This window comes from Euphorbia lathyris, chromosome 8 (genome assembly GCF_963576675.1).
Source record: "Euphorbia lathyris chromosome 8, ddEupLath1.1, whole genome shotgun sequence".
NCBI classification, from domain to species: Eukaryota; Viridiplantae; Streptophyta; class Magnoliopsida; order Malpighiales; family Euphorbiaceae; genus Euphorbia; species Euphorbia lathyris.
In genome coordinates, this window is record NC_088917.1 from 19,249,242 (window position 1) to 19,321,330 (window position 72,089).

The 72,089-nt window shown below is 35.1% G+C and overlaps 3 protein-coding genes across 7 annotated transcripts; 1 reads left to right on the forward strand and 2 right to left on the reverse strand.

Annotated features, from left to right (window-relative positions):
* Positions 1–4,849: 4,849 nt before the first annotated feature.
* Positions 4,850–5,588, forward strand: LOC136202101 (multiprotein-bridging factor 1c). The gene has a single exon (XM_065992572.1). It carries the CDS (start codon positions 4,960–4,962, stop codon positions 5,401–5,403), a length of 444 nt encoding a protein of 147 aa, XP_065848644.1. The 5' UTR covers positions 4,850–4,959; the 3' UTR covers positions 5,404–5,588.
* An 8,065-nt stretch (positions 5,589–13,653) lies between these two features.
* On the reverse strand, positions 13,654–26,973 carry LOC136203070 (aldehyde dehydrogenase family 2 member C4). Of its 2 annotated transcripts, none has more exons than XM_065994118.1 (9): positions 26,815–26,973; positions 25,209–25,351; positions 19,335–19,718; positions 17,623–17,712; positions 17,362–17,539; positions 16,420–16,553; positions 15,521–15,658; positions 15,176–15,237; positions 13,654–14,065 (listed from the first exon to the last, which is right to left on the reverse strand). In XM_065994118.1, exons 1-9 carry the CDS (start codon positions 26,921–26,923, stop codon positions 13,792–13,794), a joined length of 1,512 nt encoding a protein of 503 aa, XP_065850190.1. In that variant the 5' UTR covers positions 26,924–26,973; the 3' UTR covers positions 13,654–13,791. The 2 variants fall into 2 exon arrangements, with proteins under 2 accessions (XP_065850190.1, XP_065850189.1); XM_065994117.1 differs by having other exon boundaries at positions 16,420–16,557; positions 17,366–17,539; positions 26,815–26,970.
* Positions 26,974–40,918: 13,945 nt separating this feature from the next.
* Positions 40,919–46,791, reverse strand: LOC136202934 (pentatricopeptide repeat-containing protein At1g79540). Of its 4 annotated transcripts, none has more exons than XR_010674668.1 (4): positions 44,125–46,791; positions 43,363–43,497; positions 42,606–42,663; positions 40,919–41,407 (listed from the first exon to the last, which is right to left on the reverse strand). XR_010674668.1 is itself a non-coding variant. In XM_065993929.1 (2 exons), exons 1-2 carry the CDS (start codon positions 46,563–46,565, stop codon positions 43,491–43,493), a joined length of 2,448 nt encoding a protein of 815 aa, XP_065850001.1. In that variant the 5' UTR covers positions 46,566–46,791; the 3' UTR covers positions 42,716–43,490. The 4 variants fall into 4 exon arrangements, 1 of the variants encoding a protein (XP_065850001.1); XR_010674667.1 differs by having other exon boundaries at positions 42,606–42,708; XR_010674669.1 differs by lacking the exon at positions 42,606–42,663.
* Between the last annotated feature and the right edge of the window lie 25,298 nt (positions 46,792–72,089).

Genomic DNA, 72,089 nt, shown 5'->3' on the forward strand with positions numbered 1-72,089 from the left:
CATGGTTAAATAGGGAGGGTGCATTCAAAGTGACGACAGCTTTGCCTGAGGGGCATGAAAATGATAAGGTACATACTCTTTTTGTCCCTAGTACCCGTCCGTGGGATAGAGGTAAGTTGGTTGCTTCATTTAACCATGATGAAGCCAAATTGATATCACAGATGGTGATTCCGTTTCAGATTGTGACTGTAGACTGGTCTGGCACTACACGAAGGATGGTGTTTATACAACCAAAATTGGTTACAGGGCATTAGAGAATCAAAATAGGCCTGTAATCAATGAGTTGGGGTGGGGTCAGTTGTGGTTACTTCAAGTACCTCCAAAAATCAAGGCTTCTCTATGGAAGCTATGTTCAAACTGCCTTTCGACACGACATAGGCTTAGTATGCGGCATCTGTCTATATCAACTTCATGTCCTTTTTGCCTTAATGATATTGAACATGATTATCATCTTTTTGTTGGGTGCCCTTATGCTATTGATTGCTGGAATCAATGTGGAATTAATACAGATGTATTTAATTATGAATATCTCAGTAGCAACATTCTTAGTCTGTGCGTAAGAATGCGTAAGGATCTGCTGTGTACTATTGCTGTTGTCTTATGGTCTATTTGGAAAAGCAGGAATGATCTGATATGGAATACGCGTTTTGTACCTACTGCTATTACTGTTCGTACTGGTTTGAATTTCCTAGAAGATTGGAAGAAGTATCAAAAATAATCTGAGGGAGATGTTGCTGTTCTGGTACGACTTCCCTCTACTGGCCCAACGTCGTCTGTACCTGCTGGTCAAATGTCGAATGATCCTATTGATGCTGTTGTTGGTCCAATGTTGCATGTTCCTGCTACGGCTGCTGATATTGCTCGTCGAGCATTTTTTGCTGGTGCTCGCCGAGCACCTACTGCTGGTCGATATCCTGCTCATGTTGCTGCTGCTGCTCGTCGAGCACCTTCTGCTGCTGCTCGCCGAGCACGTGATGTTGGTTGGATGAAACCTAGAAGAGGCCAAGTAAAATGCAACTGCGATTCTGCTACTTTTCTGGATGCTGATAAAATTAGTATGGGAGCGGTGTTGCGGAGTTCAGATGGAACATTTATGGTAGACTACAGTGCTTGGAATGATGGTTATATACATGCTGCTACAGCTGAGGCTATTGCATTGCGCCAAGCGATTATATGGACATTTTCACTCGATTGCAGTAATGTTATCTTTGAATGTGATGTCAAGCGGGTTGTGGACGTTGTCAATACTTATAAAGATGATCTATCAGATTTTGGAACCATTATAAGAGATTGTCAATTTCTTCTTTCTAACAGAACCGATTGTTCGGTGTGATTCTCTCATCGTTCAACGAATGGGGTTGCACATGTCATTGCCCGATATGCCCTTTCCAATGCTAACGAGTTTTCCTGCTTTACTATTCCTATTTGACTATCAGTCGCTGTTTGTAAGGATCTTTTCATCTATTCTTTAATATAATCTCGGTACTTATTTCAAAAAAATAGATATATATCTATAAATGCAATTTCATTTTGCTTATAATTTCATCATTTTATTTAAACAAAGAACGGAAACTATATTGTTTATTTTGTTATAGTTTTATCATTCTATATTTTTTTTACGAAAAATTATAGCCTTTCGTCTTTCTTTCTCCCGTCTGTCTTCACATATTTTCGCATATTATGAAATTTGCGAAGATAATGTTTAGTTCAGTAGATGATTTTAATTCGCATATTTCACAATATGCGAATTATGCAAATTGGTAAAAGACGTGTTTTTAAGCATTTTTAACTTCGCATATTGTGACATCTGCGAATTGGTATATAACAAAAAAAGACATAACAACATGAGATTCTAATATTAAAATCATAACATTATCAAAATCTACAACAAGATTGCCACAATAACAACATTAAAATCATAACATTATCAAAATTTACAACAAGATTGCCACAATAAACTCCTAACTAATCATTTTAAGGTCAATGTGGCCAATCTAGATGGAAATTTCTCATTGTATTGGAAGTCCAGACCTTTTGGGATGAGAAATGGAAGTTCATACCTTTTGGGATAGATGTTTCACATGTTCTCCACCTCAACTCCTCTACAACAAAATTGGCACAATAAACTCCTAACTAATCATTTCAAAGTGAATGTGACCAATCTTGATAGAAATTTCCCACTGTACATGAAGGAAAGTCATCTCCTCTACACTCCAGTACACCGCCTTCCTGGCAGGGATGTTATGTATTGAACCACCTTCAAAAAATGTAATCGTGTTAGAAAGAGATTGAAATTTCGCGAAGGTATGCGAGTATAAAGAGTACGTTTTTACTTGGCGAAAAACTAGGTTCGCCAAGGGCTGCAAGGGGGAAGAGACTGAAATTTGACAATTCTACTTCGCGAGATTTGGATTTCACGGAGTCAAATCGTCACATTTCAGTCTCTTTCCCCTCGCATACTTTCGCGAAACTAGTTTTTCGCCAAGTGATTTTCTGAAAAAACACAAAGAAAACATTAGATACTTACATATTTCGTCAATAACCATATGATAAACTGGGAAAAATGATGAAAATAACGTAGAATAACGATTGCTACGATCCGCACAAGAAGAAAGAAACCAATAGACGAGCAGAAACAGGAAGATGAAGAACCATGACATCGTTTTCTAGCAATATGTAGATGAAGAATCATGAGATGAAGAGAGGAATAAGAGAAAGACATGGTGATGAAGAGAAATGGTGCAAGTTTCACGAAATATAAAGGAAAAAAGGAAGATCAAAGGTCTGGGAAGAGAAATCGTTCGCGTAAGGAAGAGAAAAGGGAAGGGGGAAGATGAAAGGTTAAGGGTATTATGGAAAAGTCACACAAACATAGTTTAGATATGTAATAGGTTGACTAAATTAGTTAAATATGTAAATGAGTCTCCCATTTGACCCAATTTTATAATTTTTTTTTATCAATGTATCATTTTATAGTTTAACTTAACTAATAGGATCGTTAGTTTTATCACATTTACTTAAATATTAATTAAATTAATAGAATTCTTAATTTTATCATATTTGGTTAAATATCAATTTAGTTAACGTTAAGTTTATCGATTTCATAAAATCTTTAAACTAAATATCACCAATTCAATTAAACTCATAAAATCAATTCAGTTCGATCAAACCCCTATATTCAATTACACCTCTAAAATTATTTCAATTTAATCAAACCTCTAGAAGCATTTGAATTTAATCAAAACCCTAATTTCAGTTAAAGCTTAAAATCATTCAATCAAAAATCCAATTCAATTAAACCTCTGAAATCAATTCAATGCATCTCCTCAAATTGCTACTCTTCCGTAAAAAAAAAAAAAATTAGAATTAAAAAAAGGGTTAATTTCATATAAGTACTTTGTGGTTTCACTCTTTTGCAGATAGGTTCTTGTACTTTGTTTTTTAACAAATAAAGGACTTTACTTTTCTCTGTTTGCGGAATTGAGGAAGAGACACAAACGGAGTCAAAATCGATGATGTGTCCAATGGCAGTTTTGCCATTTTAAAAAATTGGTATATATTAACCTTTCAAATTTATATACCGATTTTTTAAAATAGCAAAATTGCCCTTGGACACGTCATCGATTCTGACTCCGTTTGTGTCTCTTCCTCAATTCTGCAAACGGAGAAAAGTACAATCATTTATTTGCTCAAAAACAAAGTACAAGAACCTATCTGCAAAAAAAGTGAAACCACAAAGCACTTATATGAAATTAACCTTTAAAAAATTATTAGAGATTATAGTATCAAGTCGATTATTACTTTTTCAACTGGAGTTACAATAAATATATCCAAATGTTAAAATGTGAATTGAAAATCCTATAACATAGAAGTCGAGGACCTCATATAAGAATTCGTATTATTGACAACATCATCCTCATTCGGGAGTTCATATATTAAGCATCTGATTTTCTATATCAGTAGAAAGACTTTCATTCATATTTGGACACGTGTATTATGACTTCACTTAATAGTTAAAATAGTAGGGGCCTTATAATATATATGAGTTCATGTTACACACAGGACCGGTCCTGAAGTGCGCCGGCCTAAGATCCAGGGCTGGAGGGGATCCAAAATATATTTTTTTTCGTATTATATAAAAATATATGAAAGTTAATTTTTTTTATATATGTAGTGATAAAATCAAACAAAATGATCTAATTATTTATAAAAATTCATTGATAAAAAGAAAATTAAAGACCTATCCAACCTCTAGACTTTAATTAGTAAAATTTATATTAAATGCTTTTGTTTATTTTATCTAGAACTCTAAATTATTCGAACCGACCCTAGTTACATATGAAAAAATATATATGGAAGATTCTTCTTTAACATCGAAATTTAAATGCTTCCAATAATCTCCTCTTATTCCGCTTGCTTGAATTTTCCAAATCAGCAAACTTACTTAGAGTTCGTATATTAAGCATCGGGTCTTTCATATCACTCGGAGGACCCCCAATTCACATTTGGGCACGTGTATTGTGACCCTATATAATAATTAAAATAGTGGGACCTTTTATAATATATGTGGGTCCATATTACACGGATCAAAAATATATATGGAAGGTCCTCCATTTAACATGGAAAACCCGATGCTTCTAATAATTTGCCACTTATTTACTACCTTATATTTTTTTTTATAGACACGTCATTAATTATTGCTATGAGAGAATTGTATTGCTTGCTATCCACGCGCAGATGGGTCCAAGAAATGTATACACGTAAGCAAAAATCAGCAGATTTTCCCCATCGATCCTTCCAGATGCATACGTGGCAATCGATTTCAAAAGCCCGCGAGAAAGAAAGAACTTTCCAGATACAAGCTCCCTTTTTACATATGCATCATTTCTTCATACCCATTTCCACTGTAATCTGTTCTTAGATTTGTTCAAAAACATCACCCGCAATCTATTCGTGAAAATGCCTAGCAGATCAACAGGTGTGATGTCGCAAGATTGGGAGCCCGTCGTGCTGCGCAAGTCGAAACCCAAGGCTCACGACCTCCGCGATCCGAAGGTGGTGAATCAGGCTCTCAGATCAGGCGTCGCAATCCAAACCATTAAGAAATCCGATGGCGGATCCAACAAGAAAGCAGCAGCTCCGGTGGTGAACGCGAGGAAATTAGACGAGGGGACGGAACCGGTGTCTTTTGACAGAGTGTCGACGGAGGTACGGCATGCGATTCAAAAGGCACGGTTGGAGAAGAAGATGAGCCAATCGGAGCTGGCTAAGTTGATTAACGAGCAGCCTAAGGTTGTTCAGGAGTATGAGAACGGAAAAGCGGTCCCTAATCAGGCCGTTCTGGCGAAGATGGAGAAAGTACTCGGCGTGAAACTCAGGGGAAAGGTTGGTGGTGGCAAGTAAATGAATATAATTATTCTATCGTAGTTTATTGTGAATTTGAATATATGTGTCTGTCTGTCAAATATTTTATTTTCGCTGTTGTTGTTCTTCAACTGATGATCGTAGATAAGTGGATCTGGAGTGATGAACAGAGTTTTAACAGAGATTAGTTTGTTCTTGATAATATAGATCTACCTGTTTGGAAATGATTTTTTTTTTTTGAAAAGAAAATCTGAGTATCAAGTATCAATGTAGTGATTAAAGTCTGGATAAACGTTCAATTTTGTTAAAAAAAGGAAAATATCGATCATAAAATGGCATGTGTCATTTTTTTGAACTCATTTGATTGAGAGCTTTAATTAATTGTATTAAATTCAAATTGATTTTTCAAATAAGGTTGATATGAATATTTTTTTTATCTGTTGTTCAAAATTGCTTTGTTCCATTGAAAATTAAGAACATGTGTTGTTTTTATCCGTGGCTAGAAGATCACTCCCTCCCATTTGAAAGGTCGAGTTATAGAACCAGTTATGGTCTGCTTGTTTTGTTTTAGAGGACTAGATGAAATGGAGGTAGTTTTTTTTAAGGTTAAATGCACCCTAAAGATTAGAAAACTTTTAAATAATTTCAATCTGGGTCAATTTCAGTCCTATTAAATTGATAGGAGCTTAGCTAAATTTTAATTTTAAGTCGACCTTAACTTAACAAGGAAGGTTATTCATAGACCTGTTCATGGCCGGGTTATTTATTTGGATGGGTTCGGATTGGGTTGAATTCGGATTTAAAATCAAATTCTAAAACCATATAAATTTATCTAAATATATATTTATAATTTCTTTTTTTGGTAGGAATATATTTATAATTTCTAATAATAACAAATTAATTTATATTTAAAAATAAATATTAATATATAAATATATTAATTAATATTTTTTTTTGAAATTAATATATTAATTAATATTAATAGTCTGATCGGGCTGAACGGATTCATACTATTTTTATAAATTTCAAAGATGCGGGGTTTAGCAGATCTAGATCGGATTGGATTTAACGATAAATTTTCATGTTCAAGTCTGGTTCGGATCGGTGGATATCTGGGTTCGTGAACATGTATAATTATTCATATTTCAATTTTTAACTCATCTCTTTTTTTAATTAACCCACATGTATAATTATTCATAATTCAATTTTTAACTCATTTTTTTTTAAATTAACCGTCTCAATCTTTGAGCATTCGAAGGGTATTCATCTAAGTACTATTCAAAATAAATTACTATGATTGAGTACTCCTTTCAAAAATAAGGTCATTCTGTTCACCTATATGATTTAGTTTACTACGATTGAGTACTCTCTTTAAAAATAAGGTTGTTCCGACTACTTTATCAACTTATATGATTTAGTTTTTTTAGGGTTTTTTTTGGACTTTAGGTGATTCTTAACTAATTAGGCTTTGTTTAGGGAACTGATTAAGTTACTTATTCACTTTATAATAATTGACTTTTGAATTTTGAGTTATTTTAATGATATTACAATAATATTGATATTTGTACATATTTAAAGATATATTTAAAGAATATACATGTTTTTTATATTAAATAATTTTATATTATTATTTTTAAATAATAGATATTTTAATTGATTTATCTATAATTTATTAATTAATAAATAAATAATCTAAAAAATACAAATTGACTAATCTTTGATTATTAAGTTTCGACTAATTTTCGATAATCCTTTAGAATCTTTTTTATCATATAATTTTGCCGAGTTTCAAATAAAGAAATTAAATAAACCATGAAAAACAAGTTTAGAATAGAGAAATTAAATAAATCATATAAAAATATGAAAATTGAGATATAGGACTAACAGGTTACAGACTTAAATTCTAAATATTCATAGACACAACCTTTTTTTTAAATACTATTGAAAAATTATTTATAAAAAAAATAAAGGAGTATAGCTGAGTGAAGGTAGTGAGAGTTTAAATCATGTAAAAATATTTATAAAAAAATGAAAAAATAAGAATAATGCAAATTTTATCATGAATTGCTACATAAATATTATTTCTTTATTTATAATATTAAAATAATTAATTTTTGTTGACATTTTTCTGATTCGAAAAAGATTTTCTTTTTAAAGTTTATTGGATTTTTCAATTTGAGAGTTATCGGGCATCTTTTAATACGCTAGGACTTGAATTCGATAAATAAGAAAAAAATTATTTAATAAGTATTAATTTGCTACCTTGTTCAATTACATTAATTTATAATATTCTACAATCATTTTAGTTTCAATTATATTAATTTATAATATTTTACAATCATTTTAGTTTCAATAACGATAATTCTTTTTAGTAAATTATGAGAAAATTATCATTTGTTAATTAAATTTTATATTAAATTAAATTAAATTAATTCAATTTAAAAAAAGCTTAAATGTTTAGAAAAAACCTTAAATTTAAATAATACAATAGAATTTTAAAAGTGGTTGAATATATATAATATGTTTATCAAGATTTAAAGCCATATTATACTAAACGTAAAAAGTCGAATGCTGAAACAACTTTTTTAGTTATTCAAAACAACTTGAAATCCAGAAAATATCAAGATTTGAAGCCGTGTTATGCTAAAGGCAAAAAATGGAATGTTGAAACAACTTTTTTAGTTACTCAAAACAACTTGAAATCCAGAAATGTCCAAAAATTATGTCTTGAAAAAGACAAATGAATGAAGTCAATGGAAAAATAAATATTTTCTATAAGATTAAACCATGCTTGTCGATTGATTGATCTACTAGAAGGATACATAACTATTGGAAGCAAACATGCTTTCAAAGTTAAGCGAAAGGGGAATGGAAGTATTGAGAGATATCTGGCCGCTAAGGGTTATACTTAATAAGAAGGGATATATTTTGAGGAGACCTTCTCATATAGTATAAGTTTTACATGGGTTAAACTGGTTTTAGCTATAGTGGTAAGTATATATCTAAAGGTACATCAAAATAGGTGTAAATGATGTTTTTTAATGGAAAATTGGACGAAGAAATCTATATGGAACAACCTGTGGATTCCTTCAAACCATGATATGAACACAAGGTTTGCAAGTTGATCAAATTATTTTATATCCTCAAATACTCTTCTAGAACTCAGTGATATAACGAAATTCGTCTCCTTCTCAGTTGTTATTCTCGGCCTAGAGACCAAGAACCTCTTTTGGATGGCAGCTTCCGCCCTTCTTCTGAACTCTGTTCATGTGAGAGGCGAATGCAACTCTCAAAGTTGTTTGTAGGCCTCGTACGATAGCATGGGGCTGCTTTGTGCCGCTTGTACTCGAGACAGGAAAGATGCGTTTCTTCCTCCCCATATCGGCCAGCTAATATAATATGGCATGTCTTCTCTTAGACCTTTGATAACATAGATCCATTTAACGATATTTAGAGTGAGATGCGCATAACAAGACTGAATAGCGAAATGTATGAAACTTAAATTGAATTTTATATTCTTAATTTTAAATTTTTTTCAAAATACTTCAATATTAAAATCAAAAAGTTAGAATTGGTCTAATGAATCATTCAGTTTCACAATGAAATGATATCGAATAACTTCAAGTTGATTGAAGACGATCATTGTGTTTATACAAAGAGCTACCCTATAAAATTTATCATTTTCTCACAATATGTATGACATACTTATATCACAAAACGACATTGAGTATGTGAACTAAGTCAAAGTGGTTGAGAGTTTACCTATGCCTTGGGAGGTCATGTGTTCGAATCACATCCGGGTTTGGTGGGGATTTTTCTTTCTTCTTTAATGTAAGCGCATTGTGCGCAATTTTTTAAAAAAAAAAAAACTAAGTCAAAGTTTGGCTCAACAAGTTTTGAAATGAAAGATATGAGAGAAGCATTATATATTATCGGAACTAAGATTTTGAGAGATCGTTCAAAGAATTTGTTGGAACTTTCTCAATAGACTTATGTCAATATAAATCTTGATCAGTTTAACATGTAAAACTGCAAGCTCATTGATAGACCAATGCCAAAGGATTCAATCCTTAGTATTAACACGTGCCCTTAAACTTAACAATTTCTATGAAAGTGTCCATTAGGATGATGAGTAGATATTAGTCTTATCTAGTCAGTTTTTAAGAGAATACTAAGGTATCTCAAAGTAACTGCGGATTATTCTTTGTGTTATCAAGACAAAGATCTCTAATTGATAGGATACACAAATGCTGATTGGACAGGAGATTTGGACGAGATAAAGTCCACATCAGGCTACCTTTTCTTGCTAGAAAATGGGGATATATCATGGAGTAGTAATAAACAGACATGTGTAGCATTGTCCATTATGGAAGCGAAATACATGTCAAACTCATCTTGGCAGCCGACTCAATAGATTCGTGAACCATCTGAATCTTACTGCATCTAATACTATATAGTGATTGATAATGATAGTCAATCTGCTATATCATTTAATAAAGATCAAAAGATTCCATGGAAAGACGAAGTACATAAAGATTATATATGTATCACTTTGTTAGATATTAATTGCATATAAAGAAGTTAGTATGAAGTATGTGTCTACTCATGACATGATAGTTGATCCCCTTGCTAAACCTGTTAAAGGAGATATTTATCTAAAACATTTTAGATCTCGGGTTTTGCACAGGATCTAACATATTTATGTTTGAGAACATGATTATTCAATAGTCTTTTGAAAATTTTCAGTACATGAGTGTAAATGTTATTTGTTGATTTTTGTTCGCATTTGCTGTTATATTCTTATGTATGTAAGACAAAGAAGTAGCACACTCACACGAGTGCTTACCCGCATTTTGTCATACGGTGACAAAAGGAGTAAGGATGATATTGTTTTTTTTTTAGCAAACCGAGAGTTAGCTCAATAAACATGAACTGCTTGCATAAAAGATGAAATTAGTTTCATTTAAAGTGCAAGATAAATATGTGTATATATAAACGTATAAGAGAATTATATGATTTCAAGATGACAGGTTAAAAGTAACTTAAGATGTTCTATTTTTATAGCTAGAAATAGTAGATTGAAGTTAGATGCTTTGACATATTTGAACTGAAAATTTGGTATGGTTATTTGACAAAGATATGCTCTCCTTTTAGAAGCAAAAGGATAGAACATCATACCGTATGTTTTCAAATCATGTGTGCTTTACGATCTTGAGATGAAAAAACATTATATATAATAGATTTCAACTTTTCCTAGTATCAGATTCACATTATGAAACTATGGTTTCTTAATTAATTATATTCCAAGGAGCCTTAACTTGTTCTGGAAGTATGATCCGATTTGTTTTATTTTGGAAAGAAATTCAGAAGGCCATAGATTATTCATATTATAAAAGAACTTGACTATTTAAGCGAATTGATTCACAATGGAAGGAACATAGTAAGGCTCTGTTCTTTATTACTGAAAAAAACTGAACTGAACTGAACTGAACTGAATGCTACTGAACTGAACTGAACTGAACTGAACTGAATGATACTGAATACTGAACTGAATTTAACTGAATGCTACTGAACTTAACTGAATGATACCGAACTTAACCGAATTTAATCGAACGTAACAATAATGATGATATTAGACTTTAAAATAATTTAATGATAATATTGGACATTAATAAGCTTATAATAATAATAATAATAATAATATTTCTACCAAAAAAATAATATCAATAATAAATAAACATATTATTAAAGATTAAACTAAATTAAATATCAAATAAAATCTAGGCTCGATAAAATCCTATGACATTAAATAAAAATGAGTCTAATTTAAATTAAAAATATAAATTACATACAAACACAAATTTATATATAATTTAAAGCCTATGAAATTAAATACAAATTTTTATATGAATACACACTCTTAACTTTTTATTACAATTAAGTATTAAGGTACAAAAATACCTTTAACGTTTTGGGTCCGGGGTTATTTTACTCCTAACGTCTAAATATGATTTTTCATATGAATACAAAATCTTGACTCAATTTATCAATGTTAAGGGTAAAATTGCTATTGGCTTCTAATATTAGGGATAAAATTGCACTATTTGAGATATTAAGGTAGTTGAGCCAGTTACTTTTTTAGAGCATTGTAATGTAAACGTATTAATATAATATTTATTTACTTTTCGCAAAATTTGTAAATAAGTTGCACCAAATAATTATAATTATAATAAATAATGATAATATATATAATGACAAAGCATAAATTATATATAAATATAATTATAATGAAAATAGATAAATTAATATATAATAAATTATAATAATTATAATAAATTGCTGAAATTATAAATAAATAATGATAATAATAATAAATTATATATAAATAATAATAATATATAATAATTATAATAAATAATAATAATATATAATAATTATAATAAATAATGATAAATTATTGAATACTGAACTGAACTGAACTGAACTGAACTGATTACTACTGAACTGAACTGAACTGAACTGATTGTTACTGAAATTAAGTAATAAAGAACAGGGCCTAAGAGGGGAAGAACTTCATTTGATCGCATTTAAATGTTTCTATTTATTACTGTCCGTACACTTATGCATATATACATATTTGTGAAATTAGAAAATTATAAATGAGATAAAGTATTACATATGATTGTGAGATGGATTCTAAGATAAGACGTACCACTTGTCACAACCATGTTCAAATCAAAAGGCTATGTATCTCCAACGAGTATATAACATTGGCTTTGTAACATGCTCATCGAGACACTATATAATTTTCCAACGAGTATATAGTACTAGCACTCTCGAGTCTATGCCGATCCCATGAGCTATTTGAAAGTATGAATGAGATTGAGAAAGAGATAAGATTAAGTTCCATTACGTGCGAGTGGAAGATGTTGGAAATATTCAAATATGGGCCGAATATACAATTCGTCCGTAAATGGAACATACCCGATCCATTAAGAGGGAAGAGACTAGGTTTTCCCTAACCACTCCTTATAAATAGACAACTTATTGTTTATTAAAAAAAAACCTAGTCACTCTAACAATCTAAGAGACAAAAAGTTTGCATTCCTCTCTCCCTCGTTACAGTGCCCTTTCTTCCTTTCTCTCTCACGCAATCGCTCTTAGTTCATAGATTTATCGTTTATTCTTTCGATTAATTTTAGCGTAGTTGAAGCGTGATCAATAATACAAAGATCACGATAATCCATTCTTTCACTGCTAATCACATCAAAAGTTATCCACGTTTTAAAAGGTAATTCGAAAATCCAACTTAATTATGCCATATTTTTCCTTTTGCACAACTTTTTCAGTATTGATAGAAATAATTAGATTATAATGAACTAAACCAACAAGGATAATGCATCCATATTGATAAGACATAAAGATTAAAATGAGCATAATAATGTTTGAAAGAGACATGAGATGAGATATTGCTATAACCCAGCTGTATTACAAAATCAACATTGATTAATTGTTGATTAACCATTTAAGCTGTTGTATCTTAAATTCTTCTACCTCTGGTTACGGATAGGGTGTCCACGGGTAGTGTCAATCTCAAATCCTTGCACATTTATTTTTTAATTACTCATATCTGTCTCATTACCTTAACGGATATACTTTTTGCATCCCATACCTGTCCCATTAAATTCGCGGGTACCCATAGTACCTTTACCCGTTAAGAATCAATACATAAAACATAAAATATTACAAATTTAACAACGTATAAATTAATAAATTATCCATTTAAAATTTGAGGACGAGTCTTGGTGCAACGGTAAACGTAGTTATCGTATAACCGAGAGGTCATGAGCTCGAGGCTTAGGAGTGTCCTCTTGCCAAAAAAATTGGCATGTGAGTCATTTTGGGGTTGAAACAAATTTGATGCATAAATTTAGTATTGATCAATTTAGTCCAAAATCGAATTCGAGTATTAATTTAACCCTTCAACTTGACATCTAGAGTCAAATTAGCTCAAACGACACAAGTCAATTTAGACTTATTTGATTCAAGATGCTAAATTAACGGGTTTTGATACCCGAACTTAATTTTAGACTAAATTAATCTTACGGGCCAATTTCATAGGCTAAATTTATCCTTTTATTCATTTAACATAATGTTATAACAGGCTGTTACTAAAATTCATCATATGAAATACCCAATCAAAGACAAACTTTAGAATTTTGATTGAAGCTTGAAATTTATTACCTAAGAAAGAATGCAAAATAATGACTGATTTAAAGAAAAATAACAATTCCAAACTTGAATTTATTAATTTTTGTAAAATAAGGGGAAAAAGATTCCCATTACATAAAGTACAGTATACAAACAAAGGAATGATGAAAGAAAGATTCCCACAACAAATTCCCAAAACGGCAGCGTTTTAAGAATCTATAGCCAAGGGGAATTATAAAGAGGAGTAACAACAGATTTGACTTGAAGATACTTATGGAGGGATTCAGAACCAAAATCTCTTCCAAAACCACTCATTTTATAACCTCCATAAGGAGCATCATTATCAAATGCAAAATAGCAGTTAACCCAAATAATGCCAGCACGGATTGATCTTGATACTGTGTTTGCCACATCTATGTTCTTTGTTACTATCCCTGCTGCCAGTCCATATTTTGTTTTGTTTGCCCTTTCGATTCCCTCTTCTATTGTCCTGCAAATCGTTAAATTACCTCGTGTCAGTGAATCCTGAATTCGTCATTGTATATGGATATGGATAGAGGTTAATTAGCGCCAACTATTGATATAACTCCAAAGAAATTTTGATTGGAACATATTAAGACTTCAAGTTGGTGTAAGGGCTACTACAGAGAGTAAGTTTACTCCGCGCCACCTCTAGGCCAGTGAACAAACACTTGATTTAAGTGATTCATCCTAGTCTATTGGGGAGGAGTCTAGAACATGGGCACCGAAGAGAGACGAGATGTCTCCATAGAGGAGAAGTCCAACAATATGAATGCTTATAGGCTATCACGTACGAGGGTTAAGTTTGATATACAAGGGCGTTATTTAGAATTGAATAATGACTATGGGCTTGAGTTTGGCTATACTTTCTCCAGTGAACTTACAAAATAATATGTATGGTGCAAAATGTGATGACGACTGTTCATTTCTTACTATAAAAGTAATTAAACACTTATTTTTGTTCTTCTAAGTTACTATTATACTTGTTAGGTTAAGTATGCACTGGAAAATTGACGTAATATGATTTGATTATGGACTCATGCCGTGTCGGAATCTAAAAAAAGTTATGTCAATTTCAATGATAGAACACTCTAGAAGTTTATATTGATTTGGATCTGACGTGATTTAAGTCCATAGTCAAAGTAATGCCACGTTAGTTTTTGGCATATTATTTAGTTGGAAATTTATAATAAAAATAATTATATGAGGACAAAAGTCAATATTGACTTATTTTATAGTACAAATTAAAGTTTGGTGAACGTAGCGGAAAAAATTGAATGACTCTAGTTGTGTTTAACTACAAATCTTTTTAGAGGTTTTTTTCGGGAGTAATACACCTGACAAATCAATTAATGCTACATTTATATTTTTTTTCTTTATACCAATCATCTCATGCAAAATGATATTCACAGGTGCTAGTGTATTTCTTACGGATTACCATGAAATTTCTCTTTATCTAGCACATATATAAAAAAGAACTTCAAATTTAATGAACTTAACAATAAAACTGTAAGTTTCAAACTTGGCATTTCATCTAAGTAAATGAATAAAATTTGATTTAAAATAAATTAATACTTACTTGAACTTCATTAGTGACATTACAGGTCCAAAAATTTCCTCCTTCACTATCGTCATATCCTCCTGTTCCATAAATAAAAAAATATCACAATTAACTAGGGATTTAAAGGAATATCTCGTAATGTTTTTGTATTTGCTGTATCTGACCCGAAGTCCAGTACTCGAGAATCTACAAGAGGTATTTATTTATGCCGTGAAAACTAATCTTATAGTTCGTTAGTTTTATTTGATGCGATTATGTAAAATTGATGCATATTTATGATTTTGGATATGTTAATTAATTACGTATTAATCATATAAAAATTAATAATTGTTAAAAAAAAAGTGCGTTGGTTTTTAATTTTACCTTAACATCAGCGAAAATGGTGGGCTGGAGAAAGTATCCTTTAGTCCCTGAAGGTTTACCGCCTGTTAAAAGAGTGGCTCCTTCTTTTTTGCCTTGCTCAATGTAACCCAGAATTTTTTCATATTGTTTCTTATCAACCTGCATATATATAGGATGCAATTATGCTTTTTAATTCCAAATTAATCGGTTAATAATTTGCTAAATAATTAATTTTTGTGATTTCATCGATTTAAAAATAAAGGAATGATGTTTTTATTTTTACAAACAAGAGCATGTGCTTTATATAATTAATAAAACAAAAAATTTAATTAACATCATTTGACATGTTACATTCACGTGATCAAGTCAACACGTCAAATAAGCAAAAATCAAATTTTTTTTTGTGTCTCATCATGAAAGTCAACGTGTCACGTTTCTAAAGACTAACATCATTAGTCAAATTCCTTTTCTTTTTCTAACCAGATAATAAACACATGCCCTTTTTGCAACAGAAAAAAGAAATTATATTCATCTATTACATAACAGAAAAAAGAAATTGCATTCATCTATTTACAAATCGTACTTTTCCCAAAAATTTAAACATATTATTTTTATTTAATTAAAATATTATAATAATTTTATATAATTTTATTTTTAATTAATACTTAAAATGGAAAAATCAAAACTCTGAGGGTGGAAAATGAAAAAATATTTTTTTTCCGGTTTAGAATCTTCCATCCTCGTCCCGTCATGTTTACAACTCTATCAATTATGGAGACTTCATCAAAGACAACGAGAATCGAACTTTCACATGAATTCGATTCTCGTTGTTAGAATCTCCATAAATAGAGTAATATGTAAATCTTTTTGTAAATTTTTTCACCCCTCAACGTTTTTTTTGGTACAAAAAGAATATTCACCTGTGGACCCAGTTGAGATTTAGGATCAAATGGATCGGCAACCACCCAGTTTTGGGCCTTCTCAATCAATTTTTTGACAACTTCATCATAAATCCCTTCTTGAACATAAACTCTTGATCCTGCCACACATATTTCTCCCTGAAAATGTCCATACTAAACAAGTTATTTTCTATACAATTCAATCCAAAGTTTCACTTGAAATTCATTATAATGTAAAAAAGAAGAAGATATTTTTATGTAATTTCTAAAGTATTTCTCTATTTATGGTGGATTCAAAACTATTTCCACTTTTATGGTGTTTTTAGGTTCATTCAGCCAATCATAATGGTGTGTCAAAGGTTCTATTTTTTTTAAGACATTCAAAGCAGCTCGAATGTCTGACAAGCAGACTGGACTGGTGCCTGTGGCGAGATTCTCCCGCTTTTTGAGCAGCTCTCGGCACTAAACAGCCGGATTGTCAGAGAAAAGAAAATCTGATGTTGGCATATTTCTATTCTCTTATATGTCTCTTATTCAATTTATGACACATGGTATAATTCTCATACTTAATCCTATTAATTTTTGTTAAAGTAAAATAATTATATCACGTGTCAAAAATTGAATAGGAGACAAGTAAGGGTATAACAAGATGGGGACAATAAATTTTCTACCCTGTCAAAGAAAGCAGTCCGCCTAATTGATAGACGTGCTGCTTTCTCTCACGGTCCACCTGTCTAAAGGTAGACTGATGTGTGGTGAAGAGATTCTTCTGCTCTTTGAATAACTCTCGCCACTAGATAAGCAAAGGAAGGAAGCAGTCCGTTTGTCAGACAAGCAAACTACTTAAATGTCTAAACAAAATCTCGGGCACATATTATGACTGGCAAAATGAACTAAAAATACCATAAACGGAGAAATAGTTTACAGATTAACCACAAATGTATCAATATCCCTATTATGAACTTGCCTTGTTATAAAGGATGGCGAGGAGAGCAAGATCGGCAGCTTTATCAACATCAGCATCATCAAAAATTAGGAGAGGTGATTTGCCTCCTAATTCAAGTGAAATCTGTTTCAAATTGCTTGTTGCAGCTGCCATCATTACTTTATGTCCAACTTCAGTAGATCCTGTGAAACTAACCTGAAAATTACCACCAAAATTACTCAAAATTCAAGGATAAAAATTGATTTGGTATGCATAAAATTGTTCTTCGACACCCTAACCTTGTCAATGTCCATATGAGAGCTAATGGCAGCACCAGCCGTTGCTCCGAATCCGGTAACAACATTGATCACTCCGTCGGGAATACCAGCCTTATCAATTAAAAGAGGGGAAAAAAGAAACTCAATTAAGCACATAAATATCCTTCTTTGATTGGACTTAGGCCTGTTTAGGAATTAGCTGTTAGCTGATTACATTAGCTGATTTGACTAGCTGATTTGATTAGCTGTTTGCGTAGACCTGTTTGGCTGTTTGTGTAGACCTGTTTGGTAAAAATTAGCTGATTGATAATAGCAGTTTGTGCAAAAAGACGAATAAGGGCATTAATTTTGGCGCAGGAGAAGATGGAGTCTATCTATTAGGGTTAAAGAAGTCCATTCGTTTTAATATTGCAAAACGCTAATTGAAAAAGCTCATTTTAAGAGCTTTTTCTAAATTAGAGTTTTCATCCCAAAACTCTCTCCCAAACCTCTCTCCACCAAACACTTCAATTAGAGGTTTCAGTGGTCAAACCTCTAAAGTTTGTCAAAACCACTCTTTTTATCCCAAAACGCTCTTTACTAAACAAGGCCTTAGTCTATTTGGTTCTGCTTTTCGTTTCACTCCAAACAGTGTGGAAATGTTTAGGAGTTTGGTGAGCAAAATAGATAGATAAGGGTTTGGTTCGATTCTGGAAAATGCTTACTTATAAAATTTATATTAATTTAGACGGCACGAAGAGATGTTGGTTAAATTGTTTATCGTGGTTGAAACAAAATACAAGTTCAAAACTATAATTCATGTCACTTTTCTAAATATAGAAATACTATATTTCTTCCTTTTCTTAGTACACTATTTAGCGAAGTGACATGAATGATAATTTTAAACTTGTATTTAATTTTTGTCATTGTAAATAATTTAAACTTCGTTTTTTTTTGACGGAATTTAAACTTCGTTTTTTACTCCCGTCCAAATTGATGTAAATTTTATTGATTTTAACTGACCAGGAGGTAAATATTACTAAATCATAGATTATAATGTAAACACCAATATTTTTTATAAGTCAGAGATAGAATTATGGATTAAACAAAAAAAAAAAAAACATTAATTGTTAAATAGTTATGGATAAAGTATAAATTTAGATCCATAGCTATTGGGGAAGAGCGTATTAAAAATCTCGGTACAAAAAACCTCATTAACAAAATCTATTATTTTTTTCATTAACAAAAATGTGCAATTTCAAATTTTGTTAAGTGACCAGCACTTGAGGTTGCATATACGTGGAGATTAATCCGCTCTTTCTTAATAACCATATGATTAAATTTATATCTTATCCCTAGTTATTAATTAGGGATAATGTATCAAAATAGATTTATTGTTTTTCGGGGAAGTATCAATTTAGTCCATGTGTACAAAATAACACCAATATAGGCGGAACGTTTAAAAAATAGTACCAATTTAGGTCTTGGTAACGAATGTGACACGCCATTCATATTACTCCTTTAAGTTCTGTCAATTTTACATAGAGAGAGATCAGAACTTAACGGAGTAATATAAATGACGTGTCACATTTCATTATCAAAGGCTAAATTGGTATTCTTTTTTTAACGTTAAGCTTGTATTGGTGTTATTTCGTACGTGGAGCCCATATTGATACTTTTCCAGGCCTATTTCGATACCTTATCTCTATTAATTATATGTGTCCAAAAACCGTTAGGAGTATTTTTGACCTTACCAGCTTAGAAAGATGAGCGTAAAAGAGAGCCGAAAGAGGGGTTTGCTCGGCAGGCTTGATAAGCATGGTGCAGCCAGCAGCTAAAGCAGGTGCAACCTTCATGAAGAACATGGTGCTAGGGAAGTTCCATGGTATTATATGACCAACAACACCTATTGGTTCATGTAGAGTATACCCATGGAGCTCTCTTGACATTTTCAGAACATCTCCATGGATTTTATCGGCGGCTCCTGCATAGTACCGGAGCATGCTGGCCGCATGAGGAATGTCGATCGCTTTTCCTCTGGTGAACAACTTTCCGGCATCCATAGTGTCTAGTGCTGCTAATTCATCTATGTTTTGTTCTATCAATTCTGCCCATTTCAACATCAGCCTTCCTCTTGCCTGATCATTGTTGTGCCGTTAGAAATTTTGCAAATTATACACTAATTAATTAGGATAAAAATTAATCCAGTCCGACTAGACATATTCATAGCTCGGATCGGATTAAACTTAAATATGAGCTTACACTTAAATTGATAAGCTCAAATCTAGTCAAGCCTAATAATAATTAAGGTAGATATAAGATAATATATATAAGTGGGCTCAAATTTGAAAATCAAATCATAAGTTCGATATATAAAAACTCACCTTTAAAACGTAATAATTAAAATTAAACTTTATATTTGAAGATATATAGTATAATATGTAATAGTGATAGGTAGGTCAGATCGGACTGCCGAGTCATTATATTTTTATAAATTTCTAACCCTGCTAAAATATAAAAAGACTTAGATGAGTTTAGACGGACTCAATCCAATATCATTTTCTTCTGTTAACACGCCCTAAACGAAATAAAAGATAAAGACTCTTTTTAAAAAAAATTGTACATAAAAGTTTAAAATATATTCTAATAAATGATAAAATAAATTTAGGCCACAGATTTCATATTATTTGCATCATTTTTAGACTTGAGTGGTATAATATATTCATAATAAAAAATTATTCTCTCTATATATACCTAATTTTTATTTTGGATCTCTTTTAAACCTGAATGTTATTAACACATTTATAATATATATATATATATATATATATATAAAATTTGGACCCCTCTTTTTTTTTTATATAAAATTGAGCATAGATTTTTTCTTCTTCTGAAAAATGATAAAAAAAATTTATGTTTTTTTATGGGTATAAAACTGTTCATAGGTCGGACTGGATAAATTTAAGGGTCAAATACATGAATATCATAATTAAGTACAAAATTACAACTAAATCATATCACCAAACTTAATTCTTAATAAGTTATTATTCTCTATATATTATGATTTTATACCATAATTTAAGAAATCTAGACTCCAATTCATAAATCATAAACCTTAGAAAATATATTAAAAATACTGATTTTACTAGTTTGTTATAATTCAAAATTATGACTTGACATAGTTGTAAATAGTTTTTAAAAGATGGATTTCTGTGTAATTTTCCCTAAATTGAATAAGCTTACACTTAAATTGCTAAGCTCAAATCTAGTCAAGCCCGATAATAATTAAGGTAGATATGGGCTCAGGGCTGGCCCTGGGCCTAGGCCCGGGGTGCGCCAGCCTAGGGCCAAAACCGGAGGGGGCCAAAAAAAATTTAGAGTTATATATATAAATACCTTATATTTTAAATATAATAAATAAATTTAAAGTATTATAATATTACATTGTTCTTTGACTAAAGAGTACATGAGTTCAATTCCCACCTTTGTAATTTTTTTTACAAAAGGTTTTCTAAAATAAGAAGAAAAAGCAAATACATGACATATATTATTATTATTATTATTATTTAACTCCTACAAATAAATGCGTAGAAGAAACAATTATTTGTAGGTAAGTTACAGAGAAAATTTTCTCTCAAAAAATCTCCTATAATATTTTACGTTCTGCAGGAGATTTTTACAAAATATTTTGTAGGAGAAAGTGTAGTTGTTTCCTATATTTCTTACAGAGACTTAAATTGTAAATTTTATATTAAAAGTGTCCCTTACTGCTTATTTTGCCTAGGACCTCTAAATTGTCAAGACCGACCCTGTGTGGGTTCAGGTGGACTCGGATTTCAGTCCACATAAGTTCACCTTAAAAAAATAGTAATAATTAAAATTACAAATTATACTCGAAAATAAATATAATACTATATAGATCAGAAATTAAACGTTAAATTTATATGCTTTTTTATTTTTCAAATTGTATAATATTTAATAGTAAAAGGTAGGTTGGATCAGACTGTCGGGTCATCGTATTTTTATAAATTTTGAACCCGTTCAGAAATAAGTAGACTTGGTTATTGTTTAATAAAATTTAAAATTAAATGTTGAATTTCTTTTTTTAAAAAACTAAATGCTAAATTTTAAGCATTAAATATTATAAACAGGGGTGCCAACGAGCCTGTGTAGTTTGCAAACAGTTCGAGTTCGGCTCGGTCAAAGCTCGGTCAAAGCTCGACCCGATTGGGCTCGGCTCGAGTTCGAGATCGGCTCGAGGATTAACGAGTCAAAACACGAGCTTTCTTAGGTTCGACTCGAAAGCTCGCGAACAAGCTCGATTATTTTTTAATATATATTTTACGAATTCTTAATTATATAGATATATATATATATATTTCAAATGTTGTAAGTTGACTGTGTTAAATTTGAATTGTTTTGACATTTTATTTTGTTTATCGAATGACTTTTTTTATTTTTTCTTTATTCTGAGAATTATTTGTTAAGTTGGATAATAATAATATTAAATTTGAACTATAAACTCGACCCGAATCACGAGCTCTTTTCGAACCGATCCCATTACAAGCTCGAAAAAGTAAAAACCAAACGAGCTCGAGCTGGCTCGAAAAGAATTGAGCTCGAGCCGAACTTGTATCGAGCTCGAGCCGAGCTTAGAAAATCCAAGCCCGACGAGCTTCAAGTTCGAGCCTAGCCGAACCTTTTTCATTCTCGAGCCGAGCCGAGCCGAGCCAAGTCAGGTTCGGTATCAGTTCGGCTCGTTGGCACCCCTAATTATAAATACCGAAAGTATTAAATAATGTAATTATTTAATAAATACTAAAATAATAATTATTGAATATAAAATATTAGTTGATGATTTTTAATTTAAATATATTGATTTGTTAAAGTAATTGCTTTTTACTTTAATTGACTAAGTTGCCAAGAAATTATAGAAATTAAGGTTTAGCTCATTTGATGTTAAAGGAACATTTAACATGATCTAGAAATATCAATTTGGACTATAATTATTACTTTTTATAATTAAGTCTGATTAATTAATTTAAGACTATTCAGACACAGTTTAGTTCACACTCTCTCAAATAAAATTTATTGATTTTAATTAATATTTCCTTAATGTTGGAAATTCTTTTTCTTTGAAGAGCAATGTTAGAAATTCTTCTTTTAAAAATAAAAAGGAAATGTTAGAAATTCTAATTAATTAAAACTTTTTGTTCTTTAACCTACCTGTTTGGTAAATAGCGGTTATCTGTTAACTGATAACTGATTACATTAACTGTTAGCTTATTACATTTTTTGTTAACTGATTTAACTAGCTGATTGTATAAACTTGTTTGGTAAAACTTACTTGATTGCTAATAACTGTTCGGGATAAATGACAAATAAGAACATGATAAAACATTTATTTGGGGTCAAAGGGTAATAATTAGAGGTAAAAATATCATTCAAAAGAGATGAAGCAATAAGTTAATTAAAAAAACTTATAAAATGAGCTATTTGGATCTAATAAGTTATTTCAAACCTTTAATTTTACCATAAAAAACTATTTATCAAACAGGGTCTATGTACTTAGAGTCAGTGCCGACGTTACTTTTCCAAATCTAGAAGCAGCTTAAAAAAAATTAGGTTTAATATAATGTCACTTTGACTAAAATTTTGCCATTGACTGACGGAGAGCTGTAATGGAGCCGCGTCTTTGTCTGCTCATGTTCAACTCGATAAAAAATTGATGAGTTCGAATTCAATATTTTGCTCGTGAGTTGTTCGCGAGTTTGTTAACGAGCTTTTCCTATGAGCTTTCGAACCGAACTTTATTGTTCCCAAGCTCGATTCATTTATAAATCGAGTCAAACATGATCGAGTTATTATCGAGCCGAACACTGAGCACGACAAAGTACAATAGCCCTAGACAGACGATATTCTTAACAAAATTTTATGAAAAATAAAAAAAGTACAATGCCTAATGTGCTAAGATTGAACTATGATAGCTAATATGATAAATTGCATTTGTTTTGAGGGAAATAAGGAAAGAAAGAAAGTATGAGGGCAAAAAGAGCAAATACTGGATAATTCGCTATCATAGGATCCGTGTGAGCCATTATACTCCACAAAAATAGCAATAAGAAAAACACTTACAAATAAATTAATTACAAAATACATCAATCATCAATTATTAATTCAAATGATAAAAAATTTCAAAAAAAAAAAAAAATCAAATAATAATTAATTCTGTTTTCTTTTTCTAATTTCAGAAATTGACCTTTTCAAACATTGTTGTCAGTTCATAAATAATAATATCTATAACATTAGTTTAAAATAGTTCAACAAATAGAAATATATATATAAAAAAGATATCACGCAATAGGAAATTTATTTAATATAATATGATACCATTTGTTTATTTTTGTTTTTTTTATGCTTCATTTATACAAAACAAGGAAAAAGTTATTTCATTTACGGCTTTGCAGATTCTATGAATAAAAAAAAAAATCCATAATTCAATTCAACAGTTAGAATTTCATTTATGACAGAACCCAAGTGAGTGGGATACCATTTTGGAGATTTTTAAATTCTTTGAAGATTTTCAAATTCTTAACGTTACTGGTAAATATATTGGAGATCTTAAAACTGGATAAAAAGAAAAATCTAGAACGATTGAATCGTTAATTTTTAGATATTTAAATTCTTAAATTGTACCGAACCATATTCATTCCTAATTTTATTACTTTCCGGACAGATGCATCCAAATCAAATAATTATACATGAGTTAATTACAAATTAATATCATGTAGTTCCACGGATTTGTAGATCAGTATCTGTGATATTTTTCGTTACAAACGTAACTTTATGATTTGCAAAATTTTCATTTTTTTATTGATCTTTCCAAATTTGGCCAATAATGAACTCAAATTAAAAATAGAATCTAAGTTGTTTTGTATCATATTTACTATGAAACCAAATTTTTAACTTTTCAAAATCATCATTTTTGGAGTTTTTTCTCTCTAAACACTAATATTCTCTCTCATCAAAAACATCACTTAAATAACCTCAAACCTACAAAATCGAAGAGCTAAAATTGGTTAAAATATCATTTAACTCTTTAAAAATTTCATTTGAGGTCGTTATTGGCCAAATTTGACAATGTCAATAAAAAATAATTTTTTTTTTTGTAAATCACAGTGTCGCGTTTATAACGAAAAAATATCACAGATACCTATCTATAAATCCGTAAAACTACGGGACATCTATTTATAATTAACCCAATAATTATTTATCATTTCTCCATATTTCTTCTAGGAAAAAACAAAACCCTAACATTGATTGTATCAAACTTTTTTGAACCTCTAAATTTTTTAATTTAATACATTAAACTCTAGATTAATTATAAATTACACATCTATTGGATTTCTATAATAATAGGGTTTAAATTGATAATTCCAAGAAAAATTGAGGGTAGGTAGATTTACAAATTGAACCCATATTGCTTAGTTAATTGATGATACCCAGGTGGTTCCAAAAAATAATTAAACTATAAATTGTCTTTTTCTAAGTTTGAATGAAAAAGGACATGGTATTATTTTGGACGTGATTAAGCAATAATTAAATAAGTGTGACAGAAGAATACATACAGCACCAGACATGCGTGGCCATGGGCCATAATCGAATGCTTCGCGAGCAGATTTCACAGCCAAGTCAATATCTTCCTTGTCTCCTTCTGCTATTTTTGCTATCACTTCTCCATTTCTTGGGGCTATTGTCTCAAAAGTTTTTCCTGTTCATTTATATAAAAATCTCAGAAATTCTATAAATTTAAATAAAATAATATATAATGGTAAAAAAATAACACTTCATAAAAAAAACCACAAAAGGAAAAGAATTTATAAAAAATTATAAAAGGTTAAAAATGTTATATCGTTGTTAAGATTACGCAATCTGAATTAAACATGATCAATTTTATTTCTGCTTAACAAAAATTGAACGGGCGTATTTAACAATTATTCAACTGTCGTATTCGCTCTTCCAAACAATATTATTGATAAAGGGAAGCAATTTCATGCATCTTGACAAATTATTTATAACTGGTAAAATATATATTTTTTTAGTCATTAACTTGTATTTCACAAATTCAAATATTAATATTTTGATAAATTGTTTGTAATTGTGTTGGTGATAAAATAATTTTTTAGATATAATTAATGTTCAAAAGGTTAAATTTGACATTTAAATAACGAGTCAAATAACATTAAATTAATATGTTTTTTTTTCTGTTGGCCTTATTTAAAAAAGTTAGGGGTTCGATTAAATTTATACTTGCCAAAACTATATGGGAAATCTGGATCTCATCCTAATTAATAATCTATAATGGTACCCTTATTATAAGTTATCTAATTAATCCAGTTGTTGACCTCAAAACGAAACGAATAAAGAAAAAATAAATTATGCGCTTTATCCAATTTATAAAAATAGTAAAAGATTGTAAACAGGGATCTACGCTTTATATAGAATATAAATTCAATCATTCCATAATAAAATTGTTAGTGACTATTTACGAGAGCAATTAAAAAAACTGAATTTGTAACAATATCTTTAACTAAACCACAAATATTGTTGGAGCGGAAAATTGACTCGTAAATACTGTAAGTAAAAATTTCACAAAGCATAGACCTACGTTTATAAACCTTTAAACAATGAACAATGTCTTTGCTAATTGACCAAATTAAAAGTTTATTTTTGTAATTTTCTAAAAAAATATATAGTCAAAAACAGATACATCCATTGAATAACAAAAGAAAGAATCAAAAGTATAGTTTTCAAATAAAGTAAAATAAGAAAAAGAAAATAGGAATTTTTTTATAATAAATGCAAAAAGAAGTAAGGAACTCCTGAACAAAAATGACTTAAATTTTCTTAAGAAAGAGGGAGGAAAAGCCTTATTCTTCTACTATTATTAAGGTGCCCGTTATAATTATTTTGTTTTTTACAAAGTATCGTTATTTGATGTGGTTTTCACCATTGGATTAATTTTATTACCAAAAGATATCTTTAAAATCTGAAAAATATATATTGATATGAAAATAAATATAATTTTAATTATATGAAAATTTATATCTACATATGGGATAAGACATCAGAGGAAGTGTTTGTTTCCAGAAAAAGGGATTGAGAAGATAAGAAGGGAAAAAGGAAAGAAACCAAACGAGACTTTAATTAAATTGATTTGGGGAAAACGAAAACCTGAAATGGAATCGACAAATTCTCCATTGATGAATAGCTTGGTGAACTTGATGGTAGGAATCACCGACGAAAACTCATCGGAAGTTCCATTGCTAAGATCAGTTGCCATATCTATTCTCTTTTCGTTTCTGGTATTGGTTGTTCTAAACACAGATGCTGCCGTCTCTTTTATATACACACAAACAAGCCTTAGCCGTCGTGGACTTTTGTGCATTCCTCTATTTATTTATTTATTTTTTACTTATATAATTGAGTAAAATACATAAATAAATTCTTGTGTTACATCATTCCATATAAAAATATTATCGTGACTATTTATCTTTAAAATTGAGCGATTTAATACAATATATTTTAGAAAACTAAATGGGTGTTTGTTTACTTCATTTTTTTTTTTACTTCTGTTTGCTTTTTTACTTTAAAACGAAAAGTTGTAGATGCTTTTTAGAAACCTCTTATTTATTTTTTAGGATAAATTTCAAATAAAACCCATGTGGTTTCACTAATTTTTAGATAAAGGATTATGGTTTACTTTTTGTTAAAATGAGGATTAAAGTTTCGCACTTTTAATAGAACAATGCCCTTTTGGATTAATGCTATTAAAGCTATCTTTAACGACCTCAAAATGAAAATTTTCAAGAATTAAAGTTGTTCAATGTCATATTTGCTATGGAACTACATTTTCAATTTTCGAAAATCATCTTTTTTGGAACTTTCTCTCTCTAATTAATTTTCTATCTCTTTATCAAACATCATCTAAATGATCTCAAAATAAAAAAAGTTGAAGAATTAAAGTTGATTAAAATATTAGTAGTTCTTCAAATATGTCATTTTTGAAGTCGTCAAGAGTGATTTTAATAGTATCAATCGAAAAAGTTCTTATTTTGCTAAAGTTGAAAAGCTCAATCCTTGTTTTGACAAAAAAAGTAAACCACAATCCTTTATCTGAAAATTAGTAAAACCACATGGGTTTTATTTGAAATTTACCCTATTTTTTATACATAAAAAACAGTTTTGGACAAAAGCAGATGATCTATACGTTTAAAAAACAGATTTTTCCAACACCAGTAAATAATAAACAGAACAGGTAAACTAAATGAGCCTTAACTTTATAAATTATCTGAAATATAAGATCGATTTTACAAATTAATTAAATTACAAATATATCTTAATAAAAAATTTAACTTACAGATTATTTAATCTGTAAATTTTATAAAATAAAAAATTTCTATTTGAAAACTTTTAATTGTATAAACTATTTGCCAATGGTTAAAACTATAGAATTTATTTTTATACTTTTATATAGCATTTTTGTTTGATATGGATGTATGCTTTCTATTGTTGTTTTATTTTTGGTGGGAAAAGAATCATGAAATTGAAAAGGATACAGAATGATCCAATTAAGATTCAACGCGGAATACTCATGGCCAACTGTTACTCTATACATATAAGTTACACATGTCATTCTAAATCGCCTCAAAAGGGGTATATTAGTCTTTTTATTAGGTTTGGAATGTCATATAAAAGAAGTATTCGTTCACTACTAGGAGAACATAAATTACAGTCTTGCTTTTCTGGTTACTTTCTCTTTTTAGATTGTATATACAATTTAAGCACTAAAGTTTCAATCTATGACCATTCTCAGTATAGGTACCTCTCGAATATGCCATTAAACGAGATATTTTCAATTATTTGGTGCAGAGAATGTTGATGAAATAACATCTGTATTTTAATAATAATATTAAGAGATGGATCCACTAACATTTTAGCTTTTTTAAAAAGAAAAGTACACTAAATTTTGGCTTTTGTGCATAGTCTTCCTCCCCTAGCTCATATGTAGAATCATTATTTTCTTCTCATTCTTCTTTTATTTTTTTAATTATTTTTTCTTTCGTGACTCAATTTTTGGCATCTCTTACAATGAAAATTTTACCAATAAATTTATTGTTTCATGGGGAAGATTTTTGATACGAACTCTGTTATTTTTCTGATTGAAAAGTGAGTTGATGCAAGTGGGTATCTTTTACCGAAAAAATGTTAGATTTCAGCCATTTGAACAGTTTTAGCGGTGAAATGAACATACTTTCAAACTCCTCTAAACGCTAGTTATCTCGTGATAGTCTATGTTCTCTCTTTCGATAACTTCAACGAACTTTCTAACGACCGACCATCGCATTCCGACGACACTTGGGGAAGCAAGTGACAGGTCAGCAAGAACCCGAACAATTTGATTAGCTTATTGGATGAGAGGTAGGAGTAATTGTTTATATTATATATATATATATATATATATATATATATATATATATTGCTGAGATTATTGTTATATGATCATATGAGAATAAATTGATGTTGGTAAGATTTGATTGACCATGAGAATTGGATAATTAAGAATTGCTTTTTTTTTTTGTTAGATAATTAAGAATTACTAATTGTATAGGAATATGATTGAGTTAGAATAAAATATAAATAGCTAGCTTGGGTGGGTATTGTTGTCGACTGTCTTCACTGTATTTCTTGGTAGGAAAAAAACCCAGGAAATTGAATTGATACAGAGTGATCCAATTAAGGTTCAACGCGGGACACTCATGCCCAACTCTCACTCTTCACGTACAAGTTACGTGTGTCATTCTAAACAGGCTCAAAAGGAGCATATTAATCTTTTCTATTAGGTTTGGAATATCATATTACAGAAGTATTCATTCATCACTTAAGGGGACATGAATTACAGTTTTGATCTTTTCGCTACTTTCTCTTTCTAGATTGTATATACAACTTAAGTATTAGAGGTTTCAACTTAGGGTCATTTCCAGCATAGGTACCCCTCGAATGTGCCATTAAACGGGATATCTCTGATCATTTGGTGCAGTGAGCGTGTACTGAATCTCAGTTCATGTAACATCCGTATTTTAATAATAACATTATTATTATTATTATTACTACTAAAAATGTGGGTCCCGCTATAATTTTAGCTTCTTTTTAAAGGAAAAGTAACTAAAAATTTAGCTTTTGCATAGAACTTTTCCCGGAGAAGAAGCAATGACGGTATCTGGGGAATAAGCATCGGCTAACTCTGTGCCCCGTGTCAACCAATATCAACAATTATGCATATATCTTTAGAATCTTATCTAGCTAGATTCATCAGAAATTTTTTGACTAAATTTGAAGTGAATTAAAAAAGAGAATTCGCTCTGACCCGAGTAGCATGGGGCACGTGGAATCCCGTGTGAATCAGCAAGAACCACCTTGCAAGGCTAAATACTCCCGGGTGACCGATAGCGAAGTAGTACCGTGAGGGAAGGGTGAAAAGAACCCCCATCGGGGCTATTCTTCTTTTTGAAAAAACGAAAAGAAAAAGGGGTTAAAAAAAGTAAAGGATTATTTCGTTCCGGATAGTCAGTATTAATTCCCTACATTACGTAGAATCACCATTTTCTTCTTCTCCTTCTTTTATTTTATTTATTTATTTTTTTCTCCATAACTCAATTTTTCAGCCACCTCTTAAAGTGAAAATTTTATCATTAAATTTCTTGTTTTGAAAGAAAGATATTGATACCAACTTTGCTATTTTTCTTACCAAAAAGTTTGTTGACCAGAGCAGATATCTTTTACTGAAAAAGCACCGGCCATTTAAACAGTTTTAGTAGCAAAAGGAACATACTTTCTCGGGCACCAAAATTTTAACAAAGTTCGGTCAATATTACCTACGTTCTCGGACACTACCAAATATATATTTCACTACGAGTAAATATTACAATAGATAAAGAAGAGGAAACAACTAAACCTTAGAATTAGATGATGCAAGTTGTGAGGTGCTTTTAGCCTAAAGCTCAAAGCCCAGTTATAGTCTTGGAAAAGCTTTACATAGTTAAACTTTTCCAATGTGGGATAACAAGTTAATATACGTCATAGTTTTCTCTTATTTCCTTTTACCTTCTAATGTGGGATTTCCTTAAAAACCTAAAAGAGAGCCATTTTTTCTATAAAAACTTAATCTCTTGCATGGCCACATGTAACACTAATATTTTTCAAATGAATTTTACTAGTAGAGCCAGCACTGTCTGACTTTAATCTTAAAGGTGAAGCGTATAGTTCAGGGCCATAGAGCCACTCTATCCCATCAAAATTCTCAGGTGCCTCATGACGTTCATCAAACCCATGGGGTAGATTGGTTGAATGGTTCTTGTCTCGGGAAGTCGATATTATTTTTAACATAGTGGTGTTTGCGACAGCTAGAGATGGTAAGCTCATTTGGCATTTTTCTAGAAATGGTTTGTATTCGTCTAAATCCAGTTATTATTTGCTTGAAAATACACGCATGTGGACTGTGGCCAGTGTGGGTTAGAGTAGATTATGAAACCTTCATATTCCGAGTACAAACCAATTGTTTTTGTGGAAATTATGTGCTAAACTATTGCCTCTTGAACTGCGACTGATACGAGGACAATTTTTTATTACGAGTAATTGTTTATTATGCTCATCGGATATTGAACATGGTTGACATTTATTCTCGGGTTTTGAGTATGTAAAGGCGTGTTGGGAGGTGGCTGGTTTGCAAGCTCCTGGACCCGAGTGGGACTGGATGGAGGACTGGGCCTTGTATATGTTGTCAATGATGGGGAGCGAGGAAGTGCACATGTCTGCTGTTATTTTGTGAGAAATCTGGCAGCAGTATAATGCCAAGTTGTGGATGGGGAATTGTAGGAAGGTTACAAGTGTAGGCCAGTTTCTTTCAGAATGGACATTGGTGCAGACGGAGGGTGCTAGTCGAGTTCAGGAGGTTTGATGTGTAAGGGGCAAACGACAGCTCAATGGTAGAAGCCAACTACAGGTTATGTTACGTGTAATGCTGATGCAGAACAGAGTGACCTATTCAATGGCTCGTCATTCTCATTCCAATGTTAATTTTTTTATTGATGTTGTTGCTCCTAGTTATTTAGACGAGGCTCTTTGTATTGACAATGTTTTTATTTCTTAATAATAGTTGATTTTTTCTTTAAAAAAAAACGATCGCTATGTTTGACAAATAGTTATTAGCTGATTTGATTAGCTATTTATGTAAAATTGTTTGGTAAAACTTAGCTAATTCCTAATAGATGTTTGTATAAAATGACAAATAAGGACATTAGTATTTTATGAGTATTATTTTCTTTTTTAATAATTCACATTCTGAAAAAAAATGGCATATACACATGCTATACATAAAAATATATTTAAACTGAAATTATTGTTAGATTTTTAGATTTTCATCTATAATCATGAATGTTTGATAAAAATAACTTTAGAATTAGATTGCTAGTATTATCTTGAATATTATATAATACGTTTTTTTTAATATATACCCATTAATTTGTAACTTACTATTTTACTAAAACAAAAACCTAATATTTTTATATTTTTTTCAAATTTTCCAATAATATTCATTAGTTTAATTATTAATTTTAATTCATATAATTTATAATAGCATTATAATTTCCAAAAACATAATAGTGAATTTAGATTTATTAATTGATATTTACCACTCAAATATAGTCATGTTTAAATCATATAAATGCGTAAGTAACGAGGGGTAAAAATATCATTCAATATAGATGGAGTAATAAGCTAATTGAAAATGTTTCTAAAACTAGCTTTTTGAAAATTAGAAATTTGAGTCAAAAAAGCTCTTTCAAACGGTAAATTATTAAAAGCATCTGGTTCTCCATGTTAAATGGATAACCAGGGGCTGAACCAGGGGGGGGGGGGGGTTAGGGGGGCTCGAGCCTCGGCAGGTAGCGGGAAAATTGAGAATTTTTTTTTAGTAATGGTGTCTGGTAATATTTTGGAAAGAATTATATTGACTCTATATAGTATTATTTCAATGTTTAAAGGTAGATGAGATGGTTAAGGATGCTTACTTTTATTTGAGAGGTCCTATGTTCGACTACCTTCACATGTTTAATTTTCTATTAGTTCAATGATAGTTTCTAAATAAATGATAACATTTTTACAGTTTTAATGCGTTGGAGACTAAAAAAATTTTGCCCAGCCTTAATGGGCTGAACTTTGAAAAATTTACCGTCAACCACACAGTTAATTTCGATTTTTTTTACTGATATGTTTGAGCTCCGGGTCATCCAGGGTCCTAGTTCCGCCACTGTGGAGAACCTTCCATACATATTTTGACACGTGTAATATGGACTCACGTATATTATAAGAGACTCCACTATTTTAACTATTACGTGGAGTCACAATACACATGTCCAAATATGAATTTGGGGTCTTCCGAGTGACATGAAAAACCCGATGCTTAATATAAAACTCATTTCAAATATCTTTTTACCAAACATTATCATTAAAGATTTGATTAGCCAAAACCTCTAATGTAATGGATCTCTAATTTTACTCAAAACCTCTCTTTATCGAACTGTGCAAATATCTCATTTTAACATCAAAACTTAAATGACATAAAAGTAATATGGAACAAGAATCTTTTTGTGACAAGTGACAAGGTACCTGATTTAGTAATAGACTTGACTACTAATTTAGTAATTCATTTAATGCCATCAATTTCATAATAATCAAACTTACCATCCATTAATTGATTCAATTGCTTATCAAATTAATTAGGTTATGTTTATAGTAAATGAGATAACAATGAATTTGGCTTAAATCAAACAGTTAATTTGGGTCTACCTATCTAAAAACAAAATTTTCAAACTTTCATGATTTTAATAATTTAGTTCTGAAATATTTTCTTTTAATTAAGTTCTTCAATTTTAGTTTCGCACACATTAAACTTTTTTTATTAACGCTTCCATTAGCTAAATTATTAATAAATATCCAAATGTATGCAAAAATAAAAATTACAGGACTTAATATGATTTTTTAATTGTAAAAACTGAGCATAACTTGAATATACTCAATTTATTATACATTAGTATAGCCAAATTTAAAGAAACATTTCTTTTATTAGTTATTTTTATATACTAGTTTGGAAGTAAAATTTTAAATTCAATTATTAATTCAAATAATATTATTTAAAGTAAAAAAATACAAAGTCATTTTTATGGATTTTTTATTTTTTTCATTTTATTTTTTTTAGTCGTTGGACATATATATTCAAAATTTAAACAAAATGTAAAGTTTATTTATTTATTATCTTTGAAAATAGTAAGATAATTAAATAAACAAATGTCAAAATACATAATTAAGTCTTTAAACTTTTAAAGTTTTAAGGACTAATTCCCCAATTTTAATTCTTAAACAAATTGAGCCATTCACTAATGGTTTAGCTAATAAACCATTAACAAGGGGTTCAATATGTGTAAAAATTAAAGTTCACAGGCTCATTTTGAAAAACTAAATAATCATGGCTTAATCCTTAAAACCATGAAAGTTTAAGAGCTTAATTATGGATTTAGCCACAAAATTTTAAAGAAAATCATTATTTCCTTCATCTCATCATATAAATCGTTTTAGAAAGTGATTTTTTTTCCAAAATATAAGTCGTTTTAATTTTCCAACAATTTTTAGTTTAGTTTTTTGGTCTAAGCATTAAATTTTTTGTCTTGATCTATGTGTTTTTTAACATTCCAATACTTATTGCTCAACATTACATGACAGAGAATTTTTTTTTAAGTTAACCAATATAAAATTCATTAATTAGGCTCTACATTAATTGTATTTCTTAATTTGTGTAAAAATCTCTAGAATGACTTATATTATGGGACAAACGTAGTATTATATACAAACAAATTAGAACCCTTTTTTTTTTATCGTTTAAGAGTTTACTGTTTTTTTTTTTTTTTTTGCTGTTAAGAGTTTACTGTTTTATCCGAATGAAAGTGGACTATGAAAGACAAAAGCTTATGTATATTTATATACTTGGAGGATCTCAAAGCTCTTAAGCCCTAGTAAAAGTTTTGTTGTGAATACATTTTACTATAGTCTGATAAAAAAAATTAAAAGTTCACGAAACCAAAACTGAAACCAAAACTTAAAGACTACATAATTATTTTTAAAAACATAAAAACTAATAAATTATTACAATTATTTTTCCTCAAATAATAATCTTTAAATATGAGTTGAATGGAATACAATTTTTGGATATACATGTATTATTTTTCCCCAAATAATAATATTTAAATATACATGTATTTATTTTTTAGTTTTTAATTTCTTATAAGTTGTTTTAATTAGTGAATGAAAAGATTGATAGTTGATTCAAAAAAAAAAAAAAGATTGATAGTTACTTGAAGAAATAAAGCACTTTTAATGGCATTTTCCAAGCTTTTGAATCATTACATCTATAAATAGAGGAATTCAAGTTATTTACGATCCTAAATCAACTAACTAAAAACACAAATCTCTATTATTGACAACTCTTTATGTAATCCGCTTTTTGATTTAACGGTGAACGAACATATTTGGGGAACTTTAAGTTTACAATCGGGATTGATGAATGATATTGAGTATGAGAATGTTAATGAAGCAAGAGGAACAGCTCTAGGTTGGATTGATTTGAATGTCTAGTTTCTGAAACGTCTAGCCTCACGAAAAAGCGTGTCCGTTTAATACCCAAAAGGTTGTTTGAAACCACACATGTGCTGCTGAAAATATAAAAAACAGCAAAAAGAGCTTTCCTTTTTTTCTTATTTTATCGTAATCTTTCTTTGATTTCATAATTCATCTTTCTAATCTCATTTTTATTTTACAAAGTATATAATAAAAATTACAATATGTTTTTTTCATGGAACTCTTGATTGTCAATTCTAATCTTTATCTTCCCGATTAAACTGCAATCTCAAACTTACTTTCTTTGTTCTTTGAGTTTTTATTAGAGTTAATTACAAATAACTACAATATGATTTCGCTGATTTACAGATCAGTATGTGTAACATTTTTTTGTAAACGCAATTATATGGTTTGTAAAATTTTGCATTGAGTTTACTTTGTCAGAATCTGATCGATAACGATCACGAAATGAAAATTTTCAAGAGTTAAATAATATTTTAAGCAATTTTAATTTTGAGATTGTTATTGGCCACATTTAGTAAAGTAAAAAACATATAAAATTTTACAACTACAGAGTTGTGTTTGTAAAAAAATACTACAGGTACCGATCTACAAATCAGCCAAAGCACATAATAATTTATTTATAATTAACTCTTTATTATTTTTGTTTCATTGTCAATTAACCAGTTTTTTTTTTTTTTTTTTGGTTGCAATGTAGTGTTGAGGCATAGATTTGGGGCATCAGGATCCTCGTCGGATCTATTTTGGAGGCATAGATTTGGGCTTTATCAAAGTAACATGTAGGATAGTGATGGGATAGAAATAAAAATTGAATTGTTAAACAAAACAATATAAAGAAAGAAAAAAAAATATCCCTATGATCTTTATTTTCATTTTGATTTTTTTAATACCGTTAATTAGTTTGGACTGTTTTTTCTTTTTTTTTTTTTGGTAGAAAAGGAAAAGAAAAACGAATAACAACAAACTACCCAGGAATTAGCCTAGGGAAGCTAACCCCAATCCTATCTTCTAAGAGAAGATGAGAGATGAAACTAAGGGAAACAGGAAGGGTAGTAACGCCTAACGTCCCTTCATGGCCCGCCGCCGCCAAGCGATCAGCAACACGATTCTGCTCTCTAAAAATGTGTCTGAACTCTACGAACTCAAAAGAGGAGCAAAGCCTTATAATAGCTTTGATGAGGTTGCGACTGTTAAGACCCATAGAATGATTCTCAGAAATCATTTTGATTGCTTCCAAATTATCAGACTCCACAGAGAGCCTCTTAACACCCAGCCTTTTAGCAAGATTGATTCCAGTAAGAATAGCCCAGAGCTCCGCAGAAAAGGAAGAACCCAACCCTAAATTCTGGGAGAACCCAGAAAGCCAGACGCCCCCTACATCTCTAAGCACACCTCCAGCCGCAATCTTACCGTTACTGAGGCAGGAACCATCGGTATTCAGCTTCACAACCCCCTCTCTTGACCTGCTCCATCCCACGAGATGGACATCACAACACTGAGAGGCTCTGGCAAGGGACTCTCCTTTGAAACTATCGATAATAGAGAAAAGTTTTTTCGAGAAGAAATCAGCTAAGTTTGTCATAAGACTGTTTTTTCTAACAGAACCAATCTCAAGATATTTATTTATCAATTTTTAAATCACATAGTTTATATTTAAAAAATGACCTAAACCACAATGTTTATTTTTGTATTTTTCCCTATAAAAACAGGCTTAGACCTAATACAACCAACAGATTTTGGAGCTCTGTCAAGCAAGGATCCGTCTCCAAAAGGTAAATGTTATATATAAATAGTTGCACATTTAAGAGTTTTAATATTAGTTTAATACATCATTTTTCCACGGTTTGACACGATTTTATGAACTTTCAAAGTATGTCGATAGCTTTCTCATTTGTTTAAAATGTTTTGATAGTCTCATCAAGTTGCTTAAAATATATTTTTGATAGAAATTGAGACGAGACAGAACTTGGACGGGGTGAGCACCCATGGCCCAAGAACTGTCAAACACGCAATATATTAATAAAAGAAAAAAATGAGTGTTTGGACAAGAGAAGAGGAAGGAGAACAAACAAAAAAGAAGGGGGGAGGAGAAAAGATAGAAAAAGTAAAGAAAAACACAAGTGTGAAATACTACAAATGTCATCATTGATAAACATGTGACAAAAAGCAGGAGCTGAAGACCACCAATTGATTACTGAGGAAGAGACTCCAAACTTTGCCAATGCATCAGCAACTCTATTTCCTTCCCTAAAAATGTGTGAAAAGAGTATGTTCATCCTAGAGCAAATGTTGAGACAATGCTGACTCAAATCTATTGCTTAAAATATAACCAATTAATCACTTGGTTGTAAAAAAATAAATTGCATACGGAATGTGTATTGAACACGTCTTAGAATGTTATTACATAATATATTAAAACATAAGTATTAAAAAGAGAGTTCGTACTTGCTCAACTGCAAAACTTATCATCTCTCATATTAGAACTTCATATCCTGACCTTGATCGTTTTATTTTTCTAAGGTGTGTGCAATACACATTTTACATACAACTTACTTTTTTACGATTGAATGATTAAAAGATTACATTTTAAACAAGTTGAAAGGTCTATCGATATATTTTGTTCTATTCTTTGTTTGTACATTATTTATTTTAAGTTTTTACAGTTATATTTATTGAAAAAATATGATATATATTTTAGAACGGCGTAATATATTCAAAGACATAACATGTGATTGAATACTCAAACAGAAATAGTGGGACAACCAAAATCCTAGCCACAGAATTTTCATCCAGGTTTTCGAGATTTTTCCAACTTTTAATCCGGGATAAACTGATTCTTTACTTTATTTTTTATTTTTATTAAAAGTATGTATGTTTTTATTAATTTATTATTATGATAGGTTTGATAGTTTATTATTTAGTTATAGCTGTTTTGATCACATGGACCTTAATGATCATGTAGTATTTAGTCATTCACCGTTAGATCTGGAGTTTGTTAGAATCCTAAGCTGGAGATCAGGGTTGTTCCTGACCTTTTAGAGGCCCCGGGCGAGATGATAATTTGGGCCCCCCATATATACATTCTACTTTTTTTTTTAAGTTGTAGGCTAGATGATTTTTTTATTATTACAAAGGATAAGGTAAATATTTAGTCATATGGTTATTAGAAGAGAGCAATCAACATTCATGCATAAAATAGTGCAATTTTAAACCTAACGTTTATCAATTGGTACAGTTTCAAGCTTAATTGACAAAAATGAGGTTTTTTATATGTAATTTTTTGTTCTATCCTCGCTCCAACCTCCACTGTTCTGGTCACTCAATATGGTTTAAAGTTGCACATGAAATGTTAATGAAAAGAACTCATTTTTAATCAAGGCTTGAAATTTCACCAACTTGTAAAAGTTATTTAAAATTGCAATATTTTCTACATAAAAACTAAATTGGTAGTGCGGTAGTAGCGAGTATACTAACTAGATTTATTTATGTACTAAAATAACAAGTGTCTATATCATGTAAAATTGAAAGAAGTAAACAAATATAGGCAGATCGATTTGGCGATTCTAAAGTTAAATAAGGGCCTAATCCATAATAGAATCAATGATCAATGATTAAATGTGGAAAAATAAATGATACGGGACTTAAGCTTACAAGTTTTAAGGATCAAGCTCCTCATCGCTTATTTTTTCACATTGAACATTTTATCATTGATTTTGTTATAGATTTGTCCCTTATTTAACTTTTCCGCCGAGTTTAGTAGATGAGAAGATCGATTTGGCGATTCTAAAATTAAATAAGGGTCTAAACCATAATAGAATCAATGATCAAGGATTGAATGTGCAAAAATAAATGATTAGGGGCTTAATCCTTTAAACAACCAAAGTTCAGAGCTTAATTATATTCTTTGCTATAAATATATTATTTTTTATATTGAATATGTATATTGACAATTAAATTTAAGAAAAAAAATTGAAATGAGATAATAAATTTTTTTTTTAGAAAATATTAAATGGTTATTTTTCTTATTAAATACATAAATAAATTGATAATTTTGATTTAACAAAAAAAAAATGATAGTGATAAAATGATATAGGAAGGGAAAAAATATTTGATAATAATAGAAATGGGGAAGGGAGGTTCGAACCTCCAACCACAAAAAGCTTAATTAAAATCACAAGCTACTTGCTCATACCAACTGAACCAATTAATTTTTGTGTTAATTTTGCATCTCGGTTTTATATATGTACAATATAAAATATTTTTTTAGGCCCCTTAATATTATGGGCCCTGGACGGACGCCCCTCATTTCATAGCCCAAGGCCGGCCCTGCTGGAGATTCAAAACATCCATTCACCATCCCCGTTTTATTTATCACCGCCCTCTATTTGACCATTTTTCCCTTCTCATTTTATTTTGATAAAAAAACTGAAAATTCTTTTTCTCTCCCGAGCAAAACTGAAATTCTAAAAAAAAAATACCTGAGAACTCCGGAAATGGACGATTTCGAAGACGAGGTAAAAAAATGAACTCGAGAACTCTGGAAATGTACAATTTAGAAAAAATAAAATTTATACTCGTATTTGGCCTCGGCGGGAGATTCATCCGCCTAGTAGGCGGATGACGAGTTCTATCTCCAAATCCAGAGACGGAACTCATCTGTTTTGATGAAAATTTAACAAAAAAAAAACGTAACTTTTCAGTAAATTTGCCATAATTTTTCGTCATGATTCTAGTATAGGGGTTTGTGATTTTTGGAGAGATTAGAGGGAGAATGAGAAGTTTTGGTTCAAAAAAAATGAAAAGGACAAAAACGTCAAATAGAGAGCGGTAATAAGTAAAATTTGGACGGTGAATAGCAATCCACTATTTATTTGGAGTTTTTTATTTTCTTTTTATTTTTGCAGTTTGTCTTTTTGTTTGTAATCTATTTTACTTATTATGTTTTTCTTCATGGAAAAACAGAAGAATTTTAACTTCTACCATATAGATCTGACTCATTAAAAAATCATAAAATCATTTCTGAAGAGAATTCTAAAACCGATTCCAACAGGAATGAGTTTCTCTATCATTATGCCAACAATAATTTTAAGTACTATCTAATATTACTTGCTCTCTTACAATATATGATATTAAAGATGCAAATCTTCTAATATGTTTCAGAATTGTAACATGAATATTACTTTTTCAGATCATAAAAGCAGTTTTCTCATAAACGAGGTTTGATAAATGCAAGTTATTTTTTGTGAAAACTATTTTTAAGAAAAGCTACTATTTGAAGTTTTTTATTTTTATTTTTAAGAAAAACAACTTTCACATGTTTAACAATTAACCCTTTTCTTCTAAAAAGGATAAAGAGAAAACTTCAACTTTTCTTTCTTTTGATTATTTTCTTGGTATATAACATCAGGGATGACAACATCAATAGTGACTAACGAGAATATTTTTTCACCTTCTTTAGTTTATTTTAAAAAGAAAATTTTAGATTTTCAGATCTTCAAACTAAACATACTTCCTCTCTTTTTTTTAGAGGAAAAACATACTACCTTTTGTTCATAAAATAAAAAATAATAATAAAAAAACTGAAAAATAGTATAACTCTTGAAAAAGCTGAGATTGAACAAAATAAATGCCCATCAGACCTCAAATGGATCCGGACATAATAGGATTTGTGCCTACATAAGACTACTTGCATCCATTCCAATACACATTTTGCATCCCGATGTACTTCATTAAAGGGGTTAATCAATATCTAAAGAGCAGGATGTGTTACATTTTGTGAGTTGAAATGGCTAATAATAGAATGCACAAGATACGTTGAAGCGGTTAATCAATATCAGGTAGGCACATAAAGCGTAGAAGTAACTAACTCCGTGAGTTAGTTAGACTGGTTAATAATTAACTGTAGTTGGTTAACTGTTTTGGCTAGTTGACAGTTATCCATTTGTATATAAAGCAACTTGTATTCAACGAATTGATTGAATACATCTGTCCTCTAGCTTGCAACTATTTTGTTCTCCAAGAATAATACATTTCTTTTCCCTTATACATTCTGTACATGGTATCAGAATCAACAACTTTTCTGCAAAAAAGAAGAATGGTAGGGAGAATAAGGAATTACATGAAGAACAATAACAACCCGAAAGCTACAAATCGTTTTGAGTTGAGTTGAGGGGACTAATAGATTGGCCACTAAATAAAGCAGACTAAGTGACAAAATAGGACAAGTCCCGGGGCCGGCGGAGGTATTAATCATCCAATGATTACTATTGCAGACCTTATCTGCAGTCATAACCAACAGACATAGGCCATGCTTAGCATTGAATGAATTTTTATTATTATTAATATTTTGTCTGAAGCATGTTTCAACAATGACACAACAGATTATAATAACCCTAAGTTGATAAAGTCTTTATTGAACAGGAAATATTTAATTAACACCAGATTTTCCTAAATCAATCACAGCTGAATTTGTCAACTTTAACAATCAACAATTGAGCTATGATTTTCCAACAGCAAAGACGTAAGGAAGTAATCAGCTCAACCTCATATGCGATGGGAACAGATTTATGCCTTTACCTGTAAATAATTAGACACGGATAGAAGCCGAAAACAGAACACACAACAAATAGAGAAACATAAAGAAAGAAACGTAATTGTATTGATGAAATTGACAGAAATAGAAAGATAAACTGAGCTGACAAAGGTCTAGCAAAGAAAAACTTCCCTCCGAACACTCAAAAAGTGCGTACGAAACATAATTCTTCATAATCCCCTCCTCACACTACACCTCCCTATATATATACTACCTAAAGCTAGGTGTGTTATTGAGTCTGGATAGTTTGCAAACTATTCGAGCTCGGCCGGGCTGAGTTTGAGCTTCCTTAGGTTCAGGTTGGATTGGAAGCTTGCGAACAAGCACGATTATTGTTTAGTTACTATATATATATTTCATTAATTTTTAATTTTATAATTATATCATTTAAATTTATCGTAATAAGCTTAAATTTGGTGTTTCCTTCAGTAGCAGGCAGGAGTCATATAAAAAATGTTAAAACGGCTAAATTTGAGTGCATCTGAATCAAGCCGTTCGGGAGCTTTTCTCGAGCCGAGCCTATTTTAGATACTCTCGAGCTCGAGCCGAGCCCGAACTTGCCGATTCTTGAGCTGAGCTGAGCCGAGCCTACCTAGATTCGTTCTCGGTTCGGCTCATTAACACCTCTGCACAAAATGCTCTCTCTCTCTTATAACTAACTTTCACCGGGCTTCAAAACACGTACCTTAATTCCCATATTACCCTTTCCTTCCATTAGCATATTCTCTATCAGGTACTCCAATCTATCAACAAATACACAAATAAAGAACTTTATTGCTTCCTTCCATCTGCAAATGCATAATTCATATAGTCTAGTAATTGTGGCCAATAGCACAAACAGTTCTATACTTTCTTTTAAAAACTTCAATTTCATTTCTCTTCATCAGTACTAACCCATCTAAAGTGGTTAGCTTACAGGAAGAAGCATATAAAAAGAATGCAATTCAATAATCGTACACGGATAACCTATTATCTAAGCTATGAACAAGACCTCGTAATCGTAAAAGTACTACCGAGTTGGCATAACCCAATCCGAACTCCAAGCTTACGACCTGGATGCCGATTATTTCCATATCCTACCACTACTGCTGCTAACACCAAATTGAAACAACTGTCATACAAGGTTGCAGCAGCACTGATAATAAATTATGATGTTGAATTCTTGGGCGAATCGTATGATTTTTCCAGCAACTTATACTGGTCACAATTAGGATAATCCTACTCCTAGGTGGCACTATAATAGATGGAAAAACAAGACAGCGTCAATCTGCAAAATCTGGGCCTTAAAATTTCCACCACCAACAAAATTAAAGGAAAAGGTCCCGGTTGGATGTGAAAATTTGAATTTTTGGTTATCAGCTTAGCATTCTCATTTTGGTTCATTGCTCTAGTGCCTCTACCAACAGTCCAGAAGACAGCAAAAGTGAATAACTAAGCCATACCTCTTCCCGTACCATGCCGAGTAGTTGGAACTAAACCAGCACAACTCTGGTTTTGTTCGTGATCGCTGTAGTCCAACTTGCAAATCTGGCATTCTTTTCCATTCAAAACTCAACTTATTGTATGAACATTAATCCCTACAAGGAGAGCAATACCAAAAATATGAGGAGAAATATTGTTAACCATAACCAGGGACTATAATAGCACCTCTAAATCAAGTTCAAGCCAGTACATATCACTATTATCAGATAAATAGAGCCAAATAGCTATGTTGCATGGAAACGGATACAGATACGGAAACGGAATCCGGGAAATACTAACGAAAAAGTGTTTCCGTGCAACATAGCCAAATAGCCAATGAGTTGTGCCTAGATTGACATTAAAACCAAGATTCAGAGAACAACATGATTATTCTTTCTCCTAAATCAACCATAATCTGAATGACAAAGATATGTAATGTATAACTGTATTTGAGAAAACAATGAAGCATCAACCAGCAGCATTCAAAATCAGAAATAATTTAGTTCAAAGAAACACCTTTTTGACAAAACCTCTCAAACTAAATCTTAAATTGTTTACATCATGCATTTTCAAATTCAATTGAATAAAACATTATTAGTTACAGTTCTAAAAGACCAATCAGTGCCCTCCATTTTCGCAAACTCCTTTCCGATGTTCTAACATACAAATCAGAAACAACAAGCTTAAAAAACTGGATCAGATTAAAGGATCAGTACACAAATTTCTGCAGATGTATGACTTACTTTTTCTTTTGTTGGACCCATTTCCCCTTAGCATGGAACTTTTTTTTTTGTTTTGGAAGACTTGGCTTGGAACTTGATTGTGAAGCTTGCTCTTCCTTATCCTCAGATTTTCCTTCATCTCCATACAAAAGGGACTTTGTTGGTGGGTAAAGATGAGACTTCAAATCATAACCAAGTGACTCCATCTTGCTTAGAAGATCAAATGCAAGTTTCTTTTTATCTTTACGAAGAATAAGCAACTTAAGTAGCTTATTGCATATTCGAGGCATCAAAATGTAACCTTTCTCAATTGTGTACAGGAAAATTTCAGCTGCAAGGTCTGGTTTTCCTTCGTTGCATAATCCAGTCATTAACTTGACACAACTTGGAGCAGTGATGATAACTTTGTACTCCTGAAGAATTGAAAATATCTTTGAGGCTTCTTTTAATTTTCCTGCCTGATAAAACCCGATTAGCCAAATAGTATAAGGCGCTAACTGAAAATCATTCAACTTATGGTCCATCTCAATTAAGCCTCGAATTGCCTTTTCGACTTCTCCCTTCTCAAAATATTCGCCTAGAGTCGTAAGTTCATTAATGTCTCTGCCAGGGGTTCTCTGAAGATACTTCAACCAAAGATTAAAAGCTACCGGTAACATCTTTCTTCTGCAGGACCAAGTCATTAGTGATTTGTAAACATTTACACTAGGCAAAAAATCATTCTTGGATATCTGATCAAATAACTTAAAGGCATCCTCATCCCTGTTAGCCTTAAAAAGACCATTTATAAGAGTTCCATATGTTACAGTATCGGGTGAGAGCCCTTGGACCTGAAGCTCTGTCAAAAGTTTAAGAGCACCATTAATGTTTCCTTCCCTACAAAAGCCATTGATCAGAATGTTATAAGTTGTTATGGTTGGTGATACCCCACTTTGAGCAAATTGGGTAATGATATTGTATGCCTTGAGAATTGATCCTGAGAGACACAATTGCTCCACCATATTCTGGACACTTGAAGTATTAATAACTTGGTTACCGCCTTGAGAAAGACGGAGATACAAGGAAGGATTTCTCCCTATCTCCATCTTGTAAAACAAAAGTTGAGCCTTCTCAAGCTGCTTAGCCTTACAAAGTCCATCAAGTAGAGCATTGAAAGTACCCTGTGAAGGATAACATCCAACCTTCTCCATGTCATTGAATATCTGTTCCGCCTCCCCAACTAGCCCCATCTTGCACATTCCAGATATCAGAATGGTGTAAGTGCAGGAATTCGGGAAGCAATCCTGCTTCGAAATCTCGAGAAGAAGCGATTTTGCATCATCCAATAGACCCAAGTCACACGAACCTTTGATCAAAGCATTGTAACACTTAGTATCAGGAACAACACCCATCTCTGTCATATCATTTAACAACGCTAAGGCCCTCTTAAATTGGCCTGCTTTCGATAACCCCGTAATCATTATAGTGAACAAAACAACATCAGGCTTGATTTGATCTTCAATCATTTTCTCATACCACAGTTGTGCATCTTTATGTCTTCTTGCTTTAAATAACCCATCAATCAGACAACTATAGCCCTTCTTATTTAGCACGTATCCATCCTCTGTGAAACACTTCAAAAGTGTCAAAGCCTCATCAACTCTACCTACCTTAGAATACCCATCAAGCAATGCATTGTAAGTAACAAAATCAGGAGTAAATCCATTAGCCTTCATCGCATTGAACAATTTATATGCAGCATCAGTCTTGTTAGCTTGACACAACCCCGAAATCACTATTGTGTATGTAATCTCATTTGGAAAAATTCCTCTCTGTATCATTTCATCAAACAACCGAAGTGCGTCCGTGGTTTTTCCATGCCTACACATCCCATCAATCAACATGCTAAAAGTAGCTATATTCGGCATGCAATTTAACTTAACCATTCTACTATAAATCCCTAAAGCTAACATAAAAACCCCTCTACGAACCAAAAGATGCAAAAGTGCATTGTAAGTAAAAACATCAGCCTCGCTGCCAAAATCTCTCATCATTTCAAGAGCTTTCACTGCCTTCTCAATCATACCTAGCTTCGCATAAGCTTGAATCAACACTGTAAATGCATCAGCTGGAATTGGAACATTAGATTTATTTATTTCTTCAAGGACTTGCCAATACAATTCATGCCCGTTCTCTCTTATAAGAGAATCAAGGATAGTAGCCTGACAATCCAACGGGCGCAAAAGCTTGTAATTGGATGCCCAAATAAAGAAACGAAAACCCGAGGGAAGATTTGGTGGGTTTTGGACAATAGACTTGACAATTGCTGGGAAGAGAGAAGGAGCCAGGGGTTCTAGAGCTGGTTCCATGGGGTTTACCGTTTCAATGATACGGAGAACTTCATCTTTGGAGGAGTAGTGGAGATGCCGAACCTGTGACGGTTTGGGGTGAGATATTTGGCGGAAAAGTAAATGCACTCTCATAGTTGAATCATCAGTCGATTTTTCTTGCAAGGGGTATTATATGGTTTTGCTTCTTTCAAGTGGCGAGACGGCTGAGGAGCTCCTGCTGCGTCGTTCGACCGGAGATCGGAGGAAGAGAGGCGGCTGGCTGGTGGCTAGCTGGTGCTGTGAGGGGGGAAGAGCAAATAAATTAGAATTGGGAGAAGGAGACGAAGGGCAGCAAATTGAGCCTGCTACCTCCTCCTCCTTTTTTCTACCATGTAAAAACGGTGTCGTTTTGGTAGTCCAAATATTTAAGGGGGGTTTAAAGGGAAGGACAATGTTTTAAAAACCAGATTGGACCAGACTAGCCGGTTCGACCGGTTGGACTGTGAACCAACCATAAGTCCGGTCCGATTATAGATGCTACGGCTTATTTATATTAAACTGGATTGATCCCGGGTTTTTTAAATTAAGAAAAAATTAAAACTGATTTGATGATAAAAAAATTAAAAATTAAATCTTAAACTATAAATAGGAATAATTTGTATTAATTAACTTCAACTTTAATATTTATATTGTGTTAAATCCTAAATTATAAATGATTTGTGTTAATTAACTTCAACTTTAATATTTATGTTGTGTTAAACTAAGAATTTATATTTGTGGAAACCAAGTGAATGTCTCCAACGATATTCTTGTCATCTGTTAGTAGTTGTTATCCGAACCGGACAGGACATCGAACCGGATTGGTGACTGGGTCACAGGTCACTTGGTCGGATCGGATGGCTCGGATTGGTCGAACCGGATGACGCAATAAATAAATAAATAATATATTAATTATATATATATTAAAATTATATTTATATTTATATAATAATGATAATAATATTCCTGTTTATAAAACTTTGCACAAATAAATACTTGTTTCCTTGAAGTTTTAAAGCAGATAAAAAATAATTCAACATCATACCAAAATAATTCAACATCATACCAAAATAACAATAATAAAACCTAAATCATAAATCCATATACACAAAAGTTCACTTCTTGAATCATATACTATACACAAAAGTTCTTCAATGTAATATCCACAACAGAATATGATAATATTCAGAGGCATAACAAATCTAAATTAAATTTACGGAAATTAGTAAATTACTGATATGAAAAATTACTGAATTTATAAATTAGTAAATCTAACGCTAACAATTTTTGACACGCCCAGTGAGACCTTTTATTATTATTTTTTTTTGGGAACAAATGGAAAGACTGTTCCACAACCAGTTCTATCGAACGGAGCCCGAGATCTGTGTTGCGGAGCTGTCCCGAATGACGCAACGACATGGAGAACCGGTTGAAAATTTTATCAACCGATTCAAAAAGATGCGACATCGTTGTCGAATCAACATCCCCGAGGTCGAGTTCGTGAAGATTGCCCAACGTGGGTTGGAATTCGAAAACCGGAAGAAATTTCAGGGGATAGATTTCCCATGTTGGTAAAAAATCCCAAAGCACCAGAGGTAGTTAAAAGGATCCCAACCACCCAATATACGTTTGACGTCTCGAAGACGGAAGGGATCTTCGACTACCTGCTAAAGGAGCAGTTCATCATATTACCTCCTAGACATGTGATCCCATCAAAAGAAGAAATACACGGACGAAACTACTGTAAGTATCACGACAACTGGAGCCACAACACTCAAGCATGTTTTGGTTTTAGAAACGCCATGCAGGATAGGATTAACCGCGGGATACTCCAATTCCCGGAAAAGAAGGAAAGCATGCTGATCGACGAGGACCCATTCCCGGTAGCCAATATGATCAATGCCACTTCACTAGTGTGGGGGGGGGCAAAGGAAAGCAAAATTGCGACTTGAGGACCCGACAAATATGGGTACCAAAAGCGACGCCATCAAAGTTGGAGGAAAGCTCAAGGCAATCACAGAATACAAAGATAAGAGACGTGCAACAACAACGGCCACGTTTCGTGACACCCTCGAGCACGTCGCCCCTCAATCAATGGCAATTGAATAGCCATAAGAAATTCCCAAGACCTCTTTCCAAGAATGCGAATAGAAGATTAAGGAAAAGAGAGGCAGAAAAGAGAAATAGTCGAAGGGAGTCATCGAGCGTCAACTCTAACGATGCGAAAAGAGGAGGAAAAAACCAAGAGAAGAACCTCCAGATCCGGGTTGGAGATTTCATCATACGGGTAGATTGTGCAGCTACCTCTTTAATCTTACCTTCGGATTTTAGAAGCGAAGACATTAAGAAAGAATTCCCCAAGCCCGAGTACAAGAAGCAAGAAGACGCAGCACCGAAGGCACCGGGTGAAGAGGGCATGAAGAGGGTTTACTTTGACAAGCCCACTCCAAGGATGACTCACCATATCAAACCTCTATACGTCAAGGCTCATGTAGATGGCAAACCAATCTCCAGAGTGCTCATCGACAATGGATCAGCCGTTAACATCATGCCTATGAAGATGGTCCTAGCCTTAGGGAAATCAGAGGAAGATATAATCTCATCAGAAGTGTCAGTTTCAGCCTTCACGGGAGAAATTGCAAAGACATACGGCGTCCTACCATTGGAACTCACCGTTGGCTCTCACACCGCCATGGTCGCTTTCTTCGTGGTAAATTCAACCGCGAGCTATCAGGCACTGTTAGGGAGAGATTGGATTCACTCCAACTCATGCATCCCTTTATCTTTGCACCAACTTCTTCTGTTCTGGAAGGGAGACGAGGTGGAAGTCATTCGGGCAAACGAGAAACCATTCGAAACCTACTCAGATGTGGTCGAGGCTAGACTCTATGAGGAATCTGTAGGCCCAATCCGAGTGGGATCCAATTACAAAGAGCAATCATGTGGCGAAGAGATTAAGAATATCCTAAGGCCAACGGCAATCGTGCCCCGTCGAAGGTCATTCCATGATGAACCGATAATTGAAGAGATTCCATGATTAAGACAACATCCGGAAAAGAAGCGGTGGCTTCAACCGCTATATAAAAACTGAATGCACAACAACTAGCGGAGAAACTATACCAGGAGGACGACATGAGGGTCTCAGAAATCGAAGCACCCAAAGGGATAGCATAACTAGATCCTCAAGGAGAAGAAATCCAATTACAAGATCTGAAAAGGGCGAACCCGAAGTTAGAAGATGAAGGTTCCATGGCAGTCGACCCTCTAGACGAAGTGAACCTAGGGACACAAAAAGAACCTCGGGTTACGTTCGTCAGTAGCTTACTATGCCCAACGTTAAAGGAAGCCATCATCGTTTTGCTTCGGGAGTTCAAAGACTGTTTCGCTTAGAATTACGATGAAATGCCCGGGTTGAGCAAAGACGTAGTGGAACATAGATTGCCAATCAAACCGGAGTTCAAACCTTTCAAACAACCAACAAGAAGGATGAGAAAAGAGGTTGAAGGCAAGATGAAGGAAGAAATAGAAAAGTTGTTCAAGGCTAAATTCATCAGACCAGCAAAGTACGCGGTATGGCTATCTAACGTCGTGCCTGTAGTAAAAAAGAACGGTAAATTACGCGTATGCGTAGATTTCCGCGATCTAAATCTAGCTACGCCAAAAGACATCTATGCGATGCCTATTGCCGATATGCTAGTAGATGTCGTGTCTAAAAATGAATTAATATCTCTTTGCGATTGCTATGCGGGATATAACCAAATCCCCATTGCCGAAGAAGACATTGCAAAAACGGCATTTCGATGCCCGGGGTCAATTGGTACGTTCGAATGGGTCGTCATGCCATTCGGTTTGAAAAATGCCGGCGCCACATACCAAAGAGCAATGAATGCCATTTTTCACGATTTACTCGGCACCTCCATGGAAGTATATGTAGACGACATCGTTGTCAAATCCAAGCGAGAGGCAGAACACGTCGGCCATTTGAGGAAGAGCTTCGAGCGGATGCGTAAGTATAATTTGAAACTCAATCCTCTAAAGTGCGCCTTCGGGGTCAAAGCAGGAAACTTCCTCGGATTTTTAGTCCATCAAAGAGGGATCGAGATTGACGACAATAAGGCAAAAGCAATCAAAGAAGCACAACCTCCGAAAAACAAGAAAGAGTTGCAGCGGTTCTTGGGCCAAGTAAACTACCTGAGACGATTCATATCAAACTTGGCTGGGAAATCCAGAGCATTCTCAGATCTGTTAAGACTCAAAGACGAAGAAAGCTTCAAGTGGGATGACAAGCATCAAGCGGCGTTCGAAGAGATCAAAACTTACTTGAGCAACCCACCTGTGTTGATGCCACCAAGGGAGGGTACTCCACTCAAGCTCTATATATCAGCAACCGACGAGTCAATTGGATGCTTGCTTGCCCAAGACAATGCAAACCGTCATGAACAAGCCATCTACTATCTAAGTCGAACATTGCTATCGGCAGAAACGAGGTACAGCCCAGTTGAGAAGACGTGCTTAGCCCTCTATTTTGCTTGCACGAAGTTGAGGCATTACTTGCTCAAAGCGAGAGTTTATGTGATTGCTAGCACCGACTTGATCAAATACATGCTAAACCAGCCTATCCTCTCAGGAAGAATAGGAAAATGGTCACTAGCATTGGCCGAGTTCACTTTGGTGTATCTCCCGCAATCCTCGATAAAAGGGAAAGCAATTGTAGATTTTGTGGCCGACCACCCAACCAACTTTCAATATCCCGAAGAAGCAGAACTGCCAATTTATCTGACGCCAATTGGCAGTTAAAGTTCGATGGTTCAAGCACAGACAGTTCCAACGGAGCAGGAGTGATCATCACAGCCCCATCTGGGACTAAAACAATATTAGCAGTAAACTTGGATTTTGAATGCACGAACAACCAGGCTGAGTATGAAGCTCTAATCATCGGCTTAGAAATCTTGATAGACCTAAGAGCGAAAGAGGTCAAGATTTTCGGTGATTCACAATTGGTTATCCGGCACCTAACAGGAGAATATAAATGCTCAAGTTTATCTTTGCTACCTTATTTCGCATTTGCAATTCAACTTCTGGAAATGTTTGATGAGGTCAGTTTGGAGCATATTCCAAGAAATGACAACTGGGAAGCTGACGAGTTAGCCCAAATCGCTTCTGGAATGAAGATCTCCAAAGAAACAGCATACAAAGTCGTCGTCATCAGAAGACAGGGTCATCCATCCGTGGCAGACAGAGGTGTCCAGTTTGAATCGTTCGACACCGACATCAACTTAGCTCAGGATTGGAGGAAACCATTTACAGACTACCTCAATGACCCATCCAAAAAGGTAAAATATTCATTGAGCATTCAATCTCGAAATTACATGTTGATGGCAGGTGATTTGTACCGTAAGAGCTACGATGGAATGCTACTCAAATGCCTCGGCTTCCCAAAAGCAATGGAAGTCATGAAGCAGGTCCATGAAGGCATATGCGGAGCTCACCAGTCCGGAAGGAGAATGCGGTGGCTTATCAATCGCCATGGGTACTTCTGGCCAACGATCCTACGCGATTGCATCACATATGCGAAGGGTTGCAAGAAGTGTCAACTGTATGGCCAAATCCAACGAGTCCCTTCAGAAGAATTACACTCAATGGTGAAGCTGTGGCCTTTTAGAGGATGGGCTATTGATCTAATAGGGAAAATATTCCCAGCTTCATCAAAAGGTCACTGTTTCATTATAGTTGCCACAGATTACTTTTCCAAGTGGGTAGAAGCAGCACCAATGAAGCAAATCGGCCAAACACAAGTGATCCAATTCATCAAAGAGAACTTGATTCATAGATTCGGAATCCTAGAATCCATCACCACGGATCAAGGGACCATGTTCACAGGCGAAGATATGAACGAGTTCGTAGAAGAGTACGGAATTAAATTGATACATTCCACTCCGTTTTACGCACAAGCAAATGGTCAAGCCGAAGCATCCAACAAAATTCTAATTCAAATCTTGGAAAAGATGCTAGAAGACAATCCTAGAGAATGGCACAAAGTTCTCTCAGAAACACTGTGGGCTATGCGAACATCTAAGACGCGGGCGACTGGAGTAAGTCCATTTTTCCTAACCTTTGGCCATGATGCGGTAATACCATTTGAAGTCATCGTTCCTTCACTACGAGTGATGCGTCAACATGAGTTAGAGCCGGATAATTATGTGCAAGCCATGACTATGGAACTCGAAGACTTGGATTATGAAAGACAAAAAGCGCTCGATTGCATGATGATCCAGAAAAAGAAAGTCGAAGATGTGTACAACAAGAAAGTAAAAAAGAAAAACTTCAGAGAAGGCGAGCTAGTGTGGAAGCTAATTCTACCAATCGGGACGAAGGACCGTGAGCTTGGGAAGTGGTCGCCCAACTGGGAAGGACCATTTCAAATCCACAAGGTGCTTCCCGAGAACGCGTATTGGTTGAAGAGCTTGGGCGGAGAACCACACAGGAGATACATTAACGGCAAATACTTGAAGAAATATTTCCAAAGTATGTGGGACATAATTAATGTAGCAGCCAGCCCATGAGACGTAGAAGAGGCTCAACTACGCGCGGCGCACACCATAGACGCCACGCGTAAAATGCATCAATAAGACGTTGCAGGCTCAGGAGCACCAACACGCAGGGCGTGTTTGACAATACGCGGGGCGTAAACCAGACGTGTGTAAAAGACAGCTCCAAGAGCACAAATACGCGGGGCGTGCCCCAAAGACGCAGGACGTGTACTAGACGTGCATAGAAGATGTACTCCAGGAGCGAGAATACGCGGGACGTAAAATCAAAGACGCCACGCGTATTCATCATCGAGAAAGCGCTTCAGGATCAGGAGCACAAATACGCGGGGCGTAACCAGGTACATGCAGGGCGTATGCGCTCTTTTTTCTGGGCATTTATATATTGTCTTTGCAAGTGCTATAAATGTTCATCAATAAAAGAATAAGTGTGCTATGGCCAAAAATAGATGACTTAGCAAATGTTCAAACGACAATCAACTCACAAAACAATGTCCATTTGTGCTACACGAATAAATAAATGAAAGAATGAGCGTACAAACTCAAAACAAAGATGAAAAGTATGGGCAACCCGTGAACGTACCTCACGGAAACAAACAAAAATCAGGCTTTGGGTATTTCGCCCAAGATTCACAAAGTTTGGAGGCAGCCTCTTTGTGTTGCTCGCTCTGTCGGTGCCATGCCAACATCTCATCATAATGATTAGCCAATTGATCTTTCTCACGGCCCAACTCTTCCTCCATCCGCGGGAAACAAGCCCTAAACCCAGAGCTAGCTCTAACCATATCTTCCTTAAACGCTCGAGCTTCAGCCACCTCATTCTCCAATGCCGCAAGCCGCTCCTCTACAGCTGCAATTTTGGCTAATCGTTGCTTATCCGCTTCTTCAGCATCAACCAGAGCATTAAACTTCTTATTGTAGGCCTCTAACTCTGCCATATTTGATCTAACTCGAGATGCGAGACCTGCTGCCACGTTTTTCTCAGTAATATAGGACTGATAGCAAAATAATACGTGGTTCTTGGCGGATTTCAACGGCTCAGTCTTGAAGGGATGAGTACACACACCCATCATAAGGTCAAAATTAATCATAGCTCTTTCAACACAGGTCGGAGTCCAAGAGTCAAGAGGAGAGGCGACAATCTTACTGAGATTGGCACGAGCATCACTCAAAGAATCATCATTAGGAAAGGATGAGTCAGCTACGACGTTAGGCGGTCCTTTCAAAAACGAAAAATCCAAACCAGCAAAAGGATTATCAGCCTTAAGACCGACAGGAACTAATGGAGGACACACTAGAGCTGATTCCTGCCATATTCACAAATGACAATTCAATCAAACAATATGACTCAAGCATCCCAAACATAGTTCATAAAATACCGGAGTCACAAAATCATACAAACCTGAGACAATGGTGCGGCAATATCGGTTTAAAGAAGATGCGGAAGGAAGATGTGTTCGTGCTGGAAGTTGCAATGGAGTCATGTCCACCTCGGCCGAGCCATCATCAAGAGACAGGGTTCTAATCGAAGAAGTCACGTTCCAACATGCCCCCTAGTTGATCCAGCGCTCCATCCTCAAAACCAAAGTATAGGTCTTCATCAGAATCAATTCTCTCTCCTGGTCTCACAGAAGGGCCTGCCGTAGTAGGTACCTGCCCTCCCCCATCCAACATGATTGCTTTGCCTTTGCCTTTGCCCGTTTCGTTTATCTCAAGAGTATTCGGGACCAGAAGAGTCAGATTGTTATCCTTTCCCGAGCTACCGCTCGAATCTAAAAAAAAATGAAAAGAATGTATATATATAAAATGTACATACAAAACAAAATAAAAAGAGCTTACCAACGGGTGGAATACACTGCTGAAAAACGGTATCCCACCAAGCATCAAACGAAGGTCTATCTGATCCAAGCAGAAATGGTCCCTGATCATATCCTGCGTCCAGAACAGCAGCGGCTATATCTTCATCACTAGCTCCATACCGCTGAGAAGAAGTAGGAAATGGGAGTGGCCCTGGAATAACTTGGAAAAATCCTAATTGACGTGCCCAAAGACAAGGTGCATACAAAGTCAGACCAGGATTTGAAGATCTCGAGGTTCTAGTTCGGTTCACCCCGTGGAGTAACCGACGTGTCGCACACACCATCATCCACCATTCAGTACCTTCATGGGGGGCAGCAGACAAGTAAGAAAGCGCCCAGGATGGTAGACATGAATTACTCTTATTCCAAAAGAGAAGCAGCTCATTGTGAGTGGATGGCACTAAAGTACGAAGAAATCTCACAACCACACCAACAGCCAAACTCGAAGAGCTGTAGCAAAGGTCTACACCAAGATGATCTGAAACCCCCACTGATGAAACAGTAGCCAAATGAGGGAAGTAGATAAAAACCCACAGTTGTAACAACCACAAGCCACCCCGAGGTTTTTCAAATGGTCTGCCCTCAACCGTAAGAGCTAGACGGTGGAAGGTTGAAGCTAACAACATGGTGCCAAGAGCTAAACGACGGCCTGAAGCCAAAGCCTTAGCAATAATCAATATTTCAGCGGTAGGCCTAAGACCCAACGGTTAAAAAATGTAATTGCTAAGCATCATCCACAGGAAATGCACATGATCCTCATCATCCAACTCCGCCTTATCCAATTTCTTCTTAATTATTTGGACATACGTCCCAGCCTCTTTAGATAAGATGGCTTGCACTCCAGGGAATGCGTGTGTATCGACACAACTTGGGACTTCCTCTCCAATAATAGGCAACCCCGTCAAAGCAACCACATCACGTAAAATGATAGACATAGGACCCAGCGGGAGAATCAATGAGTTGCATGTCGGTGACCAATAATTCAAAACTCCTTCAAGCACATTCACACAAGGAGTAATTTCATGACGAGTCAAACGAACAAAATCCCTGATGCCAACCTGGTCCCAAACACTTGCATACCTCAATTCTAAACGATCTACAAGGTCATTCCACCCAGTGTAACAACGAGGGAATACCAGACCTTTCTTATTCGCAGGGAATTGATAAGTTTCCCTATGAAGGGCTAATTCGGTAGCGCTACTCATGGGATAAGGGGGCAAAGGCGAGTTAATCATAGCAACAGGGCTAATAGTAAAAACACTATCCTGAAATTGAAAGTACGGACACAATCAATCAAAGCCTATGGATGCTACCTTCAAAAACATGATCATGAAATTACAAAAATTACCTCCTGCAAGCCAAGGGTTATGCCTAGGCGAGAATCAGCGCGAATGGTGTCAGAATATGAGTTCACAGCTGTGACAGACAGATGCAAAATTTCAGCAATACAATTCCATCCCCACGTAATAGCTCTAAAATTCTTACGTTTTATTCCAATTCAATTTATTTTCTCATAAAATGTGATTCTACACACACAAAAGCAAAAGAAAAATCAAAAAGAAAGAAAATAAAGAAGAAAAATAGTTTGCATACCCATGCTTGAGAGACTGAGAGCTTGATTCTGAGTATTCTTGAGCTTGGGGAAAAGAAAATGGCAGAAACAAAAGTATCGAAAAGAAAGAAGAGTTGTAGATTGATTAAGATAGAGAGTTCCAAGGAATTCAAATTCTAAAAATCATGCAAGATTCTTTTCTCTATTATCTCAAAAAGAAAAAAGTATTTAATAAAACTTCTTTTGTACATAAATTTTATTGTTACTAATTCATTTATGCACAAAAGAGGGGGGCAATTGTTGGCCCAAAAATAAAATAATTATTTTTATGTATATAAAATGCTTGGGTTATGTTTTTAGGATATAGTTTATATTTTCTAGAAAATAATACACGTGTAAACTAACCTTCAACCCATGAGAAAGTCCGGCACCATGCGGGGCGTATCCTCCATACGCAGCGCGTAAACAAGGCGTCCGAAGAAATCAAACGTCAGAAATTCAAATACGCAGCGCGTCCTTCACTTTACACGGGACGTACTTGCTAATACGTCATGCGTAAGACGCATCCGCAGAGTGTTCCAAGATCAGAAGCACGGATACGCAGGGCGTATCCATCAATACGCAGGGCGTACTCCTTTACGCGGGACGTGACACCAGAGACGCCACGCGTAAAAATCATCAATGAAACGCACAAGGCCCAGGAGCCACAACACGCAGGGCGTAGTAGGACATACGCGGGGCGTATCGTCTCTTTCGGAAGCAGTCAATGGCAGTTGAGGAAGTTAAGTTAGTTGGTTAGAGTTAGTTGGAGTTAGTTGATGGTGAAAAGACCAAAATACCCTAATACCACTAAATAATTACCAAAATACCACTTAAAAAAACTATAAATAGACCCCCTCCCCTACACTAAAACACACACTCAACACACAACAAAACCCCTCTCTAAAGGTTACTCTCAACGCTCTCTTTTTAGTTCTTAGCTCTTAGCTCCTAGTTCTTCAAGTTCTTCTAAGTTCTTCTTTTCGTTCTTCGTTTTTCTTAGTTTTAATCCCTCCTTTAGCTTCCTTTAGCTTCAATTCAAGTTCCAAAAGCCTCTTTTCAACTTTCTCGACTCAAATTAGTGTTTCTAAGTCGTTACTCTGCTCAAGTTTTCAATTAGAATTCCCTTTCTAAAGTAATTTTCCAGATTCGTCCATCCTTTTTCAAAGCCCAATTCTGTCCATTTAACTTCATTTTTTGCCTTCGATCCCTTCGACAAAGTTGTTCCTAACGTCCTGAATTTCGATCTAGCCTTTTGATTCACTCAATTCTGTGTCCAGAAACTCCGTTTACAAGCTGATCTTTTTACCCCAAATTCTTTTAGCTATTCTGCCCAGAATTTCCCAGATTCGACTAGTCGTTTTCAAAGCCAGATTCCGTCCATTTAGAATCCGTTTTAGCCTTCGATCCCTTATAGAAAGTTGTCCCTGACTTCCCGAAGTTCAATTTACCCTATTTACTTGTCCAATTCCGAATTCTTAAGCATTCCAATCAAGCTCCCCAAAGTCAAGTTTAAATCTGCCACATTTGCCTACCAACGTTTACATTTGCCAAGATCATATACCGTACGGGCCCGACCGGTTGCAGCTCTCCAAGAACTTCCGGCCGACACCAAAATTCAACATCAATCCGAGATAGCTATTGTGGCTCCGAGTTTGTTGTTGAATTCCAATTTATTTTAATTGTATTTCAATTCCTTGTATTTGATTTGTTCTTCCATTTCAATTGAATTAGCTATATGTTTAGTATAGAAGTTCTTCAATTGTAATTCATTTTTAATTTTATGCTTACCTCAAACACATGTATTCAAACCTTGATTTACATCAATAAAATACCGATTTTTCACCAAATTTCGTGTCAATTTTGCACTTTAAATTCCTTTATTTTCTCGTCTTCAATTTACCCGCATTAGCTTAAATAAAACAATTTATCTAGCAAAGTTTCTATAACGGCGCTAGAGACCCAAGAGGGACTTTTTCAATCCTTGCGTCCCTCGCCAATCGTTTCGTTTAGAATTCAAGTTTTGGCGCTCAAATTCCATAAACTTAACCCTTTCAATTGAGAAGTAATCTTCTCTGGCACGCCCGCACCCTAACCACACGTGACAAGGTTGAAATTAGCATATTCGCAAAATATCGCTAACAATTTTTGGCACGCCTAGTGGGACGTTTATTTAAGCTTTGCCAAAAATTTCAATACCCTTTTGCATATAAACACGACTCATTTTTTTTTCTCGCCCCACTTTACCTTACCAAAATTTATTAAATAACGCTAACAATTTTTGGCACGCCCAGTGGGACATTTGTTTTAGGCTTTTGCAAAAAATTGTGTCTATACTCATTTTTTTTTACTTTCTTAATTTTTTCCACACTCATTATCCCACTTCACTTTACCAAAATTTATTAGCTAACGCTAACAATTTTTGGCACGCCCAGTGGGACCTTTTATTTTTTTTTTTTGGCTTAGCCAAAAATTTGTAAGACTTGTTCTTCATACCACGTATATATTCTTCACGCTCATTTTTTTTCTCACCTGTTTTTCATGCCTTGCTTTTATTCCATTAATAAGCATTTATTTATTTCCTTATTCTTTCTTTTTCAGCACTAGATTACTAACATAATTTCATAATTTTCACCCATAAGTACTCACGAAGAATGCCTCCTAGGAAGAACACGGGGAAAGATCCCATCCCATCGGACTCCGAAGAGAGTCAAAATCAGAACCGGGATTAGAGCAATGAACCCGCCATGCCTGAAGGTTGTGCGGCTGAGACCGTGAACAATAGCGGAGGTGCAAACCAACAACCACCTCAAGGCCCACCCATATTCGACATGGCACCATTTTTCGCAAAACTAGAGAAGCAGATCAACCAATTTCTACATGGATTTTCGCAATCCATGAGAGAAAGTTATGAGGATATGTGCAAGGCAATGCAAGCCAACAACGAGGCGGTGAACAATTCCAACAAGGGACCGACTCTCGAGGAAAGGATCGTTGATTTAACCGGAGAGATCAGCAAAATCCCGAAAAAGTGCGCCGAGCTGTTCACACAAAGGTCGACATCTCAAGGACCGGTAGACGGTGGGAAGAAAACACCGACATCAGGAGCTGGGGAAAGGTATACCCCGCCACCAGCTCGAGAAGAGAATCTCAGGTTCAATGAGCGCGGTGACAGGATCAGCCCAGAACCTATTCAAGTCCCACCACCTCAACAACAGTTTAGATCTCATACCGGACCTAGTAACCATGCCGAACATTATGAGGAAAGCTATGCTCGTAATGCGGGGGGCAATGTGAGACAAACCAACTTTCACCCACAACGGACGACGCACACACGCATGGAGCCCACCAATAACTTGGGAGAGGCCCAACGCATAAGAAACATCGTCCAAGAGATCTATGGGCCAGCCGTGAGGGAAGTATACCGACCCGAGTTCCAGAAACCGTATCCACGGCACTACGATCAGCTATACCCTTTACCCCATAATTTTAGAGTACCCGATTTCGCTTTATTTTCAAGAGAAGAAGGGTAATCCACTGTGGAGCACGTGGCACGCTTCACCTTTCAGTGCAGCGGTTTGAGCATGGACACAAACTTCGACATGTTACGCTTGCGGCTATTCCCAGGTTCACTAACGGGACCAGCTTTCTCTTGGTACACCACCTACCCATCCGGATCCATTCATGGATGGGAACAAATGGAAAGACTGTTCCACAACCAGTTCTATCGAACGGAGCCCGAGATCTGTGTTGCGGAGCTGTCCCGAATGACGCAACGACATGGAGAACCTGTTGAAAATTTTATCAACCGATTCAAAAAGATGCGACATCGTTGTCGAATCAACATCCCCGAGGTCCAGTTCGTGAAGATTTCCCAACGTGGGTTGGAATTCAAAAACCGGAAGAAATTTCAGGGGATAGATTTCCGCGACTACTACGAGTTGGTGGCCAAGGTTTCAGAGTACGAGGAGTTGATGAGGGAAGATCATCGACGCAAGAAGAACTCTATGGGAAGCTACCAAAGGGAGGCACAAACGCATGAGGTAGCCATTACCGATTTAACGAACACCGGATCTCGAACATGTCCCGTGTTGGTAAAAAATCCCAAAGCACCAGAGGTAGTTAAAAGGATCCCAACCACCCAATATACGTTTGACGTCTTGAAGACGGAAGAGATCTTCGACTACCTGCTAAAGGAGCAGTTCATCACATTACCTCCTAGACATGTGATCCCATCAAAAGAAGAAATACACGGACGAAACTACTGTAAGTATCACGACAACTAGAGCCACAACACTCAAGCATGTTTTGGTTTTAGAAACACCGTGCAGGATAGGATTAACCGTGGGATACTCCAATTCCCGGAAAAGAAGGAAAGCATGCTGATCGACGAGGACCCATTCCCGGTAGCCAATATGATCAATGCCACTTCACTAGTGTGGGGGGGCAAAGGAAAGCAACATTGCGACTTGAGGACCCGACAGATATGGGTACCAAAAGCGACGCCATCATACGGGTAGATTGTGCAGCTACCTCTTTAATCTTACCTTCGGATTTTAGAAGCGAAGACATTAAGAAAGAATTCCCCAAGCCCGAGTACAAGAAGCAAGAAGACGCAGCACCGAAGGCACCGGGTGAAGAGGGCATGAAGAGGGTTTACTTTGACACTCCCACTCCAAGGATGACTCGCCATATCAAACCTCTATACGTCAAGGCTCATGTAGATGGCAAACCAATCTCCAGAGTGCTCATCGACAATGGATCAGCCGTTAACATCATGCCTATGAAGATGGTCCTAGCCTTAGGGAAATCAGAGGAAGATATAATCTCATCAGAAGTGTCAGTTTCAGCCTTCACGGGAGAAATTGCAAAGACATACGGCGTCCTACCATTGGAACTCACCGTTGGCTCTCACACCGCCATGGCCGCTTTCTTCATGGTAAATTCCACCGCGAGCTATCAGGCACTGTTAGGGAGAGATTGGATTCACTCCAACTCATGCATCCCTTCGTCTTTGCACCAACTTCTTCTGTTCTAGAAAGGAGACGAGGTGGAAGTCATTCGGGCAAACGATAAACCATTCGAAACCTACTCAGATGTGGTCGAGGCTAGACTCTACGAGGAATCTGTAGGCCCAATCCGAGTGGGATCCAATTACAAAGAGCAATCATGTGGCGAAGAGATTAAGAATATCCTAAGGCCAACGACAATCGTGCCCCATCGAAGGCCATTCCATGATGAATCGATAATTGAAGAGATTCCATGATTAAGACAACATCCGGAAAAGAAGCGGTGGCTTCAACCGCTATATAAAAACTGAATGCACAACAACTAGCGGAGAAACTATACCAGGAGGACGACATGAGGGTCTCAGAAATCGAAGCACCCAAAGGGATAGCAGAACTAGATCCTCAAGGAGAAGAAATCCAATTACAAGATCTGAAAAGGGCGAACCCGAAGTTAGAAGATGAAGGTTCCATGGCAGTTGACCCTCTAGACGAAGTGAACCTAGGGACACAAAAAGAACCTCGGGTTACGTTCGTCAGTAGCTTACTACGCCCAACGTAAAGGAAGCCATCATCGTTTTGCTTCGGGAGTTCAAAGACTGTTTCGCTTGGAATTACGACGAAATGCCCGGGTTGAGCAAAGACGTAGTGGAACATAGATTGCCAATCAAACCGGAGTTCAAACCTTTCAAACAACCAACAAGAAGGATGAGCAAAGAGGTTGAAGGCAAGGTGAAGGAAGAAATAGAAAAGTTGTTCAAGGCTAAATTCATCAGACCAGCAAAGTACGCGGTATGGCTATCTAACGTCGTGCCTGTAGTAAAAAATAACGGTAAATTACGCGTATGCGTAGATTTCCGCGATCTAAATCTAGCTACGCCAAAAGACATCTATGCGATGCCTATTGCCAATATGCTAGTAGATGTCGTGTCTAAAAATGAATTAATATCTCTTTGCGATTGCTATGCGGGATATAACCAAATCCCCATTGCCGAAGAAGACATTGCAAAAACGGCATTTCGATGCCCGGGGTCAATTGGTACGTTCGAATGGGTCGTCATGCCATTCGGTTTGAAAAATGCCGGCGCCACATACCAAAGAGCAATGAATGCCATTTTTCACGATTTACTCGGCACCTCCATGGAAGTATATGTAGACGACATCGTTGTCGAATCCAAGCGAGAGGCAGAACACGTTGGCCATTTGAGGAAGAGCTTCGAGCGGATGTGTAAGTATAATTTGAAACTCAATCCTCTAAAGTGCGCCTTCGGGGTCAAAGCAGGAAACTTCCTCGGATTTTTTGTCCATCAAAGAGGGATCGAGATTGATGACAATAAGGCAAAAGCAATCAAAGAAGCACAACCTCCGAAAAACAAGAAAGAGTTGCAGCGGTTCTAGGGCCAAGTAAACTACCTGAGACGATTCATATCAAACTTGGCTGGAAAATCCAGAGCATTCTCAGATCTGTTAAGACTCAAAGACGAAGAAAGCTTCAAGTGGGATGACAAGCATCAAGCGGCGTTCGAAGAGATCAAAACTTACTTGAGCAACCCACCTGTGTTGATGCCACCAAGGGAGGGTACTCCACTCAAGCTCTATATATCAGCAACCGACGAGTCAATTGGATGCTTGCTTGCCCAAGACAATGCAAACCGTCATGAACAAGCCATCTACTATCTAAGTCGAACATTGCTATCGGCAGAAATGAGGTACAACCCAGTTAAGAAGACGTGCTTAGCCCTCTATTTTGCTTGCACGAAGTTGAGGCATTACTTGCTCAAAGCGAGAGTTTATGTGATTGCTAGCACCGACTTGATCAAATACATGCTAAACCAGCCTATCCTCTCAGGAAGAATAGGAAAATGGTCACTAGCATTGGCCGAGTTCACTTTGGTGTATCTCCCACAATCCTCGATAAAAGGGAAAGCAATTGCAGATTTTGTGGCCGACCACCCAACCAACTTTCAATATCCTGAAGAAGCAGAACTGCCAATTTATCTGACGCACAAAGAACCGTGGCAGTTAAAGTTCGATGGTTCAAGCACAGACAGTTCCAACGGAGCAGGAGTGATCATCACAGCCCCATCCGGGACTAAAACAATATTAGAAGTAAACTTGGATTTTGAATGCACGAACAACCAGGCTGAGTATGAAGCTCTAATCATCGGCTTAGAAATCTTGATAGACCTAGGAGCGAAAGAGGTCAAGATTTTCGGTGATTCACAATTGGTTATCCGGCACCTAACATGAGAATATAAATGCTCAAGTTTATCTTTGCTACCTTATTTCGCGTTTGCAATTCAACTTCTGGAAATGTTTGATGAGGTCAGTTTGGAGCATATTCGAAGAAATGACAACTGGGAAGCTGACGAGTTAGCCCAAATCACTTCTGGAATGAAGATCTCCAAAGAAACAGCATACAAAGTCGTCATCATCAGAAGACAAGGTCATCCATCCGTGGCAGACAGAGGTGTCCAGTTTGAAACGTTCGACACCGACATCAACTTAGCTCAGGATTGGAGGAAACCATTTACCGACTACCTCAATGACCCATCCAAAAAGGTAAAATATTCATTGAGCATTCAATCTCGAAATTACATGTTGATGGCGGGTGATTTGTACCGTAAGAGCTACGACGGAATGCTACTCAAATGCCTCGGCTTCCCAAAAGCAATGGAAGTCATGAAGCAGGTCCATGAAGGCATATGCGGAGCTCACCAGTCCGGAAGGAGAATGCGGTGGCTTATCAATCGCCATGGGTACTTCTGGCCAACGATCCTACGCGATTGCATCACATATGCGAAGGGTTGCAAGAAGTGTCAACTGTATGGCCAAATCCAACGAGTCCCTTCAGAAGAATTACACTCAGTGGTGAAGCCGTGGCCTTTTAGAGGATGGGCTATTGATCTAATAGGGAAAATATTCCCAGCTTCATCAAAAGGTCACTGTTTCATCATAGTTGCCACAGATTACTTTTCCAAGTGGGTAGAAGCAGCACCAACGAAGCAAGTCGGCCAAACACAAGTGATCCAATTCATCAAAGAGAACTTGATTCATAGATTCGGAATCCCAGAATCCATCACCACGGATCAAGGGACCATGTTCACAGGCGAAGATATGAACGAGTTCGTAGAAGAGTACGGAATTAAATTGATACATTCCACTCCGTTTTACGCACAAGCAAATGGTCAAGCCGAAGCATCCAACAAAATTCTAATTCAAATCTTGGAAAAGATGCTAGAAGACAATCCTAGAGAATGGCACAAAGTTCTCTCAGAAACACTGTGGGATATGCGAACATCTAAGACGCGGGCGACTGGAGTAAGTCCATTTTTCCTAACCTTTGGCCATGATGCGGTAATACCATTTGAAGTCATCGTTCCTTCACTACGAGTGATGCGTCAACATGAGTTAGAGCCGGATAATTATGTGCAAGCCATGACTATGGAACTCGAAGACTTGGATTATGAAAGACAAAAAGCGCTCGATTGCATGATGATCCAGAAAAAGAAAGTCGAAGATGTGTACAACAAGAAAGTAAAAAAGAAAAACTTCAGAGAAGGCGAGCTAGTGTGGAAGCTAATTCTACCAATCGGGACGAAGGACCGTGAGCTTGGGAAGTGGTCGCCCAACTGGGAAGGACCATTTCAAATCCACAAGGTGCTTCCCGGGAACGCGTATTGGTTGAAGAGCTTGGGCAGAGAACCACACAGGAGATACATTAACGGCAAATACTTGAAGAAATATTTCCAAAGTATGTGGGACATAATTAATGTAGCCGCCAGCCCGCGAGACGTAGAAGAGGCTCAACTACGCGCGGCGCACACCACAGACGCCACGCGTAAAATGCATCAATAAGACGTTGCAGGCTCAGGAGCACCAACACGCAGGGCGTGTTTGACAATACGCGGGGCGTAAACCAGACGTGTGTAAAAGACAGCTCTAGGAGCACGAATACGCGGGGCGTGCATTCTTATACGCGGGGCGTGCCCCAAAGACGCAGGACGTGTACTAGACGTGCATAGAAGATGTACTCCAGGAGCGAGAATATGCGGGACGTAAAATCAAAGACGCCACGCGTATTCATCATCGAGAAAGCGCTTCAGGATCAGGAGCACAAATACGCGGGGCGTAACCAGGTACACGCAGGGCGTATGCGCTCTTTTTTCTGGGCATTTACAATTTTTCTGGGCATTTATATATTGTCTTTGCAAGTGCTATAAATGTTCATCAATAAAAGAATAAGTGTGCCATGGCCAAAAATAGATGACTTAGCAAATGTTCAAACGACAATCAACTCACAAAACAATGTCCATTTGTGCTACACGAATAAATAAATGAAAGAATGAGCGTACAAACTCAAAACAAAGATGAAAAGTATGGGCAACCCGTGAACGTACCTCACGGAAACAAACAAAAATCAGGCTTTGGGTATTTCGCCCAAGATTCACATAGTTTGGAGGCAGCCTCTTTGTGTTGCTCGCTCTGTCGGTGCCATGCCAACATCTCATCATAATGATTGGCCAATCGATCTTTCTCACGGCCCAACTCTTCCTCCATCCGCGGGAAACAAGCCCTAAACCCAGAGCTAGCTTTAACCATATCTTCCTTAAACGCTCGAGCTTCAGCCACCTCCTTCTCCAATGCCGCAAGCCGCTCCTCTACAGCTGCAATTTTGGCTAATCGTTGCCTATCCGCTTCTTCAGCATCAACCAGAGCATTAAACTTCTTGCTGTAGGCCTCTAACTCTGCCATATTTGATCTAACTCGAGCTGCGAGACCTGCTGCCACGTTTTTCTCAGTAACATAGGACTAATAGCAAAATAATACGTGGTTCTTGGCGGATTTCAACGGCTCAGTCTTGAAGGGATGAGCACACACACCCATCATAAGGTCAAAATTAATCATAGCTCTTTCAACACAGGTCGGAGTCCAAGAGTCAAGAGGAGAGGCGATAAGCTTACTGAGATTGGCACGAGCATCACTCAAAGAATCATCATTAGGAAAGGATGAGTCAGCTACGGCGTTAGGCGGTCCTTTCAAAAACGAAAAATCCAAACCAGCAAAAGGATTATCAGCCTTAAGACCGACATGAACTAATGGAGGACGCACTAGAGCTGATTCCTGCCATATTCACAAATGACAATTCAATCAAACAATATGACTCAAGCATCCCAAACATAGTTCATAAAATAACAGAGTCACAAAATCATACAAACCTGAGACAATGGTGCGGCAATCAATCGGTTTAAAGAAGATGCGGAAGGAAGATGTGTTCGTGCTGGAAGTTGCAATGGAGTCATGTCCACCTCGGTCGAGCCATCATCAAGAGACAGGGTTCTAATCGAAGAAGTCACGTTCCAACATGCCCCTAGTTGATCCAGCGCTCCATCCTCAAAACCAAAGTATAGGTCTTCATCAGAATCAATTCTCTATCCTAGTCTCACAGAAGGGCCTGCCGTAGTAGGTACCTGCCCTCCCCCATCCAACATGATTGCTTTGCCTTTGCCTTTGTCCGTTTCGTTTATCTCAAGAGTATTCGGGACCAGAAGAGTCAGATTGTTATCCTTTCCCGAGCTACCGCTCGAATCTAAAAAAAAATGAAAAGAATGTATATATATAAAATGTACATACAAAACAAAATAAAAAGAGCTTACCAACGGGTGGAATACACTGCTGAAAAACGGTATCCCACCAAGCATCAAACGAAGGTCGATCCGATCCAAGCAGAAATGGTCCCTGATCATATCCCGCGTCCAGAACAGCAGCGGCTATATCTTCGTCACTAGCTCCATACCGCTGAGAAGAAGTAGGAAATGGGAGTGGCCCTGGAATAACTTGGAAAAATCCTAATTGACGTGCCCAAAGACAAGGTGCATACAAAGTCAGACCAAGATTTAAAGATCTCGAGGTTCTAGTTCGGTTCACCCTGTGGTGTAACCGACGTGTCGCACACACCATCATCCACCATTCAGTACCTTCATGGGGGGCAGCAGACAAGTAAGAAAGCGCCCAGGATGGTAGACATGAATTACTCTTATTCCAAAAGAGAAACAGCTCATTGTGAGTGGATGGCACTAAAGTACGAAGAAATCTCACAACCACACCAATAGCCAAACTCGAAGAGCTGTAGCAAAGGTCTACACCAAGATGATCTGAAACCCCCACTGATGAAACAGTAGCCAAATGAGGGAAGTAGATAAAAACCCACAGTTGTAACAACCACAAGCCACCCCTAGGTTTTTCAAATGGTCTTCCCTCAACCGTAAGAGCTAGACGGTGGAAGGTTGAAGCTAACAACATGGTGCCAAGAGCTAAACGACGGCCTGAAGCCAAAGCCTTAGCAATAATCAATATTTCAGCGGTAGGCCTAAGACCCAACGGTTCAAAAATGTAATTGCTAAGCATCATCCACAGGAAATGCACATGATCCTCATCATCCAACTCCGCCTTATCCAATTTCTTCTTAATTATTTGGACATACGTCCCAGCCTCTTTAGATAAGATGGCTTGCACTCCAGGGAATGCGTGTGTATCGACACAACTTGGGACTTCCTCTTCAATAATAGGCAACCCCGTCAAAGCAACCACATCACGTAAAGTGATAGACATAGGACCCAGCGGGAGAATTAATGAGTTGCATGTCGGTGACCAATAATTCAAAACTCCTTCAAGCACATTCACACAAGGAGTAATTTCATGACGAGTCAAACGAACAAAATCCCTGATGCCAACCTGGTCCCAAACACTTGCATACCTCAATTCTAAACAATCTACAAGGTCATTCCACCTAGTGTAACAACGAGGGAATACCAGACCTTTCTTATTCGCAGGGAATTGATAAGTTTCCCTATGAAGGGCTAATTCGGTAGCGCTACTCATGGGATAAGGGGGCAAAGGCGAGTTAATCATAGCAACAGGGTTAATAGTAAAAACACTATCCTGAAATTAAAAGTACGGACACAATCAATCAAAGCCTATGGATGCTACCTTCAAAAACATGATCATGAAATTACAAAAATTACCTCCTGCAAGCCAAGGGTTATGCCTAGGCGAGAATCAGCGCGAATGGTGTCAGAATATGAGTTCGCAGCTGTGACAGACAGATGCAAAATTTCAGCAATACAATTCCATCCCCACGTAATAGCTCTAAAATTCTTACGTTTTATTCCAATTCAATTTATTTTCTCATAAAATGTGATTCTACACACACAAAAGCAAAAGAAAAATCAAAAAGAAAGAAAATAAAGAAGAAAAATAGTTTGCATACCCATGCTTGAGAGACTGAGAGCTTGATTCTGAGTGTTCGTGAGCTTGGGGAAAAGAAAATGGCAGAAACAAAAGTATCGAAAAGAAAGAAGAGTTGTAGATTGATTAAGATAGAGAGTTCCAAGGAATTGAAATTCTAAAAATCATGCAGGATTCTTTTCTCTATTATCTCAAAAAGAAAAAAGTATTTAATAAAACTTCTTTTGTACATAAATTTTATTGTTACTAATTCATTTATGCACAAAAGAGGGGGGCAATTGTTGGCCCAAAAATAAAATAATTATTTTTATGTATATAAAATGCTTGGGTTATGTTTTTAGGATATAGTTTATATTTTCTAGAAAATAATACACGTGTAAACTAACCTTCAACCCATGAGAAAGTCCGGCACCACGCGGGGCGTGTCCTCCATACGCAGCGCGTAAACAAGGCGTCCGAAGAAATCAAACGTCAGAAACTCAAATACGCATCGCGTCCTTCACTTTACGTGGGACGTACTTGCCAATACGTCATGCGTAAGACGCATCCGCAGAGTGTTCCAAGATCAGAAGCACGGATACGCAGGGCGTATCCGTCAATACGCAGGGCGTACTCCTTTACGCGGGATGTGACACCAGAGACGCCACGCGTAAAAATCATCAATGAAACGCACAAGACCCAGGAGCCACAACACGCAGGGCGTAGTAGGACATACGCGGGGCGTATCGTCTCTTCCGAAAGCAGTCAACGGCAGTTAAGGAAGTTAAGTTAGTTGGTTAGAGTTAGTTGGAGTTAGTTGAGTTAGTTGATGGTGAAAAGACCAAAATACCCTAATACCACTAAATAATTACCAAAACGCCACTTAAAAAAACTATAAATAGACTCCCTCCCCTACACTAAAACACACACTCAACACACAACAAAACCCCTCTCTAAAGGTTACTCTCAACGCTCTCTTTTTAGTTCTTAGCTCTTAGCTCCTAGTTCTTCTAAGTTCTTCTTTTCGTTCTTCGTTTTTCTTAGTTTTAATCCCTCCTTTAGCTTCCTTTAGCTTCAATTCAAGTTCCAAAAGCCTCTTTTCAACTTTCTCGACTCAAATTAGTGTTTCTAAGTCGTTACTCTGCTCAAGTTTTCAATTAGAATTCCCTTTCTAAAGTAATTTTTCAGATTCGTCCATCCTTTTTCAAAGCCCAATTCTGTCCATTTAACTTCATTTTTTGCCTTCGATCCCTTTGACAAAGTTGTTCCTAACGTCCTGAATTTCGATCTAGCCTTTTGATTCACTCAATTCCGTGTCCAGAAACTCCGTTTACAAGCTGATCTTTGTACCCCAAATTCTTTTAGCTATTCTGCCCAGAATTTCCTAGATTCGACTAGTCGTTTTCAAAGCCAGATTCCATCCATTTAGAATCCGTTTTAGCCTTCGATCCCTTATAGAAAGTTGTCCCTAACTTCCCGAAGTTCAATTTACCCTATTTACTTGTCCAATTCCGAATTCTTAAGCATTCCAATCAAGCTCCCCAAAGTCAAGTTTAAATCTGCCCCATTTGCCTACCAACGTTTACATTTGCCAAGATCATATACCGTACGGGCCCGACCGGTTGCAGCTCTCCAAGAACTTCCGGCCGACACCAAAATTCAACATCAATCCGAGATAGCTATTGTGGCTCCGAGTTTGTTGTTGAATTCCAATTTATTTTAATTGCATTTCAATTCCTTGTATTTGATTTGTTCTTCCATTTCAATTGAATTAGCTATATGTTTAGTATAGAAGTTCTTCAATTGTAATTCATTTTTAATTTTATGCTTACCTCAAACACATGTATTCAAACCTTGATTTACATCAATAAAATACCGATTTTTCACCAAATTTCGTGTCAATTTCGCACTTTAAATTCCTTTATTTTCTCGTCTTCAATTTACCCGCATTAGCTTAAATAAAACAATTTATTTAGCAAAGTTTCTATAACGGCGCTAGAGACCCAATAGGGACTTTTTCAATCCTTGCGTCCCTCGCCAATCGTTTCGTTTAGAATTCAAGTTTTGGCGCGCAAATTCCATAAACTTAACCCTTTCAATTGAGAAGTAATCTTCTCTGGCACGCCCGCACCCTAACCACACGTGACAAGGTTGAAATTAGCATATTCGCAAAATATCGCTAACAGTTCTGAAAGAAGGTTATGCGCTTTTTGTAATTTCAAAATAGATTTAGAGATTGAATATCTCTAAGCACGACGAAATATTTGAATTTTAAAATTCTTTTTTGTACAACGTGCAGAACACGGAATAATTTGTAAGCTATTTCACGTGCACACGTATATTTACGATTTATTACCAATGAGTGATAAAATGACGCGTACATGTAGTATTGGAGATAATAAGATTCATAATCAATTAGAGAGTTTCACTAATGATGTCTGAAATTAGCTCAATTTACTAACTTTTAGGTAAAATTGCACAATTTTGAACGTTGTCGATAAAATTGATCTTGGTTGCCAATATTAGAAACATTTTTATAGCTTATAATTTAAGGAAAAATACAAAAATAAACCTTATGGTTTGACCAATTTGCAAACAAGGGTTCTGTGTGTTGTGCAATTTACAAACTCAGTTACTCTGTCAAAAATTACGTCGTGACTATTTACCTCAAAAGGGAGGAATTTGGAGCAATTATAAAAATTAACTTTGCAAATTACTCAAAATACAAGACATGCTTTACAAATTAACTAAATCACGAGTATTATTTGATTTAAAAATTACCCACATATCTTTTAACTGCAAATTTCACAAAGTAAATAACTCTTGTTTGTCAGCTTTCAAACCATGAAGATTGCATTCACAAATCGACCAAACCACAAGTGGTTTATTTTTATACTTTTTCGTTGATACTATTAAAATATAAACAAAATCGAGTCATTGTCAATATATTGAGTCCTTACATTAAGCACCCGGTCTTTCATGTCATTCGGAGAACCCCCAATTCACATTTGGACACGTGTATTGTGACCCCACGTAATAATTTGAATAATGAGACCTCTTATAATATACGTGGATCCATATTACACGTGTCAAAATATGTATGGGAGGTCCTCTATTTGACATGGAGAAACGAATGCTTCTAATAATTTGCCCAATATATTTAACACAAAGTTACAGGTACTTTGGGAAGAATTTGTCCATTTTAAAACACTTCTTATATGCAAACGTAATCTTACAAGGTTGTTAACCAAATGAAATAATGTCAAGATAAAGATTATAGGGTAACTTACACCTATGGCCACTGAATTCTACCAATTTTAACATTATAGCCACTAAACTTTAATTCTTACCGGTATGATTATTGGACTTTACACTTTTTAATACCGGCGGCCACTCAACACTTCAAA

Excerpts from the sequence above, each read along its gene's own strand:
- LOC136202101 (XM_065992572.1), top strand. The coding sequence starts at position 4,960 with ATGCCTAGCAGATCAACAGGTGTGATGTCGCAAGATTGGGAGCCCGTC.
- LOC136203070 (XM_065994118.1), bottom strand. The coding sequence starts at position 26,923 with ATGGCAACTGATCTTAGCAATGGAACTTCCGATGAGTTTTCGTCGGTG. Across the intron at positions 17,713-19,334 it reads ACGCTCATCTTTCTAAGCTG|GCTGGTATTCCCGACGGAGT; the intron begins GTAAGGTCAAAA and ends TTAATTGATAAG. Across the intron at positions 17,540-17,622 it reads CTCATATGGACATTGACAAG|GTTAGTTTCACAGGATCTAC; the intron begins GTTAGGGTGTCG and ends GGTAATTTTCAG.
- LOC136202934 (XM_065993929.1), bottom strand. The coding sequence starts at position 46,565 with ATGAGAGTGCATTTACTTTTCCGCCAAATATCTCACCCCAAACCGTCA.